Source organism: Centroberyx affinis, unplaced genomic scaffold, assembly GCF_046629955.1.
Source record: "Centroberyx affinis isolate AG114_WGS23_722 - 3 ecotype Tasmania unplaced genomic scaffold, CSIRO-AGI_Caff_v1 ptg000102l_1, whole genome shotgun sequence".
Lineage (NCBI taxonomy): Eukaryota > Metazoa > Chordata > Actinopteri > Beryciformes > Berycidae > Centroberyx > Centroberyx affinis.
In genome coordinates, this window is record NW_027278804.1 from 378,367 (window position 1) to 439,314 (window position 60,948).

The 60,948-nt window shown below is 43.2% G+C and overlaps 2 protein-coding genes across 3 annotated transcripts in view; one reads left to right on the forward strand and one right to left on the reverse strand.

Moving 5' to 3' along the window:
• The window catches only part of washc5 (WASH complex subunit 5), a 15,642-nt gene extending 11,120 nt beyond the window's left edge, over nucleotides 1-4,522 (reverse strand). For both annotated transcript variants that reach the window (XM_071523786.1, XM_071523794.1), the window contains exons 1-8: nucleotides 4,430-4,522; nucleotides 3,484-3,755; nucleotides 2,832-2,977; nucleotides 2,179-2,263; nucleotides 1,869-1,969; nucleotides 889-1,081; nucleotides 578-730; nucleotides 369-482 (exon numbers count right to left, since the gene is read on the reverse strand). In XM_071523786.1, the coding sequence (XP_071379887.1) occupies nucleotides 369-482; nucleotides 578-730; nucleotides 889-1,081; nucleotides 1,869-1,969; nucleotides 2,179-2,263; nucleotides 2,832-2,977; nucleotides 3,484-3,669 (978 nt within the window). In that variant the 5' untranslated portion in view covers nucleotides 3,670-3,755; nucleotides 4,430-4,522. The remainder of the gene's footprint in view (nucleotides 1-368; nucleotides 483-577; nucleotides 731-888; nucleotides 1,082-1,868; nucleotides 1,970-2,178; nucleotides 2,264-2,831; nucleotides 2,978-3,483; nucleotides 3,756-4,429) is intronic.
• A 6,621-nt stretch (nucleotides 4,523-11,143) lies between these two features.
• LOC139647801 (exostosin-1a-like) lies at nucleotides 11,144-60,630 on the forward strand. Its single transcript, XM_071523774.1, has 11 exons — nucleotides 11,144-12,994; nucleotides 43,758-43,851; nucleotides 48,088-48,195; nucleotides 48,615-48,734; nucleotides 52,288-52,420; nucleotides 53,514-53,632; nucleotides 54,136-54,231; nucleotides 55,404-55,493; nucleotides 55,712-55,872; nucleotides 55,977-56,148; nucleotides 57,026-60,630. The coding sequence occupies exons 1-11, from the start codon at nucleotides 12,042-12,044 to the stop codon at nucleotides 57,209-57,211; spliced, it is 2,232 nt and encodes a 743-aa protein (XP_071379875.1). The 5' UTR covers nucleotides 11,144-12,041; the 3' UTR covers nucleotides 57,212-60,630.
• The last annotated feature ends 318 nt before the right edge of the window (nucleotides 60,631-60,948 follow it).

Below are 60,948 nucleotides of genomic sequence, written 5' to 3' on the forward strand. Positions count from 1 at the left end.
TTCCTTGCATCCAGAACAGCCAATAACGTACCGTTTATGAACTCATTTGGGGTTATGCGTGCTAAAAAGTAAAACGTTTTTGTTTTTTTAAGTCTCTAAAGAGACTTTAAGTCTGTAAAGTGAAGATAACCAAACTCGGCACAGTACATCGACCATTTCCCCAGGAAGTTAACTCAGCTTCTGGGAAACCACCCAAAAACAGCAGTGCGTTTCAATCTAGATGCTGGACAGCAGAATACAGCAGAGTTTTTTTGGTGTGGTGGAAAAGCCTCTGACACAGCATTAGACCATGTGATACTCTTCATTGAAACCAATACAAAATAAATCACGAGACTAGATCTGGACAGTAGGTTCCTGGTTCAGGATACCTGCTCTTTGATGTTAGCCGAGTCCAGGGTGTAGTTGAGAGCGGTCTTGGCAGCTTTGTAGGGTTCCCAGGCCTCCACCAGGTTCACTGTGATCCCCATGTAGATACTGATAACCTGCAGACAGAATGAACACACACACACTTCAATAAAACGGTCCCACTGAAAAACTGACAAGAAAAACTGACCAGTGGAGAATCCCATTGTCTCACCCAGTTGTCAGGGAAGTACTTGTCCACTATCTCCCTCATCTTGGCCTGCTGGGTGTGCAGGATGGAGGGGGTGAAGTAGAGGCAGACGTACAGCATGGCTGCCTGGTTAGCCAGCGCTGTGCTGCGATGCTCTGGCAGAGGGTAGGCAGATACCTGATGGACAGGAGGAGAGATGTGGTTTACTTTAAAATTTGTAAGCACAAACAAACACAATCTGTGACATTACATAGGGGGGGAAACCTTTCATTTCATTTTTTCAGGAGACATCCAGAGCCAAAGTTCAGAAGGATACTGGACCGACAGTTCCTCACCTGGTTGTAGATGTCGTCCGAGCGCAGCCTCCCGATGACCATGCTGATAAACGTGGGGCTGATGGGAACCCTCTGGAAGTAGCTCTCGGGGTAGTTGGCGGGCCGTTTGGCTCCAGGCTGGCCAGAGTAGCCGGTGCTGCGCAGCAGCTTGCAGATGTCGTCCAGGTTGGAGTCGGCTGATGAGCGGGCGGCACTGAGCAAGAGAGTGTGAAATAATAACAGGGTGTTTCAAAAGTAGGTATGCATTTTATATTCACTAAAGCAAAGCAGACAAAGGACGGTGTGTGACAGCGTCGCAGAGAGAATGCAAGAATGTGTTAGCAATGATGAGGAAACAATTTGAACACTTACGCAAGTGAGGAGACGTCTCACTGATGTGAAAATTGAATGTTGAATTGTTAAAATGACTAAATAACTAAATAAAATTATACAGCTTTGTTTTTCATTATTATTAGAAAGTTTATACCTACTTTAGAAACACCCTGTGTAGTTAAAAGTCCACCACTAGTCATCAATGTTTCTGTCTGTCTTCAATGCCTGTATGTATGTGTGCATGTGTGTGTGTGTGTGTGTGCTTCTGTGCACATGACATAAGAGTTCATATAATAAAAAAAAACATATGGTAATTGACTAACAAGTTGTACTTAGATGTACGCTGACATCTCAAAACATTGCAAATGAGTCAGGAGAAAATAAGTGTGACCAACACCCAAGTTTGTACCAAATCACATTGCTCCCATGCCCTTTTACATGAAAAAAAATCAGCCTTGCAATTGAGAAAGAGTGAGAAAGAGAGAGAGAGAGACAGAGCGAGAGAGAGAAGGTAAACTTAAAGGTTCACTCAGTCTATTATTAAATGTATTATAAATCAGTGAGTGAGTCAAGTAAGTGAGTCAAGTGAAATACGACTGAATCAAGTGTTTGAGTCGGTGAGAGAGTGTTTACATGCGTGTGTGTGGGTGTGTGAGTCACAAGCGCACCTGTATCTATAGTAGGAAACAAGCATCCTCTCTCTGACCTCGCCTTCAATCTTGTGGTCGATAACCAGCAACATGACTCCATACAGGTACAGAGCCTCGCACTGGGTGACAGAGGAAACACAACATTTGAATATTCAACAGCCTCTGTTTCAGTCAAGAAGTGTCAAGTGGAATTTTGACTATGAATTAATCAGAAGCAGCTTTTCAAAAGAGGTCATGTTGGCCTATTCCTGTAACGTTACAAAAATAAAAATGCATTTGCGTGTGTGTGTGTGTGTGTGTGTGTGTGTGCGTCTGTTTATGCACTTACTAAGAGCTGCTTTCCATCCTCATTGAGAAGCACAGTCTCCAGGGTCTGCTGAATATAAACACCCTCATGTAGGTCATCCAAATATCTGGAGAGAAGAAGAAATAATATCATAATCCTCTTGTATTGAGTCCCTATCAAGTTTTGTGGACTGAACATCTTCTTGTTGCAGGCTGAATATCATCTTGTTGCGGGCTTACATGGCGATGACAAAGTAACACATGGAGGGAAAAGGCCAGTGTCTTTTAAGGGAGAACACACACTTCCTAACAGCACAACTGCATCCTAGTGAGTGGTGGATTTATTGACATTTGGCGAGGGGCTGGAAGAGAGGAAGAGCAATGGTTTCACTCAATTCTGTCCCAGGATAAGGGAAATGTGTGTTGTAATTTGGGTTAACATGGGAGATGAAAGGAAAGATGAAATGCCTCCTGGACATAAAAGTGAGCTTGAATAAATCAACACATCAAACATACAGTCAGGAACTCAGCTGGGATCCATTCATTTTAAGTTCAGTCAATTGGTTGTCCTATTCAATTGAATAGGACAGCCTCATGACAAAGGTTTTTTACAATTTTGAATAACATTTACTTCCTCAGTGGGTTGTATTGAAAGTGAACCGAAACCAACTCCTAGTCACTCAAGTCCTGTCTCACCTGTTAAGATCCACTATGTATTTGTGGACACTTTCAAAAGCCAGATAGAACCGTGACAGGATCTCAATGTTGTTCTCCCTGAACTCTTCGTCCAGGTCCTGAAGCTCTGGTTTGGCTTCCAGCTTCCCGTCGTAATACTCGGGACCCTGGAGGAGAACCAACATATTAACACACTGCGGAAAGTGCAATCTATACTCTTTCTGAACATGTACACATGGCTACCGTCAAAGGGGACAAGCAGTACAGCTGTGCCACTCCCTACGTCAAAAGCGGCCTTGAGGGTGATCAGTTATAGTGTGATTATTTTCATAAGTCATAAGCCGAGCCAAAATGTTTCACTTTGTCCTGGACTCTGGGAAAACTCACAGCAGCCAATATTGGATATGCAGTGATGTCAGTGTTATTCCAGGTGGGTATAAATGACCTCCACCCGGAGCTAAATAAATAATATGACACGACTACAACCCAGAATGTGCCCAGTTTCATGGCAGTAGAATTCACTCCAGTTTCATGCACCCTCATCTGGTGTTTCTTAAACTTGGGATGGGGACCCCAAAATGAGTCACAGGCTGACTGTTGGTTCCCTTCATTATACGAGCACTAGCATGTTACTGAAATGTCTTCAGGACTGCAGTCGTGGTCGGATCCGTACCTTGAAGTAGCTGAAGTCACAGATGATGTCTCCATATTTCTGCTGGTCGCTCTTGTCCTTGAGCCTGAAAACTGTGGGGATGAACTCGGAGAGGCGCAGCAGCTCGGCGATGATGGCGTTTCCTCTGGACACTATCCTGAGGACGGCCTGACCGCACAGGTTGTTCTCCGCCAGGAAGTCCAACATGGCGGCAGGAGGAGGAGAATGATGATGATGCAGAAACAAGCCCCACCTTGACCCTGCGATCCTGCAGCGTTAGTGCTTGGATACTCCTGTTAGAAGAGAACAGGATATTGGCAACAGGATGTTGGCAAGTCTGATCAAGGTTAATGTATTTCATTTTTGAGACCTTCAACCAGATGGCCTGGGCTCAAGCCCTGTGTTGGCAAGTATCCTCCCTGCTGAAGTGTCCTTGGGCGAGACTCTGAACCCCTTCCAGGTCCAGAGCTGCTGCTCTGTATCTGACCCTGACCTCTGACCTCCCTGTCTGACCTAAGGGGATCAACTGAGTATGACTGCTAGTATTGGTATTAGTAGTCGTTGAGCATGATTGCTATTATTAAGTATTAACAGCTGTAGTCCTGTCAGAATACAGGACTGCGTGAGAATGTAGCTCTTCTCACCAGGAAAACAGCGCAACAAGAAACAACATTTAGACCTATACAACAGTATTCAAGACCGTTTGAGGCATTCGGTTTAAATAATACGATACAAGACATTTAAAGAGTTTTTCAGCACCTGCAGACACACCCTGAAAAACAGTCATTAGACTTGTTGTGTGGTTTCTCTTTGCTATTTTTTGGGTCATGCGTTACTTCTACAATTACCAAACTGACGTTAGCAGCAAGCCTGGTAGCTTTTCTGATTAGCGTTGATGCTGCTGCAACATTCAAGGCTACAGACGACAACACACGTAAAACCTGTAAACATATCAACATAAACTCACTTTTATATCTTGGTGTTTGGGTTTATTTAGTCCAAATTCCAGTCAAAAATTACTTGCCGCTTTGGTTTTCCTTCTCGTCCTGTTTACTTCCGCGTGACAAATCACATGACTCTGCTGCTGGGTGGGTTTGATTCGGTTCAGCCGGCGCACCGGAGATGGGCGGGAACAATCCTCCTGGCAGATGAAGGAAATCATATGGAAAGGAAGCAGCAATATAAATAAAAATCAGTTATATTTTCAGAAATGAATTATTTTCTTCTTTTTTATTCAAGCGAACCTATTCTTATATTACTTCCATCCGTTTAATAATACTCTCTATGATGTGTATTATGAATATAAGTCATAAAGATTTATATCAGCCTATAAAGGTGGGTATTCCACAGACAAAAAGGAGGGTAAAATGAATTTTAGTGGGTTTACCCCATTGAAGTATTTACCCTCCACTGCATCCCAACTAGGAAAATCAGTTAGATCACAAGCTGTCAGAGGGGGAAAGGTTTCTGTAGATGGCGACAGAGATCCACCAGTGTTCCCTCAGTTTATCCCTGTCAGTGCTTCAGTAGATGGGTCATGTGAGTGCAGGGATTTGGTGATGTTGACGGAGTGAGGGGTGAGAATGAAGCCTGAATGGAAATCACACCAAACTACTATAATCTGGATGCTCTTGTAATTGAATCTAGTGGAAAGAAATCTAACATATTCTGGCCTCTAGCATATTTTCTTTAGGGCCTTTTGAAGGGATTTTCCTGGACACGGACACTAAAATTGAAAAACGACCAACGTGTGGCCAACGTGGATGAATGAGCATGAGTCCTGAGTGAGGCTTACGCTTCCTTCACATCCTGGTTGAACCAGAGTTTTATTGGCAATAAGTCTAATGCATTGGCAGGCGTTTCTTTCGAGCAGTGTGCGCCAGAGGTTAATAACAGTCATATGGTGCGGGCTGTGTGTTTGACCCTGTCACCTCTCCCTGTAGCAGAACAAATGGGTTCATCTCAATCCTCCCTTAGCTGCTTTCTCAGTGTGCCGTAATGGAGATCATTTGACTTTCCTATCATTTACAGATTTGGCCACTGTAGCACTTCCTTGTGTAGGCCTACACTAGACTACCAGAGAGATCTTTATTGGTTTTCTACACACTTATGGGCCCTCTATTTCAGTGTTTTTCTCTTAGAGCTTATTAGATTTTATTCATTGGCACGGAGTGGAGAATCACAGGAAAACAGGAGAGAGGGGGTATGACACATGACAAGGTGAGCTGCGTTCAGAGCCATACGCCTCATCCCACTGACTGTGGTGGGTCCTCTGTGCATTTTAAAACACAGACGAGGGAGGAAGAAAGACACACGCAATTTAGATTCGCGCCGCGTCTCCTCTTTGACCCCCGCTGTCCACAGAACTCCACCCCGCGTCCCCGTGGCCGCCGGATTTATTACTGGTTTACCGAGGCGCCAAGGTCACATTCTCCACGGCGCCCGGGTCAGCCGCAGGGGCTTCCCGGGAAGGATCGTGAAGGGCCGCTCGCTAATGAGGTCTCCCTCTTCACACCTTCTTTATTAACCTCCTGCAACCCTAATGCTTTTCTCTCCTTATCTTGATTGCTCTTCGCAGAATCTCGGACGTGCGAGGAGGAAGACAGCGGAATCAAGATTTGTCCGTGATCCAGCAAAGCAACGCAAAAAACGACAAATACGCGGCTACAGTGTGGCGTCCCTCTGATATTCCGGACACCTGATGGATTTTAATTTGATTGCAGAAGTCACAACCGGGCCAAACGGCACGGTGACCCCCTCGTCCCTGCCCATTAGCAGCTTTGATGGATCTCACAGCTCATTCCCCCGGCCCGGTCTGGCGGGCGCTGACTGGCGGGTCAAGCAATCATCATTTGTCAGTGAAACACATGCATCGGGTGACAAATAATGATTGCCTTTTACCTGTGAGATAATTTGAGTCTGAACCAAACCCAGGACTTTGAGGCGGTTTTCACTTGAAATAAATATTTTCATGGAGGGGCGACTCTTTAAAATTCAGGATTCAGCAGCAATAATTGGTTGATTTTTAAAAAAAAACCCTGTATGTGTGTGTATGCAAAAGGGCGTATGAATGCACAACATAATGTGAGTGTGTGTGTGCGGGTGCATGTGTCCCCTCAGGCCTTGTGTGCCCTTTATTAGGAGCAAGTTGACTCTATTCAGCTTGGCGAGTGATTAAACCTTTTCATGGCGGGAACTTTCACACCGCTGTGAACTATGTGAGGTGATTAAAGGCTGCTCAATTTGTAGTCAGGTCCCACAGCTATTCTTACTCATTGATCTTTTCAGGCCTTTGAAATGAGAACAAGCCTCTCTCTCTCTCTCTCTTTCTCTCCCTCTTTCTCACCTTTCACTCTCTGTGTCCCTCTCTCTCCCTCTCTCTGTTTCTCTCCACTTATGTCAGCAAATATTTCACAGAAACGTTTCAAATCTAATTACAGCGGCTAATTAGCTGCCATGTATGTATGAGCTGGTATTTTATAACATTTAATTAATTTTGTTTGATATAAGGTCACCGTGTTCCCTTTGATATGGCATATTGCATGCATTTCATTAGGCTGTTTTAAGCTGAACTGTATTGCGTGAACACATATCAAGTAAAATTCGAACAACGCCATATGGCGAAATTATTGATATTCACGGCATATGATAATTCAGTGGAACAAATGTGAGAGCAACAGCTGTTTTTGGGGGCTATGAAATCTCAAAAAAGCCTTCATCCAGACAGTTTGTATGCTGGTAAACTTGTCTGTCTATGGTTAAAATCAATCTGGTAAAAAATGTAAAAATAGAATCAGGTGCACTAGATCAAAAATCAGAGCTAACCCTAACCCCGACCACACTATACGAGACAAAATTAGTATGTTTTCCCCAGGTTTCATGGAACCGAGAGTCATGGATCTTACTCACTCCATAGAAGAATGCACCAAACTACCCATTTAACTAAAGAGAAGAGAGTTAAAACTAAAACAAAACTTTCACACAACAGCAGAGATACAAGCAGAGGGCAGGAAAGGAGGTTATCTCATCACATATGCAAGGTTCCAAAGCAGTTCCACAAGGAGGGACAGGGCTAACAAGTGGCTTTCAGGACAGATAGCAAAGGCTGATTGCAGTAGTGCTCTAATATCAGATTTGATCAAGCAGCAGATGTCTTTTTTATTGCAAGTCATTACTGCTGTCATACTTATTAGCATATAAATGGTTTCTGGGCCTATGGAGACCTAAAAGTTATTGCATGTGTAATTGAACCTGATCTCTGCTCTGTGATTGAGACGTTCCAACACACACGCATGGGCGTGCACACAAAGGTGGTGAGCATATTGGCATGCACACGCACACACACACACTTGGCACGCATTCTCACACACTGAGTTGTACTGTGTGTTTGTGTGTGTGTACAGAGGTTAGGTGACTTCCTCTCTCTCCTTTTCAGTTTCAACCCCTTCCTTTTTCTAATCTACAGAAGACGAAGAAGCAAAAACAGAAGCAGAAGAAAAAGAAGAAGCAGCAGCAGAAGAAGAAAGTCATGATAATCACCATGACAGTGATGATGATGAATAGCCTTGACCTATACTTGATTACTGTATCACCATGCTTTTTGAATGGTCTCCCTGAATCCACTATTCCACCAACAAAAGAAAAGAAATACAAATGCAGACAAACAACAACACGTTAACAAGACAATTGGATGCAAAAGCAAAATGGATTCACAAAATATATGTTTGCATCACTTTCTGCCTGAGGCTGTCTCTCCACTTGTTACCAAGAAAGAATAGAACATTGCTCCTTCATGGCCCATGGTAATTCACGTTGAATTTGAACAAGGTCCTGATAGTGTGAAAGCTTTTTGTGGCCACCACTCAACTTCATATGGCAGGTCCTTATGAGTGTAACACAGCATATAGAAATGATTACACAATTCAATGGAGTCACCTTTCTACTGTGGCCTTATCTCTATTGGCATATTTGCAGATATTGATCAATAGGATGAATGTTCCCATAAGATTCAAGATGAGACTATGTGATCTTTTAAAGCATAACACAATCCCTCAGATCTATTATATCCTTAAGGGACAGATTTTGAATAGTGAATCGAAAGTTTCAGCAAAGGGATTTAGGATGATTTTTTAATGCTATGTTCTCAGTAAAGGAGCGATTTATAGAATATATAGGGCAGGATATGTCTTGAGAAAGCTCCTATGACTGAAACATTGACAAAAAATGAATGAACTCTCTGTCTTTCAGTGAAGGAGTGAATATGAATATATCCATCAGTCACAATCCCATACAGTCAAAATGAGGTTTCCTTGTGCAGCAGGGGAATTGGGAGAGGGGAAGAACTACTCCCACGTCGACCTCTAAACCAACGCAAGACACATTTGAACATTTTCAAATTATTTTTGAGCTTACTGGACCGGGACTTTTAAAAAAATAAATAAATAAAAAGTATATATCTACGCGGGCGTCATTCCCAGCAGAGGGCCCCGGCTGTCAGATGTATATCAAGTGGCTCTCCACTTAAATCCTTGAGGGCAATGCCTCTGGCCTTCCCTGCGCTGAGACAGTGACACTTCCATTTGTCACATGAGCCCTTCATTTCGCCGCTCGTCCCGATACACTCGGACGTGATTTGTGCATTTCAGCCTCAACACAGATGGATGAAGTTTCCACGCCAAGGCTGTCACTCTCAATCGGGGGAGCACATTATATTATCACATCCAAGGCTATATGCTCTACATAAAAGAGACACACACATACACATACACAGCACATACACACACAAACATGCACTGCCACAAATGTTCGTTTGTGAATACGTGTGTGGAATATTCAGCAGCAAAATTAGCATTGCCGTGCGGTTATTAACAAACAGCGAATTAACGACCTCAAACCTTCTCAGAAGGAAATAATAAATCTCCATTTGGCTGTTTAGTTGCTTGGCTGGCTGGCTGGGAAAACTATGCTGACCTGGGTGCATCCAAATTAGATATTGGCATGGTTGCATGTATTACACAGTGGGAGTGCTGCTCTGGCTCAGTCACCCTGCTGCTCTAAATCTGGGCAGTGCTCAGCTCAGCAAACACAATGCAACAGCAGGGAGACAGCATCTCCACATTCTCATTAAGCTGCAGATAATAGCCAGACAAAACCAGGCCCCCGCAGATGTTTATTACATGTCTTTTTTCCTTGAATCCAATTGTCTGCATTTTCTATTTATCTGCCCTTATTCTGTATTCATCACATGGATTGGAAGCGAGGCATACCAGTAAGCCTGTTGGAAGCCCGACAATAATTTGCAGATTGTAAAGTAAGAGACACAATTCCTCATGGATATTCCATATGGATGCACTTTAAAGAGCTGGCATTAAAATTCAGTGACATATAACACGCATCTGATCTCTTGTAGTGGCAAGAGCTGAGAGTTATCCATCTATTTGGATCAGCCACAAGCAGCACTCCCCTAGTAAATCAGCTGAAGGGATGAAAGAGGAAAGGGATGGAAAGAATGCCAGAGGGCAAGAGAGGGGAGGAGAGAGAGAGAGACTGAGAGAAAAAGCAGGAGCAAGAGAGAGAGAGAGGGGAGAGAGAGGGGAGAGAGACAAAGAGAGAGAGAGGAGGTGGCCATCATATCCCTCCCTGTCTTTGATCAGTGGTCCATGGGGAGCGGCGGCAGCGCGGATGGCTGGTCCACGGCTCCTGAGGAACGCGGCTTCAAATTCCTCCTTGCTCTCTCCCTCGCTTCTGCAAAATCACTTGTGGGCTTTCAGGGCACGGCAGCTGTGAAAACAGTTCATGGCGTAATACGTGCCAGAAAAGACCTGGCTGACGCACTGTGGTGCCATTGTCCTGCTGTACCTTCTTCACTTGTGCAAGATGAAATTCCCTTTAGGTCAAATTCTACTCTATCCTATTCTATTCTGTTCTGTTCTATTTTATTACAACTTAGTCTAAACTATTAGACTACACACACACACACAAACACACACACACACACACACACACAGGGAGGTCAGAGGTCAGTCTCAGCTACAGGACACACATCTTTGGACACACAAAAAACATGGGAATGTGGAATGATAAGCTAGGAAACATTACATTGAAAAAAATGAGTAGGCCTATATGGGGTAAGCACATTATGCATTAATTAGTAAATTATTAGCAATTAATGTGTTGTTCAAATGTGGCAGAAATCAAACCAGATATGTTGAGTGATATGGCTATTCTGTTTTGGGTTATTGCTGAAGACCCTGAATTGTTAATCGTACTTTTTTATATAGTTTATCCTCGATGACATCACACAAACATCCCTATAATATTCCTAGAGGGATTTACATTTTGCTGCAATATGTATTCTTCTAAAACATGATTACTGCAATTTAGTTCTTTTATAGTTCTATAGCCTACTTGGACTGAAAAAGTTTGAGGTAAGCCACTGAAGCCACTGATTCCAGTTCACAGGGCTCTGCTGGTGAATCTGTGCAGGGGCCGTCTCGTCTTCCCTTCCTTGCTAGTTTCTCTCTGGTTGTGAATGGGTGCAGCGGAAGCCCCGCCCGCCGCGGATGTGACGGGAGCCAATGGAAACACACCGTGCGTGGTGGAAGGACGTCACATCATCGGCGGCCGTCGTGGTGGGACTGCTGTGCTCTGCTTGGCTTGCAATCTCTGAGAGCACCTCTTGTTGTTGGAGCCACCAGTTAAACACTTTACCCGACTGAGCATATTTCACGGAGAGACCGTCCTCACAGTCTCGTGGGAGCATCGAGAGATAATTTCTGTGCGCGTGGAGTGACTGTGAGTTTTTTTTGAGGAACAGAGGAGGAGGAGACTGGTTGCCTCTCCAGTTTACATGCAACCAAAGCCACTTTGATACGACCGCTTAGCTAACAAGCTAACAGGGACTGATTTCCTAAACTAGCCAGCTAGCTTGCTTGCTAGCTACATCAGCTGTGTAAATTATCTGGACAGCGGTAGCAAACAGAGTGACTAGTACTTATATGTTTCGGTATGTTCATGGTTAAGAATGGTGCCAATGTCTGAGATTGGGTATGTTGAATGTATCGGGCTCCGCTGCCCGCTTGGTCGCTAATTTCCAGGAGGGAAATTAGTTAGGGTAGCAAGAAGTCTGCACACACCTTGCTGCTTCACAGTCTTAAGTTTGTGGCCATTCTGTGCGACATTATTATCAGTTACCGTTTTGTTCTAGCTATGAACCCTCAATGCTGAAAATGAACGTTTAGGGCAAAGGAAACGTAAACAAAGAAAAGTAGGGTGCCACTTTTGATGCCCTGACTTGAGCGACTGGATCACTCTGCTGTGTAGAAACTGTAACCATAGCCAGTTAATCGATACAATTATTGACGAGGAGAGAGGTGGATGATCATTATAAATCGCCCACATGCACTGGATCAATTCTCGGACTTGTGAAAGGCATCTGAAGCAGAAGGTGGGAGACGTGAGCGTAAAACCCTTGCAGCCCGGGGGAAGATGGCGGAGCGCTCCCGTCGGAGGTGGTGAAACCAAAACTTGGGGACTTCTTGGATTTATCACCAGGCATCTTATCCCAGACTGTAGGACACATGCAGGCCAAAAAACGGTACTTGGTCCTGTTCTCCGCCGGTGCGTGTCTCATTCTCTTGTTCTGCTTTGGGGGGATACAAGTCCCGCTATCCAGACGGGGTCCCAGCCGGCGTGATGACCGCAGCCTCGCCGGTTATCACCCCGGGGCGCACTGGCGTCGCTTCCTGGGAGCCCTGGAGCCGTTCAGCCCCTGGAACCAAGAGGAGAGCGACGGTTACAACGGGCACATATCGCCGAGGCAGAAGAGGGACGCTGTCTCAGGCGTTTACACCGGGAGACGCTGCAGGATGGACTCATGCTTTGATTTCACCCTGTGTAAAAGCAACGGGTTTAAAGTTTACGTCTATCCCCAGCAGAAGGGGGAGAAGATGTCCGAGAGTTACCAGAACATCTTGTCCTCCATCGAGGGATCCAGGTTCTACACTTCTGACCCAGGACAGGCGTGTCTGTTTGTCCTGAGTTTGGACACATTGGACCGGGACCAGCTCTCGCCCCAGTATGTGCACAACCTGAAAGCAAAAATCCAGAGCCTCCCTCTGTGGAACGGGGGCAAGAACCACATCATCTTCAACTTGTACTCCGGGACGTGGCCAGACTACACGGAAGACCTGGGCTTCGACATCGGCCTCGCCATGTTGGCCAAGGCCAGCATCAGCACCGAGAACTTCCGGCCCAATTTTGACGTCTCCATCCCTCTTTTCTCCAAAGACCACCCCAGGACAGGCGGGGACAGGGGCTACCTGAAACATAATTCCATTCCCCCTTACAGGAAGTACGTGCTTGTTTTCAAGGGGAAGAGGTACCTAACTGGAATAGGTTCAGACACTAGGAACGCTTTATATCATGTCCATAACTCGGAGGATGTGGTCCTCCTCACCACCTGTAAGCACGGGAAAGACTGGCAGAAACACAAGGATGCGCGCTGTGATAGAGACAACACAGAGTATGACAAGTGAGTAAACCCCAACTTTACAGCAAGAGACACAGTCTCTCAACCCATTTTGATTGAGTCACACCACATGGTTGCTTTATGGGCATGATGTTTCATGCAACACCATCATTACAAACACATGTTTCGCCGCCAAGCTTTGTTCAAACCCACAGAGCTTCATTTTAAATCCTAGTCAAGATCCCAGGGTTTCCAAAGATACCAAATATGTCATGCTGAATTAGAGGGACATGTGTATAAAATGGTACAAACATCTAGATTTTTTTCCATTTGATGTAATGGTGCAGTCATAAAAAATGGCGCCATGGGTTTGAATATTTCACTCATTAGTATGCTATAGCTTCAGTGAAATGTTCGGGGTGCAAGGGGTTAATATCCATTGAAAGTATCCTCTCTTCTTTATTTTCTCCAATTATATCTTGACTTTTTGTTTTGTCCTGATGCTTTACCCTTATGGGGGTCTTACATTACATTTTAGGAATTCAGCTGACACTCTTTATCCGGAGTAATTTGCAATGAATGAGCAGGTAGGGGTTCAGTGTTTTACTCTAGAACACAGGACACATGGGATTGAACCTGAGACCTCCAGGTAACGGGACATTCTCTCTAACCACTGGGCTACTATAATGAAGTATATTGAGTTGGCTGCATGATCTGACTGTACCCTAACCTGGGTCCATAGCCCTACCCCACCCAACATTCACCACACTGGTAAATGTTTTTTATTCCATTTCTTTCTATTCATGTTTATGTTCCCGTTTATTTTTTATTTGTTGCTTCCATTTTATATATCCTGCAAAGCACTTTGTTTTCTAAGCGCTCTATAGATTAAGGCTATTAGACTTAAGAGCACAGATTTTGGGACATCATGTACATGTTTCTTCATTATACTTCATGAACATGGGGCAGTGTGATGCCAGTGTTGTTCAGTTTGGGTTTCAGATCATTTCATACCAGGATTTGAGGTCTGTTATGAAATCTGAATGCAACATGGTTTGAGGACTGTTTGGAATTTTCCATGATATGCTTCGTTTTCTTCTGGTCAGTCTATTTTGTTAGACAACAATAGAGATGATTCAGTCAATAATTGTGAAATGTCACATTCTGAATTGTCCTCATATGACTTTATTTTGCACAGTATGCGTCATCAGGCAAACATGAGTAGATTTGATGTAATGATAGGGCACATGGGCCACTGTATTAATGTTTTAACAGTCCTGATCCCCCCAGACCGCAGTTGTGTCTGTCCCTCTGAATACAAAAACCCCCACTCAGCAATCTGATACAAAGTAGCATGAGCAGTTGTTTGCCAACAACTCTAACTAACAACATTTTTTCACTATGCTTCGGTTCTTTGAAGACCAGTTCATCCTTCATTGATGTTGTTTAGCTAGAAGGCAATATTGCACATTACCTAAAGCTTGCCCTGTGCATCATCACCCAGTCCCACAGTTTGATCATACAGTTTTTCTGGGCCCAAATCTGATGAGCAAACTGGCGTCTGTCTCCCTGCTTTGGCCAGTGGGATTCATTTCATGTCCCCCCAGACTGTGCTGTGTTGTTACTGGTGACTGTATGGCGCTGGGTGTTTGACTGTGGCTCTTTGGGGTGGATTAGCGTGGACAAAGCACTGGTGCCAGTTAGGGGAAGCCCCTCTGGCCCCTGTTTGCTCAGTCATTTCCCAGACAAACCCAACCCCATCAGCCAGGAATGCCCCGGCCCCAACCTGTGTCCTGCGTGACCCCTCCGTTGTTAGGGGTTCCTGCTGTGAGTGACCCCCATGTCAACCCTTTCCTGTGTTGTTGCTGCAGCCAGTGTCATCAGTTGTTCAATTTGGGTGACAGACTTTCATAGCCTGTTATGGGGTCTGTTTGGGTTCTGACTGCAATATAGATTAGAGTGAGAATGACTGAGACGTGTTTTCTTTCTGTCCTCAAATCATAAGACAGCGTTGATGTGTTTTCCTGTCAGGGTGTCGAATATGTTTGTTTGCTGTTGATCCTCAGAGGATTCTTGTGTTTGTGTCTGTCTGTGTAGGTAGGTATCCGATTATGAGGTTCATTCGTTGGTTCATCAGAATAATATTCTCTCTCTTTCTCTCCCTCCCTCTTTCTGCCAGCTCACTGCTTGGTGCCAAGTGCTGCCTGGGAGTGATTGCACGCAGTGAGACGGGTGGCATCAGAGCCATAACCCAAAGGAAAAATTAATCCTCCTGTCATTAAGTAGCATTGAGGGAAGAGGCTGGCTTTTCTCTTTGGGTATCTGACTAGCCCTTGTCGGCTTAGTTTCATTGCGAGGCTATGTGCAGTGGTTTTCAGTCAGTACATCCTCAGTAAGCCACATCGTTATCAGTCAGCGGGCTTTGGTTTGATCCCCAGTCCACTGCAGAAGTCCTGTTCTATTAAATAAAATCAATTTGCTGGTGCCAGACGTTTCTTCCTCTCTGTCCTGGTAGAGGACGCAACAATGTCTGGAAAGTTAACGCGCCGTGCGAAGCTAATAATCTGGCTGAATCCACCAGCTTCTGCGGTTGGCAAATAAAAATAGTAGTTTTCTGCCCTGGCTTGCATAGTTTAAAAAGAGTATCAATCAAGGAAATCGGTAGTTCATTTAGCGACAACGGCCTAGCCTGTAGCTTTACCTCATTATTTGGCTAGACCTAGCCCATCTAAGATTAATTTGCTCTCATCTGCCTTTGCCCTTGGAAAACTGAATAATGGACTTTCCACCATCCATTCATTTATAGTGCCCTGGAAGGGTTGCAAAGACAAATAGGATAGGTCCCACCTTAGTATTCATCCATTGCTCTACTGTTTTAGTTAGTTCTAGAGTGGATACACACTACAGGATTGTTTAACTAGGTGTAATTAAACACTAAAGTTTTCATTCCAGCCAAATTTTCCAAGGTTGGTGTACTTGGAGGAGTGCAAAGTATAGCCTATTTCTCAGCCAGATCTTCTAAGTTTTGTTTGGATTGGATCTGGTAAAAAACAGTCCATGTGCAGTGATTTTACAGAACACTGCTTTAGGCTATTGAGACTCATCTATTGCAATATTCCTATCATTTTTGGTTGTGTGTGCAATAGACCACTGTTGCTTCTTCTTTACATCAGACTTCATGCCTGTTGTATTTTCAGACCTTGGCAGACTGAAATAAATTGCTGTTTTTTAAAGCAAGACATTCTTAACTCAGCGCAGAGGTTTTTTTTAAAATAAATAAAATATATACAGATACATGACCGCCAATGTGAAATGCTGTTGGCACTGATAAATGAATAATTGATCACATTCATATTTTACCCCCATTATGGCTAATTACCCAAGGATGCTCCAGATGTGATGGGCCCCATAATATCCAGTGCAATCAGTTTATCTTAAATGTTCCCCAATTCCCCGCAAGGTGGTTCACAACAGAAATACTTGGACGCTGGATTAGGCGTCCTGACTTTGGCTCAAATGCAGTTGGAAGCATGTGGCTTGGCAGTTGGCACTGTGTTGGAGGATGGTGTTCTCTGGATTAATGCACCTCTTGGCATGTGTGTCAGTGTATTTGTTTAGGGGATACAGGGCTGTTGCCTTTGGTGGAAGGCAGCATGTCAATTGCCATTTCCAAATACAGATGAACTGATGATAGAAACAGAGATGCTGGGGTGGTGATATTGGCCATAGTACTATGCCATGTACTCAAGGTAGAGTCTTGCCCCCGGTCTGTTATCCTTTCTATCTTATCGTTCATGTCCTTGTCTTAACTCGCCACTCTATACTATTCATTAAAGCACAGATGTCATAAAAGAAAGAAAACAGAAACACAGAGGCTCAAGCTTTATAGATGAAATATGGATTGAATTTATTTTATCATTGAAGGACAGTGGTATGGATATAACATTTAGCCTAGGTCTGGTTATCACAAATGATGTCCTTCATGGTTTTATGGCTATATTGGCCTTATTCAAATTGTTTTTCCTCGTTGTAGTCACCGCTCTGTAGTGGACCATGGAATTCATTACATTGAGCATTTTATTTAGCCTTTTGGGAGTGCAAGTTGGGTGGGGTTTTGCCTTTTTGGGGAAATCCAAATGGTTACATTATGCCTGACAAGATTGATTCATCAGTCCCCAGAAGTTGAATCATTTTCAAATGGTAATCAGACCCAGGCCTGTTCTGTATCCAGGGACTGGTACCCAGCTGCGCAGGGCTTGCCAAGGGCATGGGACTTGGAGGGGCCAAAGGTATGGGTGGGACAGTAGTCAAGGAAGTCAGTTGCCAAGGAAATCAATATTTGTTGTTGGGTCATGATTCAACTTTCCAAAGAGTGTCTCCTTCTGGCGCTGTGCTGTAAACAACACACTAGGAGGAATAAGCTGTATGTGGCTTACTGCAACTTGAAAAGCAAGCTAAATAGGCCTAGCTCTTAAAACACCCCCCTGGATTAAGCAACTGTCAGACTGTCTTGGGTGAAGACACAGGCCTATTTGTTTGAAATATTTTAACAGCTGCAAGTGTGCTTGATTTGGGATTTTTACATACACTACTGCTACCAGCTTGCTTGCAAAAAGCATAAATCAATAACCAATCCACCAATGTTGGCCATGAAAACACTATTTTGCACTTGTCTTCTGTTAATAGTCAGTCCTCAACACAGGTTGATGTGTGTGATTGTGACTGAGATGCAACCTCCCGTTATGCAGCCCTATGGGTCAGACAGTGCAGTCTGTGGTCTAACTGGGTGGAAGTAATAGTTTCTGTGCCTGGCTGTGGCCCTTTGTACAATAAATCCCCCTTATCCTCTCCCACTGACAACAAGGAAGTTGTGACAGGCTGAATGCAGCCTCTCACCATAATGACCATGTAATGGCCATGTAATTCCTGTGTAATAGTTGAGATTTTATTCTCCAGATGTTGGCCGAGGCTTGTATATGGGGGTTGTTGATATACTGTGTGTGGGCGTATTTGAGGGAAAAATTCCATTAGTTATTGACAATAAATTCTATTGTATATTGTGTCATTGTATTGTGTTGGTCGCAATTTTAGCGTGTTTTTGCTAACCCATTATATTTATTAACTCTAATTTTCACTCTTAAGATGTTATGGTCTTTACAAAACACGCTGAAACTAAATGAAAATGGAAATAACTGTCCTTCATTGCCTACTTCTCCTTTTGGCTCATTTAGTTTCTGTTAGTGGTGATTGGCATGGGGACTCTGCGAGTTAGCTAGGCTATCTTTTCTAAGATGTTTTTTTTTTTAAACTCGAGATTCCTGCATTCCTTTGGTACTTTGATGAACGTTGCTCATCCACTCGATGAGACAGACTACACTACATTACCAGCAACAAGGAACTTTCGGCTATGCTGTGAATAAGTGGGGAAAATTGGATCAGGAGACATTATTGCATTCTTACATTGTAAAAAAGATCTCAAGTTAGAAAAGTATCAGCTAACAAATATGATACAATTATGTCGCTCTTCGCTGCCTTATTTGTTGCTACCTACACATCTTTGAAATATCTTGAGATTAAAGCTAAGCAAGTAGCCTAGTTCAAGGTCTAAAATGTCTATATTCTATCTAATGCTCTATTTTGCAAGTGAACTCTGTCTTCGTTTTTGTCTGTTTAGCCTATCTGTCATTTCCCTGCTATTTCCAGCCAGCTGGTACAGTCAACTTTTTGCTTCCCTCTCTCCCACACTCTGTCCTTCATACATCTACAGTCAGCCACTGTGTACAAGCCTGTAATACGGCCAAAAGAGAGCAGAAAAGACACGGCAGGAGGCAGGGCAGATGCAATTTTAACCTCAAACTGAAAGCCCTCTCACAGCTTGTTTCCAATTAAGAGGCCCTGCCAAGCGAGAGAGTAAGAGAGGGAAAGGGAGAGGGAAGAGAGGTGAGGGGAGAGGGAGAGAGAAACCGAGAGAGGGATACAGAGGAAACAGGAAAGCAAAGACAGAGAGAGAGACTGAGACATGGAAAGATAGGAGAGAGCGAAAGCAAGGGAGAAGCAGAAAAGAGGAAAAACACACGAGCCATCCAGCAGTGAGATGTGAGTGTAGCGGCTGGCTGGGCGCTGACGTTGGTCTGGTAGGTGTATTTATAGAGTTACAGGGTTTTTAATCCTCAGTATTGGCCAAAGCCCCTGGCAGAGGGCTGCTAGCCAACTTCATGCAGGCTCTACAGAGCTTGGGGGAAATGATGATCATTGGGGGAGGATGGTAGATCTCCGAGTTCCTGCTCATTAACTTTATCTACCTTTATGTGTCACAATGCCTTTACCCATTTCAACACATTGGATCCCCAATTTGTCATTTTCTTTGCAGAGCTTCTGTCTTATTTTGTCACAGATATAGGCTACTGTATAATAGTTTACTATGTTGCCTCACTTCTTTCTCCTGAAAGGCCGTTTATATGCCCCTGTTTGACATTCTTTTTTGTGCAGAGAGCCCTATACTAGCCAAGCAGGTCTTAGCTGCCCCTATCTGGACAGCGCTGTGGGAAAATGGTAGTCTAGCCACTCTGGAGAGGCTGGTAAATCTATGTGACTGTGTAATAGCTAAATTGCGTATAGGTTCAGTGTTAGAATATTTTAATTTTTCCTTTTATCTTGTTTCACTGTCATTTTCCATCTTCTTGGTTTGGAAACACAATGTCCATTGGGGGAGGCTGAGTTAAGCTGCTGTATAATAAATGTGACTGAAGAGTTTCAGTGTATTTTTCCCCCAGTTTGCCAGCTTCAACCAACCTGATCTTGCTTGCTTGGCCGGACAGAGCTGGTAGAAGTTATCAGGGTAGACTGGTAGACCACTAGAGTCCTGTATAATAGCTAGCCTAGTTGTGTTGCTTTTATGTTAGGGTGGTAACATTGTTCTCAAAGTCTGCTGTGCCAATTTACCGTCTACAGTCTGTTGTTTCCTATGCAGTGTTCTTGGCGTCAAGCTTCCATTTTAGGATAGTCTCCTTTTTCTGGAAGGCTGTTCCAGTTGCCATGCTTCTCTGCTCAGTTCTGCCAGCCAACCTGCTACTACTAGCCTCACTGGAAAGAGCTTGATGATAGAGCAGGCAGTGAAGGAGGTTGGTAAACCAAAAGCCACTCTGCATTAACCACAATTGCACAAAGTATATGTGTACTCTTCATCGACATAGACCTGGAAATGATACTTACATGACCATGCATCAGTTTTTAAATGGTCACTTTTTTAGTGGTGTTTCCATTGTGCTCTGCTCGACCAAATAGTGTTCAGTTTTCATATTGCTTCACATCAGCCTATTGCAATGTGCTGTATGGAGTAATGCTTTTTTTAATACTTTCCCCAGGGCCTAAGATAGGGCTTAGGCTACAACATGCACACCACCAGGTCCAGGCTAAATGTGTGCACATCATGGCAGAATTCTTAGAACCAGCAGGGCTTTGGGAGCACAAACTAAACAGGATAACCTGTTTATTTTGACTTGGCTCACAGACAAACCATAATGGCTGTGAATGAGATTAGACAATCCTTAGAGTGCTCATTGGCTGTTTGGAGATTCTATCTCCTTATTGTAAGTGACTGATCCATTGCACTCTGTCACACTAAAGGATGCCAAACAGTTTTGACAAGGCAGTCCATGGACGGCCTTGGACCTAGACCTGGGCAAAAAAGCCACAAGTGAAACAGTAACATGTCAGGGCAAGCATTTTAATATGTCTAGACACAATATTCATTCTCATGCAAAGCTTAAATCAGATCAGATGCACCTTTCCAGAACCAGATACATTACTAAGATTTTTTTCTTAGATTTGATACAAATGGAGCCGGCTGTGGGCTTAGCTTTGCCTAGTTAGTGCAGTCCAGAGGAGAATGGAGGAGTCAGTTTGCATTCAGAGCACAGTGTGTGTTTTTATTCCACAGGCTCAAGCTAGCTCTCTATGCATGACTGAGTGCCCTGTGATGCCACCTCGTGAATACATCCCCAGGTGTGTGTGTGTGTGTTTGAGATTTCCATTTCCACCATGACTGATGCAAACATGTTGGTGGTTGTTTACAGCAGGCAGTATTCGTTGACAGAATTAAAGAGTGCTCATATTTCCCTCATTCCCTGAACTTTCTGAGATGGAAAATGTTTCAGGTGGATGCGGGGTTCCCTGTGTTCATTATCGGGTGGAGACATGGTATTTTCACTTTATTAACAGCCATAACAGGCATTCAATGCAGTCCCTCTCAGCAGGCTAGAAGTTGATTCAGACAGATATTACAAAGATGGGTTAGTCATTAAGTGTGGTTTTCCAAATATGTCTACATAAGCCTATTTCATGCTTTCTACTGACAATTTTTATATGGCTATTATTAACCTAGCAAGCTAGAAACTCTCCAGATTGTTTTATTCAGAACAAAATTCACCAAGCCCTTACTGCTTCGGAGTTGTCAGCTGTATCTTTCCCAGCTCTTTGGTACAAGACTTGGCAAATAACCTTAAAGACTAAATCTCTGACCAAAGTGCCTAGTTATGACCAGTATTCCCTATCTCTGGCCAGAGGGAAGTAGGGTGAAGTTACCCATAGATGCTGATCTGGGGTGATTGTTGGAATTCCCCCCACTTATGAGTCAAACTTACCAAAAGGGGCGGGGAATCTGATCTTTCCCCATGCTTCAGAAGTTTAGAAAACATCAGCCTAGCAGGAACCTATCAGAGAGTATCATTAGCCTGGACATGTCAGCCAGCAGCCAGCTGGAGAACGACGAGGCACTACTGAGGAATTCTGTGGAAATGGAAGACTGGGAACAACTGCATAGTTTCCAAAATGGGGTTAAACAAAGCTTACTCTACACATTACTTAGGCTCTGTTACTCACCATCCTAGCAGAACAAATTCATTTTTTCCCTCACCCTAATACCATCAGGGATACTTTGGCAGCTGGGCTATAGTAGTATAGTAATCAAATGGTCTTTTGAATCCTCTGTTATAAATATGTTGAGTTTGCCGTAATAGCCTGTCCCCATGTTCACAAAATATCACAAAGGAGGAATGATGATCAAGCTTCAGATTTATGTCAGTCATTGAACAGGGACTTGATAAGTGATCTTTGTTTAGTGACATATTCTATGAAGCTTATAGAGTATGTCCCTTGGTTTCTCAGGCGGCGCCAGCTGTTTAGGTGCTGTCACTCAGTCCCACCTAGAATCAATTCATGTTTAATTTTTTGTTTCATTTCCATGCGATGGACATAGACAGGTAGAGACATTTAGCTAGGCATCTATACTGCTAATGAGCTGTTTCCTAAGACTTTATTGTATCGTAACCTGTCACACTGCCACTATTGAAATGGCTGTTCGAGTACATTGTATATATTGTCAACACACTGAGTTGTCAGCTTAGGGTAGGCTATGTTGCTAATTTCACACCGTTATGTTGAATATATCCCCGCATCATTTGTCATTGTTGTCCCATCCCGCTGGCTGTTCATTTCCGCAAGTCTTGTCTCCGAGGCTGTAAACAGGTTGAATCCCACAGGGGGAAACGCTGGCACAATCAGCCACCGACAACAATGAATTATGAGATGAGCTTTTCTGAATGGTGTGATAGGGGATGAGTTTCATATCTCTGTCTGTTGATGTCCATCTTTTGTGATGATGTTAGACGGTAGAATAGAAAAGATTATGATGCGCTGAGCCTCCTATGTGCCTCCAATCTCTCATTTTTACATCTGCAAATTGTCCGCCATATTTCCTTGTGGTTTTAATGTTTCTTCTTCTGTTTTCAATAGCTTTAATAGGACGATTTTGAACACTGAGCCTGGTTACTTTTTGAATCAGAATAGATGATATTTGAGAGATCATTTTATGCTAGAAAAACATAAGCTTTCATAAGCCTTTTGTTTTATGGTACAAATCTATACTTCTGCACAATGTGGATCTTTGAGTTGATGAATACTGGATAAGAGGGGCTTTATACAGTCTATAAGTCTAGCTAGGCCCATAGCCTCATTTCAAGGGTGGTAGAGTGCTAAAGTAGATGCACAGTTTCCTATTGGGCCTGGGGATTATAAACTGCTCATATTGAGAGGGCTTATGGTAAATAATAACTATGGGAAAAAGCAGATATAGCAGATAAATGAGCACCCAGGCAATCACGTGTCCTGCACTGTCATTCTAGATAACAGTGTCATGTCATCTGCCCCAAAGCTCTCTGACTCTGACATGCATGTGGATTTAATAACATCACGACTTGCGAGTACTGGGTTTTCATAGAATGAACTGTCAGCGAAAGTGAGCGAGCTGCACTCAGACTTCTGAGTGAAGAAAGAGGCACGTCGAGGTGACCTGGTGGGCTAAAGCTCACGCTATTCTCTCACATTATTATGGGCCTGAGTCTGGCTTATGACCCTCGCACCCACTCTCCTGTCTTCCCTGTTGCTTTCTACTGTACTGTCTAGTACAGAAGACACGCCATTTAAAAAGAAGCTTTAAAGAGAGAATCAGTTATGGGTGTGTTGGTGTGAATGAATCTTGTCCAGAACCAGCTGAATGCTGTGCTTTCTTTCTCAAATGGCCTTAATCACACTCATCGTTGCTAAAAGATAGGAAAGTTAAAGTTGTGATATAATCTGCCGGTATGGATGGTACTCCCATTACATCTCATATTGTGACAACTGTCTTAACGGTTCAATTTTCATGATAATTTTCAAATGTTCTTCAATCAAATGAACTGGACGAATTATGAGTGTGCATGCTGGGTTTGATTTTTATGATAATCTGCAAATCTTCTTCAATCATATGAACTAGACTAATTGTGTTCATGTGTGTGTATGTGCGCGTGCCTCATCCCGTAAACTGCCGAAAGTGAATTGTTTCTCAGAAGGGTCTGGTCGTCCACCCCCACCTCTGGATTGACTGCCGTCTCATTTTTCATTATCCATTCCGGGATTTGTAGAGGGGGAGGTGGGTGCTGGGAGCAGAGGGTATTACCATCAATGTTCAAATCCCATCACTCATCAGTAACTAGCAGCATCTATGGAGTGGCTAAATCTGCATTAGAGTTAGGCCTGCTGGCTTGTCCAGTGAATTGGCCCCTTGTTTAAATGGGTTCGGTGTGAACAATGAAACACCTGCTGCAGCCCAATATGGGAAGAGTGGAATTTTAGTCATGTTAAAGTTTGATAGTGTGTCCTTGAGCATGTTTTTGAATGCTTGGAGATCTTTCCTTCCCCCTCTCTCTCTCTCTGTATCTCTCTCTCTCTCTCTGTCTCTGGTCCTGTCCTGACAGGATGATGTATCTCTAGTCCTTGGCAGCCATGTGCAGGTGATGTATTCCACTTGGAATGCTGAGAGAGTGGGGTAAGGGACGGGACGGAAGTGTCCACGTGCCAGGCACAGAGTGTGGTCCATTCCAGGAAGAACCTTTCCGTCGTTATATAAAGGCACACACCACCATTCCCTTTCTTCTTGACAGATGTGATACGAGTGGGCTGGATTGAACAGCAAGGCAGAAACTAGGTGGAGCTGCCAAGTAAACTTGGATCCGAGAGGGTTAGGAAGTGGAAAAAGTACACAAGAAATGGTGATGTAACATGAGCAACTTTTTGTGGTAATGGAGATGAACAGAGTGACCTTCATCAAGGCTGGCACCTGGGAAATTGTCTAAAGTCAGTTTCAGGGCAAAATACAGTTAATAATAGTTGGTAGAATTGCCCGTTGACATTATCTAAAATAGTTTTGCTGTTGCTTCTAGGGAGTAGAATGTAACGTCACGGAACTGACTCGCCACACAGCAAGCTTGTGTTTGCGTGACCAGTGAAGTACATTTCCCCTCCCTTCAAGCTCCCAGATATAGTTGCTTCCTCAGCATGACAAGGGCTTTCTCAATTATCCCTCATGTACAATGAAATATGTTCTGAAAGCTACATGCAGAATTAAGCGGCACTCTAAGACCAAGGCCAGGCAAATCCTGTGGCTGTTTAATCCTCCAGTTGGTGTGGAGTGCAGACCTGCCAAGCCCGCAGACAGAGTCCCTCAGCGACTGTGACTTTTGATTGACTGCCACTAAAGACTTTTTTTAAAATTATTATTATTTCTGCTATTATTTTTGGAGTAGTGGGGGTTAGAGTAAAATATTAATCAGCCTTAGTATCTCTGTTAGTCCATGAATTTAGTAACAGGGTTTCATTGGCTAATTATGCATGTTATGTTAAGAGCTGGGATACATGAGTTTGACAATGAGATCAGTGGTGGGACTATGGATCAGCCCTGGTCCGTCTGTTTGTCAGGCACAGTATCTTCAACACCACTTTTGGATTTTGACAAAACGTCGCAGAGTGATGTGTGTCATTGATATTCCGGCATTTTCATAATTGCCCCGATTGGTCTAAGGTGGGGAGCTGTCTAAACGTCACACACAATACCTTGGACGCTGCTGAACGGATTTTCGCTAAATGTAGGGGAATGATGCATTTCATTGCTCTGTCCTGGCATTTGTTTTGACATCTGTATGTCACTCACTTGGACTTGGATGTCATCGATTGCGTTTTGATGAAACTGAGAGGAATGATGTCTCATTGCTGTTTTCTGTCATTTTCAAAATTGCACTGATTGGCCTAAGGGGGTTGCCACGACATTAAATTGTACAGCATGCACAATGTCTTGGACGCCAATGAATAGCACTAGGGCTGGGCGATAAATCGATTTTATCAATTAATTCTAATTTATGGTTTAGGACGATGTGTAAAAATGAAAATCGAGATTCACCTTAACCTGGGTAAATACGGCACGGATCGCTCTCTGTCAAGCCCCACCGCTTCCCTGAGCTTCTGCAGTTGATCGACACAAACAGTATCAAGGTGGCAGCACATGCATGAAGTGAGGAGCTTGTTTGGAAGTCGTTCGGTTTTGCAACGTCCGACGTCGAGTGAACCACAGTCCCTTGTAAAGTTTGTCTAAAGTCTGTGGCAACTAAAGGTAGCAGCGCGACAAACCTACTCTAGCATCTCCGACAGAGGCAGCAGCCGAGTGGAAAAGTGTGTGGCACTGTGACATGCACAAGCTAGCGGAAAAAGGTGAGATTTTGTTTTTAGGCCATATCGCCCAGCCCTAAATGGCACCCTCTCTTCCCTTTTCTCTGCCGCATAACATGAGGTAACACATTTTCTATTTCTTGCCCCATTACAGCTCTGTATAAGTTGTGGGGGAAGACATGTTTGCTGTTTACTTGTTTTGAAATGTACCATCGTCATCGTGGGACTGTGGCTGCTGTGTTAATATCTGGCAGTGCCGAAACATTATCAGCCACCATGTTGCGTGGCTTGGCTGGGTAGTGACTTGGATCATCAGATAACACTAGTACACACACACACACACACACACACACACACACACACACACACACACACACACGCAGAGATATGCTATCTCCCCTGTCCTCCTTGGACTCCACTTTGTCAGATAAGGGCTGCAACAGACACTGTCTGAAGAAAGGATAGCTGGACTACACACAATAATACCCTGTCTATGTGACAGTGTGTATACCCTTCCATAAAATGGTGGCCTCCCTTGACCCCTCACTACCCAGATCTTAAGTGGCTGCTCAGTGTTGTTTAACTCCACCAAGTCATGTCAGATCTGTGAAGAAAAATTGTGGAATATAGTTGTAAGAGGAAAAAATGAGGAATGGAAAGCAAGTCTACAAGATCAGTACTGTTTTTCTGGCTTGTTTGACCTGTTACCCTTTCAGCTATAACAAGCACTTCTGTTGAACATAGCAAGGAGTTGTTTGAGTTCTGCTGATATATTTTTGGTTTTCCATAGGCAAGCTGTAGCTTTGTAAACGCGTACATCTCATTGCCTGTTAATTGGCAATGGCAGCTGACTTGTGGAATGCTTAACGGAAGATAAAAAAAAAGTGTGTCAGCAGTCGGTGATAGTGCCTGTTTTCTGTGATTTCTGCCTGTCTCCTTTTTGTCACATGCCATTTTTTGTTGAGTAGTAGTTTGGATAAGCCTTAAGTTGTCACAGCTTCCCTGTGTGTGAGCTTCCCTGTGCCCATAATTTTGCATCATTCATGGTACACATTCCATTTACTTAATCTCAGGACAAAATGACATGAGGGAAAGCAACCTTAATGAACCAGTTTCTGAAGAGTATGAAATGATAAATACAATCCGTTCAGTTGCCGATGACTTTGACTATGATTTTGAGCCTGCAGAGAGGTCAGCGTTGTCATATATATGTTATGGTGGCAAGGCCGATATGCCAACTGGCGCCCTAGCAGGAAACACGAGGCCCTCGATGTTGGCCAGGCTTCATAGCAAAAATCCCCCAGTCGGCGCCTTCTTCCACCTCGGTGAAACTTGTGACTTCCCCATGTGAGGTCATAACCGGAGGGCAAAGCAGGAAGTGTTGTCTTTGATCTTTCCCGCTGTTCAAACTAATTACCTGCCCGCAGCAGCAAACACTGCTGGCCGTGGAATTCATTAACAGACGGTGAAGCTCTGTTCTGGGCCAGCGTGTCTGCTAGCATACAGAGGAATTCAGCTGCCTCAGAGAGTACCGTTGTGCAGCCTGCATTCCTTTCTGAGATCAGGTTAACTTGTCCTTGTGAATAACATTGAGAAGTTAGTGATAGTGTGCCGCAGTCTTTTCCCTAACATCTGGTGGGCCATCCTATCTAAAAGAAAGATTTGCATTGGTTTCAATGGAAAGTTTGTGTGTCAGATAGTGTAAATACTGCTTTAACAGGCTTTTTCAGCTTGTTTAAATGTCTAGGGCGGACAAATTAGGCGCAGAATGAAATAAACTATGAAATATGTGTAGTTTGTTGAGCCTCGTTATTTTTCTATATGGTACGAATATGAGAATTTGTTTGTTGTCTTAAACATGTCAGTAGCCTCAGCCCTAAGCTACAGCATTACATTTGTCAGCTGTGCTCACTTGGTATTCATCCATTGGATTATCCTCACATTTGATCTGTCGGAGGTTGCATAGGTTCAAGCCAATACTAGAATCTTGTGTATGTTTGTTCCTGCACATGTTTATGTAGACTGAGTGCCCAGAAGATTAAGACCACCTGCTCTTTCTATGAAATATACATGAAAAATACTGAACTCTTGAGTCATGAAGAGAGATGCAGCCTAGATGAAGGAGGAGGTTAAAATGGGATTTTTTAGGGTTTAGACAGTTGAGACAGGATTGTGTAAAAGAGGTTACAACTCAGCATTGGGAACATGCTGAGTCCGCCCCCCCCCCCCCCACTGCCCTCCCATTGACCCCAAAGGATTATGGAAGGCTGACAGTGTAACCTATTTAACTTACTGTGTGTGCCAGCAGTTTATTATACACTTCCATTTCAACAAACTTGTTCATTCAACTGGAATAATACAGCTGTGTAACATTATTCATTTTTAAATATTCTTGTCTTTATTTGTGAAATGGAGTTAATTATGGGTCCGCTTCTGGATAAGCTATACACAGTAGGATTTTTTTAAGTTATACAGTTTTGCAGTTTTCTGCTCATTTTCATTTGCATACTGTAATCAATATAATAACATGAATAAAAGTAACGTCTACACTCATGTGTTCTCAGCAGGGTCTTATTTGGTGTCAGTGTGAGCCAGTAGACTCTGCCTGCTGCGGTGGTGTGTGTGTGTTGCATCATGGTATCAGTGCAGGATTACGTCGCCATCCCCCACAGCCATCACATTAGTGAGTGAGGGCTTATTAGACGGGTTGAAACCTAAGGGTGGGCAGGCAGTGTCATGGCAAAGCTGGCCCGCCATTCAACTAAACCTTGATGAGAATTACCATCTTATGGGGACATCAGCGCATGCTTTAAAGTGATAGCATGCACATATCTATAGAAGCAGTCAATCTTCAGCATTGCTGCTATGTGCATTTAGTCTTTTTTTTTTCTTGATATTAATCTGTGCAAACAACAAAAAGACTTCTTAAAAGGTGTACCCTTGACTTGAGTTCTTTTTTTTTACCGCAGTACAACATGCATGTTTGAGCACTTGAAGGGAAAACATCCCGGTGTGGAGGATGACGGAGCATCATTATTGTAGAATGTGTAAATATTACAGTAGCGTTGTGTTAGTAGAGCATCAGAATATTTGCACATAGCCTGAGATCACTAGATGCAGTATTTTTATTGTGTGGGTCTAGTTTGGTCAGAACGCTAGCATGTTAACAATCTGAATACACATTGCTGATATTTTATTCATTGCTCTAATCAGGAGCTATTCAGGCTTAGTATGCAAGGCTGGCTATGCTGAAGCAATGTTCAAGGAGCAAATGTTGCATGGATATAATTACTAATAAACATTAAGGCTTATGTTTTATTGAAATTCAAACACTGTTGACTGTCAAACTACAGAGGCCGTGCCTGGAATAAGTGTAGCTCATTTGGAGATGATGCAATTCTTTTTTTGTAGTTTCAAAGACATGCAATATTTAAATTTTGTACATACAAAGTGGAATTGTCACTTCAGCAAACCCTCAAACATTATATCTGAGTTTTATTTCTTAAAGCATTTATGTTTATTATGGAGCCTAAAATATTTTCTGGAGGGAAGGCCAAAACAGGACAAGTTGATACTGTTTCGAAAGTAGAACACTTTTTCATTGTTTTGACTGAGTATTGAACTGTGAAAATAATTAGTTGTAGCCCTTCTCAGTTACAAGTCAGCAATTAATCTAATCGATGGCATCTCTGCCACCTCCTTTTTGGAAAAACGTCTACAAGCATAAAAGTGGGACTGAAATATTTCAGAAATATTTCTGAAATTCATAGGCTGCTGTGCAAAATTGAGGTGCTTTACTGTATTGGAAACCTGTTGAGTGCCTTTCTCTAGATGATATCTCATTGCTGTGAGAAAGCTGACACATTGTCCACTTGTCAGATTGTCTAACTCAGCAGCAGACACACAACAAATAAGGCATTCCCTGTTCATCCCTCAGCATGAGCAGCATTGCCAACACCTCTTAGCCGAGTGCCACAAATTTCCCCAAGCTGCTGTAATTTTGTGTATCCCCTAGGATAAACTGCAGTATATTTCCCTTCCCCATCATCACCACTATCGCTGCCACCCTGTAATCTCTCTTTTTGTCACTGAAGGAATTGGGGCTTCTCTCTTCTCTGTGGTCTGGTAATTGTGAGGTAATCATCTTTTCCCTCTTGAGGGCTAAAAGGCTGTGTTTACACTTCGTTTTTGGCGGCTCAACTTGGCGAGACCCTAATTTACTCTCCCTCTCTCTCCCTCTCTCTCTCAGCAGCAGAATGAAGCTGCTCTTCTCATTACTTCACACTCACTTTGCACTAACGCCAGAGGAACTTTTTTTTTTCTGTTCCCAATATATTCAAGGCTGGCTGTCATCAGTAAGTTGGATAAGCTCTGTGCGTTTTCCGTGTGTCATGTGGAGCTTTTCAAGTGTTACAGTGGATATGGACATTGTTTGATGAGGTTTGCCAATGCATCTAGTGACCTGTGAGAAGGTTTTCAGTGTTGTGTCACAGACAGTGGCTCTCCTTTTGCATTATCCCCATGCAGTGTCCTTGGTAATAATTGTCACATCCACGCACACACAGTCACACTCACACTCGTGGTTCAAAAGTACAGAAGTACACTGAGATGAAGTCAGCCAACACACTAACACATTCCTCTCTCTCTCTCTCTCTCTCTCTCTCTCTCTCTCTCTCTCTCTCTCTCTCTCTCTCTCTCTCTCTCTCTCTCTCTCTCTCTCTCTCTCTCTCTCTCTCTCTCTCTCTCTCTCTCTCTCTCTCTCTCTCTCTCTCTCTCTCTCTCTCTCTCTCTCTCTCTCTCTCTCAAATGCACATACACATTCACACACTCCCATGATCCTGCAGTGTTCTGCTGTTGCGTTACGCCCTCAGATGCAAATCCAAATCACACTCGCACACAAACAAACAAGCGGAAACCCTCCAAAGCCGAGTTCCCAGTCCAGCCAGATCCTAGTTAGGCTCCATCTAAATCCCTCTCCTGTCACGAGGGGTATTGGATCAGATCAGTTGCAGCCTGCGGGCCCATTTGATGATGCATTGATAGGAAACCCAGCTGATAACATCCCATATTCCGAACTGAGAGAGACAATACAAAGCCTTCTTCTCTCTGTTGCGGGTATCGTCACGGTTACTTTGCCATTTAAGGGAGGAGGCTATCTGCGAGCTGACGGGTTTTTTCACCCTTGTCGAAAACAAAATTATGCTACCCACATGCTCGCGCGTTCACATTTTATTTTATTTCTTCGTAATTGTCTTCTTTCAAGTTTTCTTCGCCTTGATTTCCATCTGTCTCCCGCCGTCTCCCCTCTCTCTCCCTCTGTCCCCCCGCCATCCATCTTGCTCCTTACCTCTTTCCCTCCCCTCCTCCCTCCACCTCTCTGTCGTTCAATCCCTCTCTCCTCTCCATCCCTATCTACCCCCCTTCCCATCTCTCTATCTCTCCCTCCATCCGTCCCTGCCTGGCCCAGGAACAGAGACATTCCTGACCTGGACTTATCTCTCCTGCGAAGCAGCCACTGCAACAGCAGCGGCAGCTCGACCCTATCTCCAACAGGAAGTCGGCTACTGGCTGTTTCACAACATTCCTTCCAGCTCAGAGACCTCTCTGATTAATCTGCTCAACTTCCCTCTTTGTTCTTAATGGGATACACTCACTGGCCATGCATTTTCAAAAGGGATTTGTTAATCATCCGGAGACTTTTTTTTTAAAACCAGAGCCTAGATGTTGATGGATAGCCGGACTTTTAAGTCTCAGCCCAGGGCACCAATTGAGATGTTTTAGCATCCTCCTGGGATCCAGGCTCATAAAACCATATTGCAACTCTTGTCATATGTAGACTCAACAGAATGAGGCCTGCGTTTGGGTTCTAATATGTAGTTGAAGAAATACTGGCCGAGACTATTTTATTTTTTCTGAAGGCAGGCTATAAAACCTTTGTGGGTTTGCCTATGTTGCCGAGTCTTTATTTTCTCTCTGAAATACAAGATGGAGTCTAAGTACATTTAGATTCCTCACCAATCATCCTCAGCTATTGACTGAGAGGACAAGCCACTGGCTGGTCCCTGGAGTCAAATAGTTTGACCTGACCTGACTGATCTGACATGTTTATGTTCCCAGACTTTACAAGTCCGCCCTGACATTCCAGCGCTAATGGCCGTTCCATTAACAACAGTCATTTCATTATCTCTAGGACTCCCTTGTTCTGGTTTATGGCATACGGAGAGCATTTCAAAGGATCCCTCTCGTCAACCTCAGATCTGGCGGATGGATGATTAACTGCTGATTAGGGATTTGGGCGAGCGCTTCAATTCTCAGTTCCTCTGAACTTTTGTGCATTGTGTGAAATTCAGTAAAAGATTTGCTTTTATCACATAGGCATTTTATGTATGTTGATGAATGCGCTAGTTTTGGTCAATGTGTATTTGTGTGATGAGTTTGGAACAAACTGCAGGCCATCTACATTTTGAGGAGGGATATACATAGAGATGGAAGGTATCTTAAACTCTTTGATTCCCCTCGTGAGAGAGGGCTCAAGACGGATGGAGAGTGGAAAAGGGAAAGGGGGAAAGAAGAGTGATAGAAGATTCAGAGCGTAGTAATTAGGTGAATTAACCTGGGGTCATACGGAGCAGTGGTGGTGCTTGAGACCCCCTGTGTGTGTCTGTAAATGTTTTATGAAGCTCTCTTTGAACTTATTAACTAGAGGAAGATGGGTGAGCCATAGGTGCCTTGAGGAAATCAGTAAAGGCTTTGTTTTCCAAAAAGCCATCTTGGTACTAAGATCATCTGCTCCATTGACTTAGGGTGGAACAAATGGTGTTTTCCCTAAAGCCCATTAAGCAGCAACTTCAGTCCTTCCACTGTCAGAAAATTGTCCCCGCTTCTGAAAAAATGTAAGCATGATATAAATTCAGCATCTGTCCTTAATGCTTACCCAAAACAAACAAATAAGAGCAATTCTAGTATCATTAGTCCACATATCATGACAGCTAATCTGGGTGTCAGAACTGAAAGTACCCTGCTTTCTACTGCTACTCAATTTTTTGAGGAGAAACACTGAAAGATGTTGGTAGAACTGTTGGTAGAATTTGCGAAACCAGGCTCAGAATATCATTTGGAATATAATTGGTCAGAAAAGAACAAATAAATGGAGCACATATTTCTGTAAATATAAACTTGGACTCCCCAGCAAATGCTGTCTTTTGTCCAATCAGACAACCATCTCTGTTTTCTCCATTAGACATCAATTATCAACAGCCATGATGTAGCCTGCAGGAGCTCAAGCTATGAGTCACCATGGACGGGGGAAATTCACTGCTAGCATTCTGAAGCGTCTTTATTTGGCCTTTCCTGTCCTGTGCCCTCTGAAATAATTTCTTTGTGATTGGTCCTGGATGTTCCACCACAGGAAATGTTTTCGCCAGTGAAGGGCTTACTGTGGCAATTTCCATTTCCATTAGGAAAGACTTTGGACGCAGTTAAAGATAAACTGAAATGTCACCAAAATAGCCTAAGATTTTCCCCTCTGCAGTCAACCAGTGAACATAGCTTTCCATACTGGTCAGTCTCATAACAAGGATATGCTTCACAAACACACCCTGTTTATTCTCTTTTTTTATGCCTGGAAGAATCTGTCATTGTAGTTTAATCCTACAGGTGTAAAAGTCATGACACACAGCTAAGCTCTTGCAACGATGTAAACAGGTAGTTTACAGGTAGTTAGATATTTGTCACTACCTCTCTCTCACGCTGTCATCCACACTGTTTTTGTCACAGTAGCCTGTCCCTGTCCCTGCTGAAGGCAACATTGTCTATCTCTGTTGCCTCAAAAGTTGCTCATCTATCACGGCTTCAGGTAAAAGAGTCGGCATTAACTGCTATTAAGTACAAGCTAGTGCTGTGAAAACCCATTCATGCAGAGATCACTGTTGGCCATTAATCTGTGATGCTTCCATCCTGAGGCCACCGGTGTATTTTAGGCTCCATAAATTTAGGCGAGTGTAGTATCACGCTGTTCTCACTGTCACCCTGACCACTGGATTTTTGTGCGTCTGGGCCTGAAATTCTTGGTTATTGATTGACGGCCTTGCTTTGCAGGGTCAGATATCACAGTGTAATTTGAACCTTGTCTCTTTTTTAGTCATGCATGTCATTGGAGAGTACGCAGGCATGTACAGGGACACATGTGTAAGGACACGCACACAAACACATGGACACACACACACAAACACACTTCAAGGTCAAGTCGCTTGGCGTAGGTGAAATCTTGCAGCAGGCTCGGTGTACCAGATTCCTACAAGCTCAATAAAACTGCGGCTGTCTAATGTTTCCAAATTCCTCAGGGATCGCTCTCTTACAGCAGTCTAGTGCACTCCCCCTATACCAGAGCCCAGTCCGCCATGTAATATGTTGATGGCTAATTAACCCCACGTAATATGAGTGTGTGTGTGTGTGTGTGTGTGTACATGCATGCGCTTGTGCAAGTAATCCAGGGCGCTCGTTAACCCCACTTTACCAGCAGTGTGTTTGATTGCTCGGTATGTAAAAGGCTCATCGTGTTCAAAACAGACATGTAATGATTGCTCACATGCCTGTTAACACGATGTAATGTGTGCCTGTGTTTGTGTCTATACATGTGCCTGTGCAAGCCCTATGCAATCCTACCTTCCAAAGGGTGTTTGTGTATGTGGGAGTGTGTATTTGTCTTTACATATGCAAGTCTTATAATTCCTTCAAATGGGGTGTATTTTCGTGTTTATTCCAAGCCGTTATGTGTGTGTGTGTGTGTGTTTAAGTAAACCATGTTGGTTTTCCCTCTCCGGGCGTGTCTGTGTGTGTTATGGAAATACATGTCCACCTCCTGCTGTGCTTCTCAGGAGAAGCACAGCAGCTGGGTCTTGGAGGGCCTGGCAGTGTCTGGTACTGTTGAAGGCACTCTTGATGTGTTGGGATCAAGACGCGGCTTTATGCGAATGTGCGCGTTTGCACTGTGTGTGACTCAGTTGCTGTGTGTGGCTCCGGTTGTGTGTGGCTTGGATACAGCGTGTGGTTGACAACTGCTGTTTTTTCCTCTCTTTCCCTTTCTCATCTGATGACACTCACTTTCACTCAGTGCCTTTGAGGCTGAAATTCCTTTGGCTTGAACTCATGGTCCTGGCAACAGCCAACAGCCCATCAACTCGGCTCAACTCTGACAGCAAAGAGGAAGCAGAAAATGAGATATGAAGTCAGTACAGGATGGGAGAGGGGCGAGAGAGTAGGACAATACTGAAGCTGCCTTGATTTCTCCCTCCGAAGTGGAGCCTATTTATGTGGAGTTCTCTGTTCTCACTGTTCTATGAACTGTAGGCAGTGCATTCTTGGGAATTTAGGCCATCAAGCGCTTGAATTTTGTTATTTAGGTGACCATCTGAAAACATGACTTTTCACTTAACAGCCTCTGCAAAGATACTGGGCTCCCTTGTCCCAGAGATGGTGTCGTTGTTAAGCCCCCCACCCCCTACCCCCCAACCCCCTCACCCCCTAACACACACACACTTAGCTAAACCACTTGCCCCTGTGTGGACCTGCATTCTGTCCATTACAGCACCGATTAAGGCATATGCGAGTGAATTAGGCCAAGGCTGAGCTTCTCAGAGGAGTCTTGGTGCCAAGTTCATATTTGATGATTGATAATGTTGTTCAGTACATACCTTTGACAATATGTGCTCCAGTTAGCTGATGTTTTCTGACCAGTAACTCTTCTACTGACAATCTGGGGCTGGTTTTCATAAAGCGATCTTTGTGAAATTAGATTATCTTCCTGCTAAGGTTGTATTGAGAAACTCAGAATAGTACAACTTGGTTGTGATGTAAGGAAGTCACAGGAGAGACTGAATGATTTAGTAATGATTTAGCTCGACATCTGCATTCTTTGATCTTTCTCATTCTCATGGCATTAGTTAGTCAGAATTCCCCCTCTGATTTAAAGAAAGACAGGGACAAATCATTCTTTCATTTTAGATTTATCCATCCCCTCATTCATGTTGAAATGCATGTGAAAGACTTTTACTCAGGACGTGGGATGTTTTTAAAGGTTTTGAGCTGAGAAAGAAAAAAAACAGATGGAGGAAGAGAATTGAGAGTTCAGATGAGTCAAAAAAGTGACTCAGTCATCATTACATCCACACATTTTTTTTATTTGTAGAAGTTTGAGTCAAAACTCTATGGAGCTTCTTGCATTATCTTTGGTTCCCAAAATGTTCATTTGTGTGTATGTGCTGAAGATGGCTGGACCACCCTGTACCATGTACTCCCACAGTTTCCACAAATCCCAATTTCCAATCCACCACACCATCACTCCTCTGATTAAACTAGCATTTTGAATCTAGTTGTCGTTACATAGATAAAGGCTTCAACAGTTGCATCATACATGGTCAGTCAGATTATTTGGACAGAGCCTAGATTACATAATAACAAGCCAACAGTAAACATGTCGTCCCCCACAAATGATGCATTCTCCCTCTGGGCCAATCAGTGATAATTATGTTACCTTGTTTTGACCCGTAATCGTAGCACCTCCCTTGGGCCAATCACTGTGGTTTGAAAATGCCACAACACAGTAGTGAGACGCGCTACTTCCCCCAAGTTACGTCAAAATCTGTTCAGCAGTGTCTGAGATACGGTGTGTGATGGATGAACAAACAAAAGAACAGACGAACGGAAGGAGACCGATTCATAGTCCCCAGCGATTTCATCCTAGGGGACACGCTGTCCCAGCAGGGCAAACAGACATGGAACGAGACAGTTTGGGGGATCCCACATGAGCACTTCAACTTGTCATAGTCGAGCTGAAGCAATGCCGCCTTTGATTGCAGCCCGCTCTCTGAGTTGTTGTGTTGTAAATGCGTGTGGTCTCTTACCCAGAATATTGAAGACAAACACATCGGCTGTTCTTCGGAGTCTCCTCAGGCACTTGACAGAGTGAGCCCTGCATTTCTGTTTTTACAGCATCTATCCTCGTTGCTAGGAGACTGGTTGATCTTTTTCTTGACCCAGCTCACTTCCTGTCATTCTTTCTTTCTCTTTTCTCTTTCTCTGAAACACAGACAATGTTACAATCCCAGTATTATGAAATGAAACATATTTTATCCATTACTGTTGCACTAAATTAAATTCCATCCATGTGTGAAATATTATTATTCAAAGATATCCTAATAGTAGATCTCACAAAGCATGAAAATCAACGTTGTTGGTTTACAGTTTTAGTGCCTTTTCACCATTTTGATGTGCTTTCATCTTTCTCTCTTTTTTCCAATAAGAGACCAGGAATAGACTCTGTCTCATTATTAATGTGAGTGGTGGTATTGAAGTAATGATGCTGCATTAATACACTACAGATACACCCTAGTCCATTTAGCTTCCTGTAGATTGCTTAAAGGAGTAGTTCACCACAAAATAAAGGTTCAGTCATTATCTATTCACCCCCATATGAGCTGAAACTCCCCCCCATAGCCCCCATAGTTCCATCGCACTCTTCTCTCAAATTATTGAAGTTAAAGAGGCCATCTTTTCACAGCTAAAAAAAAAAGCATAAAATGTCCATAAAATTTCTTGTGCAGCGTAATCCAAGCATTTTGTAGCCAAACAATGGCACTGTGGCTCCAAAAGTCCAATATTTACCTCATTATTTCCTATAATTTCCTCACTGACAATGCTCTGGTCGTGCGTGCCTGTTGGCACATTGTGGAACAAAGCAGGTCACTGAGGAAAATATAGGAGATATTGAGGTAAATATTGGACTTCTGAGGCTTCCAGTTGGCTTTTGTTGCATGTCACCCCTCCCTCTCCCCTCCTTCCTGACTCTCTCTACTGTACTCTTCCAGTAGAAATACCATAAAAATAATCCATAAAAAATACTGGATTTCTGGGCCCATGATGCAATCATTTGGCTACAGAACACTTGGATTATGCTGCCCAAGCTCTTTGGAGAAATATGAATAATATTTTATGTGGCTTTTTTGGAGCTGTAGAAAGACGAGCTTCAATAGTTCATTGGGAAGGCAGAGATGGAGCTACGGGTGCTAACTTGCTGTATGTTTGATGGTCCCACAAACTTCAATTACAAACAAAATAAAGTTTTGACTGACACGGGGATGAGTAAATAATGACAGAACCTTCCTTTGGGGGTGAAGTATTCCTTGAAGCGATAAAAAGGCTACATCATAGACATGGTTAATTTAGCCATCTCTTTAAACTCTGTACTTAGGTGTGAATAAAAGGAGTTAATGAGATAAGATTTGCTCAAGCAACAAGATTCAGAAACATTTCAGAGCCTAAACCTTAATCCCATGGACACTTGTTCTTGTTGGGATTTTTGGGACTAACCTGCACAGTTCACTGAGCAGTTACAATAGTGCAGAATAGCTTCTTTGAAATAAGTTTTTTTGCCACATTTCCCTTCTGTCTTCCCACTTCAGTCCTAGTACTGTATTTCCAGAGAAAACTATTTTTATAATAACAGTATAATTCCTAGTCAACTGTAGAATTACTTGACCTTTCTAATTGCACTTTCACGAAAAATTTGTTGAATGTTGCAATTAATGAATATTCTTCTATGCGTAGAACATGTCACATGATTATAAAAAAAAACTTTAGGCCTATATGTTTGTGGAGAAGTCAAATGAAATGACTCACATTTCTGAATGATGGTCGTTCCTAACCAAAAGTGACTGCATGGTCAGGAAGTGTCAACAGTGTGGCTGCTCTAATTGAACAGTTGGTTGAGGTTAAGTCCCTTGTGAATGTGTCAGTGTCCACCGCATGCATTCTGTCTGTATCTCACCCGGTCATTGGCAGAAAGTGTTGCTCTTTATACTGGGATTCAGTCTTCGTAGTTTGTACTCTGCTGTGCAGTAGGCTACACTGTCCCGCAATACGACTAGGCTATGTACTTGATCTCAATTTGTTGATTGGTTCTTAAGATAATCAGGCTAAAATTTATCAAAGTAGAAATAGGTATCATGCTAGATATTACTCCTTTTCCTCCATGTTCTTCCTGTAGCTTTGATATATGCTCATTAAGACAGCCACTTCTCTTTTGGTGAATCATACAGACTATGCTGAGTGACACAGAGATTATCAACACAGCCTAACTAGACTGTTTTTGAACAACAGTCTGAACTGAGCTCACTGAGACGGAGAAACACTGTAGATTTGCATGACTACTCTTTGCCTGGAGGAGCTTTTACTCCCTCTGATTATTACCCCATTTGTAATTTATAGTTTGAAAATAATAATGACTAGTCTGATAATTGAGACTTGTGTTTTCAGGCAGCTGTTCTTAAATGTGTTGGCTCAATCTTTATATTCTCCTGAACCAGCATGTCCCTCCATTAGATTGAATGAAAAGCATACAGCCTGGTTTATTGTTGGGAATGACTCAGTCCATCTCTCTCTGCCCGTGAACTTGAATGGAAAATTTTCAAACAATATTAAGGCCCAGAGATGACAGCTGTTGTCGTCATGTGTGCTGAGTAGTCTCCACATATGAACATATGTCTACCAACACATGGCCCAGTGTGCAGTTTATCTAGACCTCTGCTCTGCAGCAGTTGTTTGCTATTATTCCATTTACCACTACACAGGACCTAATGTAATTATGCCTTGTGTTATTTCGGGTGCCAATAATGCCATGGAACCCTCACGTGTATCTTATAGCACCATAGCTCCTGCATCACATCACTAGTTTGTCTGGGAAGCTAAGCAGGTCTGGCTGTAGTTAGTCCTTGGATGGGAGAACACCTGGTGCTGGTAGTGGTGTTGGACAAGGAGGAGTTGCTCTTTCCTCTGGTCTCATGAATGAATAATATCCCCAATGCCCCAGGGCAGAGACAGGGACTCTGTCCTGTGAGTGAGCACCGTCCTTCGGATGAGACGTTAAACCAAGGTCCTGACTCTGTGGTCAATAAAGATCCCATCGGCACTCATCGCAAGAGTAGGGGTGTAACCCCGGTGCCCTGGAAAAATACCAGGCCTTCCTTCCATCATGGCCACCTAATCATCCTAATTGGCTTTTTCAGTCCTCTACTCTCCACTGAGATAGCTGATGTATGGTGAGCGTTCTGGCGCAAACTGGCTAAGTAAGCCAGTACTTTAAGTTGTCAAAAGTTTGGCACAGTGAGTTAACTTTAGGCTGCTCATTTACGCTCATTGAAAGGAATTCTCACTGGCAGCTTCATTACAACATTTTAAACCATGATAAAATAATGATACCGGGAGACAAAAAAGACAAACCTAAGCTCAATGCGCCATTACTTTGACACTGTGACAATTCACTGACAACCAATCTGCTACTGTGAGACTGCTCTGCTCATCAGCAGCCATCTGGATGTTGCAGCACTGAAAATATGGGACAAGGCAGGATTTACCTCATATCGTGTCTACAGAGTTATTTGCTGAGGGTTTGGGAAGATACAGGCTACGACTAACTGCTCACCGACATCTATCCTACCATGACACCAATCTGCTGAGCAACCCCATGTATGTGTACTTGAAAATTCGGTGAAGATATCACCGAAAATACAGGCAGGGGTTACCTCCTGAAGAAGTTTTTGGAACGCTCATCGCTAACTTCTCACTGACATGCAGTGGCCTACTGTGAGACTGCTCCTCCCCACAGGCAGCCATCTGGAAGAGAAGGGGAGCGCGGAGGTATGCAGGGAGAGGAACATCTGGTCTTTTCTCAGTTTCCACTGACAGGACCTGTGATGGATGGGGCATTTACACCCAGCCAGGCCCAGATATGGACCTATACTTTTGGTTTTTATGGGCCTGCAAAATGGTCAGAGTTATTACACGCCTCTGGCTGGATTATTTGGCTGTTGTGTTTAATGATAGCCTCTCATATCCGAGATGGAGTCATACACATGAATCACATCATGATTTCATAATGGATGCACTGATGGGAGAAGGGAGAACATTAGTGATGCTACCACTATGATCCTCGGAGCCTATAGTACTTTCATAACATTACGGATAGCCTAAACCAACTACTATATACTGCGTTGATAATGGATCGCTATGTGTACATTATAGTGCAAGACTATAAACGATATCAAGCTTAGCTGCAGCTCTTATGCTCTTTGTTGCCATTAATCCGCTCTAAAATTGCTGTAGTGACTCTCAATCGTAAATGGGTTTGCTATTTAGTCTTGAAGTGGGAATCTCCAGATAGGACCTGCTACACTATTAGTTTGGACATTATTATCGAGAAGCCATTGAGAACTTGTTATCCAGCTATCTTAGCGTCTTCTGGTCCTTGCAGAACGAAAGTATGTATGGATGAAACAAATTGTTAACAGATGAATTGAGAAGTCCTCTGCTGTGACATCTGGCAAGCACTGATTAAAGCTATACAACTAAAACAAAAAGGCAACAGATCTCACCAGTGCAACATGGAAATATGCGGTATAGACAGAGTTCAGATGTTGGTTATAATAGCTTTGGTTTTAGATTAAGGATTAAGTCTATAGGTCTCACTCTATAGTTCCACTGATGCTTTTTAGCATTTGCTATTACTGTTGAATCTCATTTAACTTGTATGAGGTCTCAAAAATAATTTATGCCTCTAAGCTCATGCAGATCCCTGCTTTTGCAATATATGACCTGGGAATTATCTCTATCCACTGAGCCGACTGCTTACCATGCTCAGTAGCACAACAATCTACATATCTTAACCACCAAACAGTCTTAAGCAGGGATTCTTGACATGAATCCACATTTTGTATGAAAGAATCCATGTGATAAACAGGAGGGATGCAGCTTATTACCTTGGCTAGTACTGCAAAGAATTATTCACTCCCTACCTTTTGCATTATGCTGGATAAATAAATGAAGAGCTTCTTCAGCTACATAGCATTTACTTTTCTGTGACTCTTTTTCTCTTGGTTGTTTCATGTAAAGCCTTATTTTGTGGGACCCAAAGATTTTTAGCTGCTGCCGTACCATGATTTACATTCTTGCAAATCTTGGTGTTAAGATGATATGTCTTGCTCATGCTCCAGCGCCTAGTAATGACTCACTAATTAGAATGACACCGGTGACTCCATATCGTTCAGACACCACACTGGTAATTCCCCTTTTATCTGATTGATGATGTAAATTATACTTCTTAATTATGAGCAAAAAGGCAACACAGTTCAGATTGATGCCCACAAGGCACAGCAAGGCAAAATGTTATACTTTATATTGTGATGCCATTGAGGGGGGCATACATGCATGTGGCTGTGCACTCCCATTACTCCATGCGCATGTCATGAAGCTGATATCCGTCTTGGCTGTGCGGTGACCCGTATAGGTGAGGTGGATCAGGTTAGGCTGCTGGGGTAGAGGAATGTAAGGCTGCCTCAGTGCTGAAGCTCCATGGGGATACAGTATACTATCAGACAGACAAACAGGAGAGAAGCCTCAGGCATATAATGCCTATATACACACACACACACACACACACACACACACACACACACACACACACACACACACACACACACACACACACTGAGATGGTATGAAAGTAGCCCCAGGCACACATGATGTGTGTATACACATTTTCACTCATCTGTACATCTTTGTAATATTTGCATTCTCATGCGAATACACCCACACGTTCTTTTGCATACACGCACAGATTTGCATGCACACTAGTGTATAAAGCATACACTCATAAATAAACTATGCACACTAGCAATACTGAGGCTTACAAACCCAGTTTTATGCATGATCAGGCAACACACACATGCACACACTCTCTCTCTCTCACTCACACACACACACACGCACACAATATTGACACCGAAGGAATTCCAAGCAGCTCCTTAATCCAAGCAAGTGCTGACTGAGGCTTAGATTGGAGGATGGTGGTGGAGGGATGGTGGGAGGGAGCGAGGAAGAAAGGAGAGATGTTGAGATGTGCAGGTGAGAGGGCAAGGGGTTTAAAGTTGGGTGGGGAGAAAGAGGGGAAGGGGGAGCAGTCAAGATCAAGGTCCATGATTTTCCCCGAAAGCAGCTGTGCTTTCCAGGTATGCCATTGTTAAAAAAGGTGACTCCTCTGTTTTGGCCTCTGCTACACTGAGGCCGTTTTGAATAAGCCTCGGCCTGGCATTTGCTGTGTGCAGGCTAAGCATATTTCAGTGTTGTGAACAAACTCAATTCCAGTCACGACTTCTGGCTCTTTTACGCTCCATTCTTGAGTTTCTGCTCCGCAACAAAGACAGCCAGTGGCAACCACAGTGTTCACTAATGACTTTTCGCATGCCTAGTGTCATGGTTACATTAGCACTTTGAAAAGCAGGCTCTCTGTGTTTTTATTGATTGTTGGTAATGTATGTTGCAGAGTATTTATCGACTCCTCCTATTTGTTTGTGCTATTGATTGTTTGGATGTTGTGAATATTGTTGCAACAAATTTCAGATCAATTTGCGAGCATGAAAACCCCTCTCTCTGTCAACCCCCATTTTCATAATTTCTTTGTTTCTGGTCTTGTTTATGTTTTGTCTCCTCTGCAGCAATAGTAGTAATAGCAAGCTAAACCAAACCCACACACAGTTGGACCGTTGATTATCTGTTGTGTGACTCCTGACATCCTCAGTTGCCTTCTGTTGTTTTCCTGTAAATATGACTACAAAGAGCCTTGGCCTCAAAGCAATGACATGGATGTGTGATGTGCAGCTCCACGCTGTGTTGAGTTGTGTAATGAATGTCGTGGACAGTCTGTTTCTAATGTCCTGTCCTCTCCTCTGCTGTCATCCTGTAGGTACGACTATAGAGAGATGCTGTACAACTCCACATTCTGTCTGGTGCCCCGAGGACGACGGCTGGGCTCCTTCCGCTTCTTGGAGGCCTTGCAGGTCAGTGACTCACATGGACGCTCATGCACACACATGCACAAGCACACATATACACACTCAGAATGATGTTCATTATTCAATGGTCTCCTGCGTTCTAATTGATAGGCCTAATGGTTATTAAATCTGAATTAATTAGGGGCGTGATGGTGGCTCAGTTGGCTATGGTGCGTATCACATAACCGCAACGTCCTGGGTTTAAATCCAGCCTGTGACATTTGTTACATGTCATCCATCTCTCCCTCTCCAATATTTCCTGTCACTCTCTACTGTCAACTATCAAATAAAGCAGCCAAAAATTGTGCTATTTTTATAATTAAGAGGCGTTTCTGCTTCTGTTTCCTGAAATTAGAATGGAATTAAGGTATAGGGCTTTTGCAACTTCAGTACTTTATTTGGCCAAAATCAAATTGTGACATTACGGCTATGTGGTGTCTGTGCTGATTCAGTGTCATAGATATTTTTAAGGATGGAATTACTGCAAGATTTTGACTAAATGCCCCAAAAAAATCCTTAAGATTCTGTTGAGAGTACCCTTTCGTTAGTCTTCATAAGTCCAAAGCACCAACATCTTTAGAATACAATAAGGTGGGTTTTGGAAACCTAGGATGGCAAACGAACTTAAATCAAGCTGAGCTAGTCCAAGAAATGTTGTAGTGTGTCAACCCAAAGGCTGTGGTCACCAAACAATAGGGCCATTAATCAGTGTTGGAGAATGGAAAAAGTGATGGACTGAGTTACTCTGAGTAGCTCTCTCAGCCCCCGCCAGTCATTTTGTAATTGTGCAGCCAGTGTTAATACAGCTGCCTCTGACTCAGTGTCTTCCCTGCTGCCTCTGCCATCTTTTCCCTCTTGTCACCCTCAGTCTTCTTCTCTTTTTCTCCATTCCTCTATTCTCCTTTTTCCATTTCTTTCAGTTTTGTCCCTCTTTCTCCACCCTCCTGCCTCCTCTTTTCTTGTCTCTCTCCATCCATCATTTTTTGTGGTCATTCTCTTCTCTTCTCTTCTCTTCGCTTCTCTTCTCTTCTCTTCTCTTCTCTTCTCTTCTCTTCTCTTCTCTTCTCTTCTCTTCTCTTCTCTTCTCTCCCTCGCCTCCCCCCTCATGGTTTGGATCATGCTCATACACATGCTGGGATGTGAAGGATTGATCAAGTGCAGTCACGCCAGTGCTTAAAAAAATGATCATGTTGACTGAATTATTGGTTAATTAATTAGTGCCAATTATAGTTTTTATAAATAATCTGTTTGGTGAATGTGCGTGCGGTTCACAGGAGCTTTATTTGCTTGGAGTGCTTTTGTGGTGTCGGCAGTTTCATCTTGGGAGAACACTTTTGAAAAATTATTTAAAGTGGCTTCATAAAAATGAGTTCTGTCACTATTCACCAAAATTAATTGTATTCTAAAAATTATGTGAGAATATTTTTTTTTAAATTACATTTCATTTAATTTGTTCAGTTTGTTCAAAAATTGACTGTGTTGATTAATGAGAGTTTAGGGCACGGTAGGTGACAGTGGAGGTCTGCAGTAAGATTTTAGAATAATAAATTCCATGTGAGTATATTTTACATTTGATTCAGTGTCATTAATATATCAACTGATAAATATAATCTCTCTCTCTCTCTCTCTCTCATATTGAAAGGAAAACACATCATGAGAATACTATGAATGGGGATTCTCACAATATACCTGCTAATTAAATTAATGTGATCCTGGCATTTGATCAATAATCCTAGATCATCATTTGCAAAATGGAGAAACTTGTTGCCCTTGGACTGTTAATCAGGCCATACCTTGATTCAGTGTTTGCTCAGACAAGTCATGTCCCCCAAAGTATTAGGCTGAGTGGAAGTGCTAGGAATTGCAGTCCCGCTTGTCATTGAAAACCCAAAGGAATAGAATATTAAATCATCAAAATAGCCTACTTCTTTTAGGTGTTGACAGCATCACGAGTGCCACATATAGCCTAGAAACACTGTCATATGTGCCATTATGCAGATAAATGTACAATTCAAAGATCAGCTGATCCAGAGTTTGCCTAAGTCCAAATCACCATAGGACTTGTGTGTGTTGTGTTTATGAAGAACCTGTCATCCAACTTGCAGGACACTCAGTGACTCACTTAAACTGCATTTAGGCACTGTCAGTTAGCATCAGTGTTAACAATGCCTTTCGGCCTTCACACAGTCTGGGCAGCTGTGTGAGTGTGTACGTGTGAGTGTGTATCATCATGTACGTCATGCTTGCAGTTATGTTTTATTTTAGTAAATGCATATATGAGTGCAACAGTAGAATAAGTTTAAAATTCTGTCACCAAAAATTACAAGCAACCACAATCAAAGAGTGCAAATGTTATGGCATTTAGCGTGACCATAGAATGAGTGTGTAAGCGTGCTAGGAGAAGAAACCGAGTAAGAGTTGAGGAGAGAGATGGAAGAGATATTTTTTAGAGCGAGTAGAGAGGGGAATCATTCAGTGTTTCCCAGGGCAGCCAGGAGGTTCTCCTTAAAGAGTTTTCAGTCTGCGATGGAAGATGGGGAGTGACTCTGTTCTGACTGGAATGGGAAGATTGCTGCATCATTGGGGAGCAGGGGTGAGAAGAAAAGGCGAGACCAGGTGGAGCGATGACCAGGTCGGCACAGGGAAGGGAGAGCCGTGCAGGGATCCATGGACACGGCCTTATGCAGGAGAACCAGGGCTTTGAATTCGATACGAACATGGCATGGGAGAGTTTAGGGAAGTCGAAGACGAGGCGGGCTGCAGTGTTCTGCATGAGTCGCAGGGGCTGGAGGGAATGTTTCAGGAGGCCGGCTGGGGAGAGTTGCAGTAGTCCGGACGGGAGATGACTAATGCTTGATCAGAGAGCTGGGCCGAGTCCCTGGTGAGGCGGGGTCGGCTGATTTGACAGATGTTGTAGAGCGCAAACCTGCAGGATCGGGTTGTGCAATGCAGGTCTCGCGTGACAGTCAGTAGGCTAGAGTCACATCAAGACTCTTGGTTATACACTTGTGTTTGTGAAATGTGGGGAGTTCACAGCAATGAGTGTTATTAGTGAGCATTTGCACAAGTGTGTACCGTGTGTGTGTGTAATGTGGTGAGTTGACAGAGTAGTGAGCTCTAGGAGCCTGTGGTAGACTTGATTGCTCTGTGTGAGCAGATCGGCAGTGAAGGCATGGCAGGGTTTCAGCAGATTGCTGCCTTAGCTAATGACACTGAGGAGATTAGACCAGAACTGCTGCAACGCTACGATGCAGGAGAGTGTTTGTGTGTGTGTGAGAGTTTGCGTGAGTGCGTGAGTGTGCGCATGTGTACCCAGGCCAATCAGTGAATGGTACCCAGCTTAACAGATTAGGGCCAGTCACTGCAGGCAGGACACCCTGACAGAGAGGACTGTGGCCAGCCACACTACTTGATGTGCATGCACGCCTACACACACACACACACACACACACACCTGAGCCTCAAGCACAAGCGCGTACGTTAGGGTATACACACAAGTGACCAAATAGATTCACAAGCACATGCACACACACACGAGCATGGATACACACCTGGATGCATTTTTGTTAATCTGTCAGATGCACTGGTTCAGTGTTCAAGTGTGTTTTCAAGTGCATCCTTCTCTCCACTGAAAATAATGAAAAAGAAATCATTTTTATGAAGCTGCACAGCCTAGTCAGTGTGACAGTTAGTCATCAGCGTACTGCAGTAGTTCTTTAGTTAATGGAAATATGTTGGAGGATGGGCTTACCCCTATTGGTTGAATGGCCTGATTTGATTACTTGGGAAAAGGTCCTTATACAGGGACAGCATGAGTTTGCCAGCATAACCCATTCAGTCACATGTTTTAATGTTTCTCTTTTCAGTCTGTCCTCATTTTATTGCCTGTATGAAAAACAAATTATACTGCGTGAGTGACGCCTGCTTGTTTACTTTAAAAAAAAAAATGCTTGAAGATGAAGGTCACAGGGGATGCACCGGCAAACAGATGGTGCTCTTATCCAGGGGCTCCACGCCACTGATTTAACACATTTAATTATTTCTTGTAGCTGTCTGTAATTAGTATTATTGACTGTCTTTAGCCTCGCTGATACCACAGAGGAGACTTCCTTAAATGCTTTGTCTCTTCATTAACCAACCGTCATTTGTGTATTTTTGTATTTGTTTATGTGCGTTTGTGTGTGTGTCTTTGTCCTTGTGTGTGCCTCTGTGTGTGTGTGTGTGTGTGCGTCCCTCTTACAGGCAGCATGTGTACCAGTGATGCTGAGTAATGGCTGGGAGTTGCCCTTCTCGGAGATCATCAACTGGAATACTGCAGCTGTGATTGGGGATGAAAGGCTGCTACTGCAGGTAGGAATTTCATACAAACCTGGAGTTGGATTTGTTTGCAGAATGTACAGACAGTGTTCACATATATGATATTGTGGACAACTTTGCTACATTGCCTTATATTTCAAGACAGAAGACTTAAAGGAAACATCCAAACTAAAATGCAGTTAACCTGTGTAATCCCTATGGCCTCACTAGATAGTTCAGTCTTTGTGAACATGGACAACTGTCTCCTAAAGCTAGAGATATGACAGCCAAGACTGGCTTGATGCTGTCGTTAAGAGACAAATCTTGCAGTCGTTCGATGGACAGTGAATGGCAGACCGACTTTGTGGATAAAATGACAGTATCCAGGGTAATTCTACAAGAATACGTGTTTCTATTTCTGTTTCTGTTCTATCTGGGGTAAATATATGAACTCTTGTTCACCTCTGTCCCAGATCCCCTCCACAGTGCGCTCCATCCACCAGGATAAGATCCTGTCCCTCAGACAGCAGACCCAGCTCCTCTGGGACGCCTACTTCAACTCTGTGGAGAGGATAGTACTAACCACACTGGAGGTACAGACAAACACAGACACACACACACACACACACACACACATTCAAGTATGCATACATGCAGACACCCACATAAGCATAAATATGCACACATGACATAAATCCAATAATTTATGACTTCATTCCTTTGAAATCACTCCATCGTCTTTGTACTGACTAGCATACAAGTGCAGACTCTGTAGTTGTTGTCGTGATAACCGCAATGAAACCACAGCAGACTAGATTGAAAACTGAGAGGGAAGCTATAAAGTGTTAAACACCGCTGTAATGTTTGTGGGGCTGTCATTTTTTTTTTTTCTTTTGCTGTGGCTTGGCTATCAATCATGTCAGCGGTTTGTTCCTGTCAGAGTCCATTTATCTGTATTCTGCGCGGTGAGTACCAGCCTATCATATTGCTCTTCGGCTAAAGTTACACACAGGCGAAGATGAGAGAGGGGAGCGATGTAGAGGGAGAAACAAAAAGATAAGGGGGGGGGGCAGAGAAAGAGAGAGGATGTGTAAGGTTAGCTGTAATTCTTGGCAAGCCGGATTCTTCACTGTATTCCATCTCATGCCAAGAAGTTGGATGGGCATAGGTGCATCCCAAAATTCACCAGCCACGTTCACTATTTTACATTGATTTTTAGGATAGCATACAACCTCCAAATTATGGCTGGTTGCCTACCAGAGTGGCAGGCGGAGTGGATAAACTTACCAGCCACAGCTAAAATATACCATCATTTTGCTGGTAGCTGGTGTTCATTTTGTCGGTTGAATGTTTGAATGTAATTTCACAGGCAGATAATGGAAAGGCCATTAATACGGACGAAGTATGAAGTACATTTTCTGCAGCCTGTAGTAAAAGTATTGCTGATTTTCAATCGGGCTACTCTTAAGCATTATTACATTTAGTGCTACTGACTACAGTTCACACCATTAGTCCCTATCCCTAGATAGTGTTACATAGGCTGGTCCCAGGAAAGAGGAAGTCAGGGCGCCGGAAGGCAGGGCTGGGGTTTCGCTCTCAACAGGGTAAAGTTACACCCCCAAGGAGCTGATCTTCGATCTGTTTACTCTCTCAATATCTTAACCTTGTTCTAAGAGAACGAAGAGTAGAAGACTGATTAGAGATTAGTGTTTTGGCTTCAACTTTACGTCATTAGCGAGCAACCATTAGCAAGGAATTCTAGATATCTCACTGTGGGCAAAGTAAAGTTACAATCCCAAGGTTTTTTCTCCCAATATCTTGAAATCCATGCTTAGGGCTGACTTTACTCTGTAGCTACCCTATAGCTAGTGATGCTTTATGACAACACTAACTATTGTTATTACTTACTTACTGTGTAAATTTAGGTCAGACTTATGAAACGACTAGGGCTAACTTAATCCTGGTTTACACAAAAATTGATTTGCAGTCAGTGTTCATTTCCATTCTGAGTTACTGCAATACAGTGATTTAATTATGCAGAATGTACATCACAGAAAAACAGATAATGGAACAATTAAAATGAAAACAATTAGGTTACACGTTGTTAAGGCGTCTGATGCTCATGAGTATGGTGGCATTGCTTAACTGATTAGTTAGATCCTTGATTTATCAGTGACTGTTCATTCTGCTTCCGAAGCAGCCGGTCAATCCTTCCTCCCTTGTTTGGAGGGAAAAGTCGTGCTCAGTCTGGTGAGTCATCATGTCTCTGATGAGTCAAACAGCGGCCTGCTCATGCAGTGACTGCAGTTCATGGAGCTACAACAAATGTGCCATTGTGATTTCTGGTTATTTTCTGTTCCCTTTTTCTTTTTTTTAACTCTATCCTTGGCTGCCTGCTGTTTCTTCCTGAAGCCCATCAATAGCACAATAGCACCTATCAGCAGGTTATACAGGTCAACCAGGTCTGCAGTAGGGAGCCCAAGTGCAGCTGCTTTGGGGGATTTTTCACCATCAAATTGTTTGTCCAAGTGGAAACCCAAGTTTCTGTCCATACCTATCTAGTGGAGCACTTTTTTAAATCCACCTATTCTTCTGACTTATTTCTAAGAAGCATGTTGCTCACTCTGTCTTGTTCCTCTAGTTCCCTTAATTCCCTTTCCATTTAGATGTAATTTTCAAGATCACACAGCTTATGTATACTAGTTTGTGAATTCATCTAAGGCAGTCAGACTGATGGATCAGGACAGATGTTTACAGTCTACCAAGCAACTGGCATCGAAACTAGTGAGTAGAAGCTGTTAACTTGGTGTGTACTGAGGCAAGGTCATCAAAAAAAAACTTCAACAACCAGTTGGGCTGCTGGTTTTCTTCTTGGAGTTCAACCTCAAGAGATCTTGCTTCATCTGTTTCAGCTGTCATCACCTACACTGACAGTCTTAAGGGAAAACTGTGGGTGGTGTGGGCCAAAAAAAATCCTTGATTAACTCCTCTGCTATACTGTCCGGCTGAGTCACTGCTGCTGTAGTCCCACCACTTGTAGATACGTCTTCTTTGCTTGATAGATCAGTGTATGCAATGTCTCTGGCTTGCTTCCATTTCAGCTTTCCTACATTTGACAAAGGTTTTCTGCTGCCTTTTCATAGCCAACAAGAGTTGTTCCGTCATTCGTGGTTAATCCTGGGGTCTGAAGTTATTTTCCTTTACACGGACGCACGTACATTCACGGCCAACCAAAATAAAAGCTAATGGTTTTGAATTTAGGTTAACAGACTTTGTTAGGAGTCTTGTTTTTCAGCTCATAAAGCTTGTAAGCAGCCATAGTATTTGCCTCAGATTGGATGCAGACTTGCCTCGCACGATAAGACTCTCAGGGATTTGAATACACAACACCTAACACCTAACACCTACCATAGCCACAGGCCATTGGCATTGTAAATTTTCATGTGTGATTTTTGTCTCCTTTTCACAATTTGGTAAAAAGTGTAAATGTTTGCACATTCTACTTACCAAAACGTCATGTTAGCATCGTTAACATAAAATAACAGGCTAAAATTCAAAATGTAAGTGACGTGAATTGAATTGCGAAGTCAATTTGCTGCCCTTGAAGTTATCTTATATGAGAACACACTGGGGACCTGTCAGCTTAATGCAAATCTCATTACACCCAGTCATTCGTAGCCTGCACTGCACTTGTTTACTTAAAGTGACTCTCATTGTTTAATTTGTCAATTTGAGATGTGTCAGAGGATCCTTTGTCTGTGCTGGGTTTCCCAAAAGCATAATAGCACATTGTCGCAATTGTAGAAATCATCTTTGTTTAATTATAAGAGAATTGATATAGAGAATTTCAGTGCAAAGCTGCTTTTGGAAAACAGAACAACTGCTGACATCTGACATTCTGATATCCCATTGCAGTAAGTGTAGCGCAATGAGATATCATAATCTGGGCTCTGGTTTCCCAAAAGCATCTAGGCAGTCTGTGATCCCTTTGTTCAATTGAATTACATTGGAACAAGGTGTGCTGAGAGCAATTGATTGGTACTTACTGTTTGAAATCGATTTTTTTTTACCACTTTACAGAAAACACTACTCCTGACAGAAAATGAATCCTCTCCTCTCCTCTCCTCTCCTCTCCTCTCTGTGCAGATCATCCAGGACCGGGTACTGCAGCACACCTCAAGGAGTAACCTCATGTGGAACAGTCTGCCTGGAGGTCTGTTCACCCTGCCTCAGTACTCCACATACCTGGGAGACTTCCCCTTCTACTACGCCAAGCTGGGTCAGTGGATTCTGCACACACACACACACACACACACACACACACAGACTAATATGTATGCACTTGCACGTATACACACACACACATAGAATCCTACGCTCTCATGCACACACATACAACTGAACCGTTTTTCCATGTCAGAAGTGAATGCTTATAAAAAAACACATTAATGACACACTCCGTGGTAAGGTTTGATAACCTATGATTTTCATTCATGACACAACACTGGCACAGCTGGTCTGTGGCAGCTCTTCAGTGCTAGCAAGTCTAACGTGAATCACTGTGACATTGCCACGAGGTATTCACTTCATCTTTATTTATTCATAATTTGGCAAGGAGAAGCGTGCCAATTAGTTCTGCCATGTTGCCATGTTGTATGTGTGCTTGGTTAATTGGCCAGATATGTGACTTGTTGTTGACATCGGGACTTTGTTGACTAGCGCCTTTTCTTCAACAAGCCTAATTAGACCTGAGCAGTTATACGCCAAGCAGCACACAGCTTGAAGTAAACAAGCACACACCAAGAGACGCACAGCTATCAAAGAGGTGCTTCTTATGCATGACTAGAATTGGTCTTCTAATTATGCTTTGGCTTAAAATCCAACCAAGCAGTTGTCATAGAAATTGTGGCAGTACAGAGAACTGACACTAGTAACACAACTGTACTGATGGTCGCTCGATAGAGTTTTATATATTGTATGATTTTGATGTTCCACCTATGTCATTCTGTCAATCTTCCCTATTTCATGTTTGATTGATCATAATATTCTGGGTGTTAGAAACAGATATACACATCCAAATGTCTTGGCCAAAGAAAAGACTACCTTGATTAAAGAAAAATAGAAAAATACCTGCTTACTGGAATAATTCTAGCTTTTTAATATCTCAGTTTATAGAACATAACTGTACCTTAGACTGTTCTGCCACTATACTGTCAAACCTTAAGTGTTTTCTGGACAAATTAATGAGGTGCAATTCCAGGTACTAAATGTATTTCGTGAGTGAAGTTGATTCAGCAGGTCTCCCACATACTTGGCAAATTTATTTTGTTGATTCTGATTGTCACTGTTGGTGTTTCCTGGCTGTTTTCCAGGTATCAAGCCATACCCCAAGTTCACGGCAATCATTCATGTGGTGACCCCATTGGTCTCCCAGTCCCAGCCAATCATCAAGCTGCTTGTGGCTGTGGCCAAATCCCAGTACTGTGCTCAGGTAATTCAGAACACTCAAATACTGCTGTTAGTGCAGTCACCTTGTTGCTGCCAGTGTGTCTGATGTGTAACGTAAGCATGAAACTGGGTCTCCACGTGACGCTGTGCTGCAGTGGTTCTCATTCGTTTCAGCAAAGCCCCCCCTTTACCATGGACAATTCTTTACCCACTATTTTGACATTTTGCAAATACCGACAATATGAATTAATTATGTGTGGATTTAGGACTGTAAGGCTAGCCTGAAGTTGTCAGCACTGTTTTTTAATATAAATATATATATATATATATGTTGTGTAGCTGTCATGTAGTGGTAGGTGGTGCGTCAGTTCTGAAAATAGATCTGCTGCAGCAGGAAGATGTGGTTGTTTGGCTTCCACACAAATAAGTAAAGTAAAAAAATAGGGCTCTGAATAGAAATGAGGCTTTATTGTGGGTTTTGATCTATACATATATTGACTGTGTTCAGAATGACTGCTAAGCTTTACTTATTTTCCCTCTGTGCAGGTGATAGTTCTGTGGAACTGTGACAAGCCTCTCCCTGCCAAGCACCGCTGGCCTGCCACCTCAGTCCCTGTCATTGTTATAGAGGGGGAGAGCAAGGTAAAAGGCTTAGAATACTAATGATTTCATTTTCTCCCATCAGGCGATTTTACCACAGCTGTTTTGCATCCTGCCGTGGAAGCCTTCAGTTTAGTTCAACTGGAGATGCAAAATGGTATTATTGAGTAACCCATAGTGTCTTACCAAGTGGTTAAAGTGGTCACAGTGTATGGTGTTTTCTACTATTGCTAGCCCAGTGCACATCCAGCTCTGGCTCTTGCTCTTCCTTTCTGTCCAAACTGGCAACATCAAATGCTGCTATGTTTAAGCTTCTGGTCCATTTTAAATGATTGGAGTCCAGTCACAACAGCTGTTGTAATTTACTATGTACTATGTTTAATTTTGCCTGGCTCCTGGTAGGAAAAATAGGATGTGGATAAAACTTTTTTGTCTTCATGCGAACCCACAACCCTCCCAGTTTTGAATGACTGAGTGTAATCATGCTGTGGTACAACATAGTTATCCTCTTAGGGAGGCCACAACCAACCCAGAAGTAAGTCATGTAGTATTGGATACTCAAAATCTATTGTCTTGAAGAGGATGAGCAAGATAAGAGTCTCACAATGTCTAGAAACAGCAGCCAAACCTATATTTAATGGATGTGACTAATGCACACATCAGAGATGCACGTACCGATGAGGCATAGTAATTTCTGAATTGAACACATGTTGAGCTCTCAAAATGGCTCACAAGATTACGGCTGTCAGGGATAGAAACCCACACAGTATATTTGGAATGGAATAGGCATTTAGATAAGTATTCACATTTTGCTAAAATTGCAGAAAGCCTTACAAGCACTTTTTATACAGAGCTATTTGCATAGATACACACGGAGGGGCGGGGGCTGCGGGGCTAATGAGGGGAAACACACTCCACTGCTTGTAGATTTCCATCCCTATATTTAGATCTTCAGTGAAAAAGAGTGTATTTTTGCAAGCCTGTCATGGTGTTCGTTATGTTGACATAAATGCTTGGCTGTCTCCGCTTTTAACATACTGTAAACTGGCAAGAAGGAATGACTTTGTAACACTAACAGGCATGAAGAGAGACTGGTAGTAATGCTCACTGGGGAGCTGTACTTCACAAGCGCTAGAATAATTTGCTCCTTTTTGCAGAGAGCTCCCAACCTCTAATGTTTTGGTTAAGTATCTGTGTTTTGCATCTCACCCCAGGTGATGAGCAGTCGATTCCTGCCCTATGACACCATCCCCACTGACGCTGTACTCAGTCTGGATGAAGACACCGTGCTCTCCACCACAGAGGTAAGACAACCAGAAAACTACGGCAAACAATTAGGACTATTGTTAATCAAGAGTACATGTTGCGCAAATTAGTTAGCTTTTGTATGTATTTGTAGCTTATGTATTTATTTGACACCGTTATTTTCTGCTCCTGGTTTCTTGCCCTCATCTCTTCCCTCCCTCTTTCTGTCTCTCTATCTCCGTCTCTCTCTTTCTCGTTCTCTCTCATCTTGGTCCAGGTGGACTTTGCCTTCACAGTGTGGCAGAGTTTCCCAGACCGGATTGTTGGTTACCCGGCCCGCAGCCACTTCTGGGACAGCAACAAGGAGCGCTGGGGCTACACATCCAAATGGACCAACGACTACTCCATGGTTCTGACTGGGGCTGCCATCTACCACAGGTACTCTGCTGACATTCTGCTCTCTTCTCTGCTGTTCTATTCTACTCAATATTAACACAACACACTCCTGACCTTCTCTCTCTGCCCATCTCTTCCTCTCCTAGATACTACCACTACTTGTACACTACCTACCTTCCAGCCAGTCTGAAGACCATGGTAGACCAGATGTCAAACTGCGAGGACATCCTGATGAACTTCCTGGTGTCCTCAGTCACCAAGCTGCCACCCATTAAGGTCACCCAGAAGAAACAATACAAAGAGACCATGATGGGGCAGGTGAGGCTGTCGTTGGCGTTTGGCGTAATTAAACACTAGAGCTTTTTATGCTGCCGAATGCTGTGTTAGAGAGAAGACCTGGATCAAAATATAGTGTGACTGTGGAACATTAACAGAATCACATGGGTCTATGAATTGAGTTCATGTGGTGAGTGAAACACCTACTGAAGGATGCAGCATATCAAGTTCAAACAAATTCAACAGCTAGACTGTCCCATTTTGGGAGAAGTGTAGGGAAACTATTCAAAACTTTGAGCAAAAACGACTCCCATACAGTCTTAACTTCTAGTCAAGGAAAAACACTTTATTAGATGTAACACTTAATTAGCAATATCCAATTTTTCTCTTTTTGCAAATCCTCCAGTACCTTCGCTTTTAAACATACCAACTCCTCATTCTGAACTCTAGAAGCACACATAATTTATTTTCCACAAGGACACTCAAAATTGAGGAGTCTAATAAGGCCCATGCCTTTCCTGATTGTAGTAAGGGCCGATGGCTTCTAGACACACACCACCTCTGCCCAGTAGTGTTGACTGCTGGGGGGAGGGGGGGGGGCGAATAGAAAACATCAGTGATTTGTAAATCGAAATTGAAATTTGTTTTCTTGCAGTGCGCCTTCAATAAATAACTCATGAATAATCACAATAGGCTCTGAAAGGTCAGAATAATTGGCGATGCATTATTCATTTTCTTTGTCTCTTTCTTCCTTGCACTGGCTCTGTTTCTCTCTCCCACTCTACCTCCCTCCACCCGTCTTCTTTCTGTCTTCTGCCCCCTTCCCCCCCTCTATTCCCATCTCCTTCGCCATCTCTCTTCCCTTTCCTCCCACTCCGCTAATCATTTCCTCTCTTTTCCTATCCCTCCCTCCCCCAAGACTTCCCGGGCGTCTCGCTGGGCCGACCCGGACCACTTCGCCCAGCGTCAGACCTGCATGAACAAGTTCGCCAGCTGGTTTGGCAGCATGCCCCTGGTCCACTCCCAGATGAGGCTGGACCCGGTCCTCTTCAAGGATCAGGTGTCCATACTGCGGAAGAAGTACAGGGACATCGAGAGGCTATAACCCCCCTGAGCCCCCCCCGCTCTCTGGACAAAAATCGGACACCGAGCGAGGGGGGCGGACAACGCAGAGAGATAACGCAGAAGCCTCTCCATGATGGCGCGGGCGGACGAGCGGAGCGAAGTGAACGGGACGGGGTACAGGGGGGAAAGGAGGAAAAGAAAGTAGGACAGAAGATACGTGGAGGACGCCACGTCTGCTGTCTCTGCGTCCTCCGTTCTTCCTCCATTTCTCCTTTCCTCCCTCTCGCTAATGTGCAGTGGCGGGGGTCAGCTGTTGGGGTCCGGTGTGACCTTGATAAACTAGGCTGTATTTGGCTGCTGCAGGCGCACAGCTCCCACTGTGTGTGCCATGACCACCGCACACCAGCAGAGACCTGAGGACTATAAACTGATGGACTCTGGCATAGCTGAAGTGGTGAAAGTCACGGAGTTGGATACAGCAGCTTGCTGTTTTAACATTTTAACAGTGGTAAACTGCTCCCAACTCGCACCTATTGAAAAAGTGTCTGTTCTGTTCACTATGCACAGGTTCAAGAGAGATTTTGCTGCCAGAATATTATTGATAATTATGACGATGAAGAGGATAACACTATTTTGGATGCGTTTTAGCTATTTTTTTATACAATGAATGAACGGCCAGCACTACTCTCTCTGTACTGTCTTAATTAAACCCAGTGGCAGGGCGGGTGAAGAGAGGAATGACAAACCCCCTCAGCCACAGAACTGAGTTAGGATCGATGATCTGATATTCACAGTGCCTCAAGTTTATCTAACGGCGTCGGGATCTGCGAGTCCCGAAACAGACTGGGTGTGAACGAGCACCTTGATCTTGCTGCTTCCCATTTGTTTTTTTTCCTCCATGATTTGCGATTTTCTTTATAATGGGTGAAATTATGGATGTTCTGGTAAATTCTTCAGATGAGCATTAACTGTTGTGTTTTCCCACTGAAGTACGATGAAACTATTTTGTGTCAAATGAACAAGCAAACTTGTCTGTCATTATCTGCCGTTCTGAACAAAAGAAATGTTTGTTTGTTTTTTTTTATCCAAAAGCAGTCCAGAATGCACCATGATAAGCAGCACTCATATATTTGCCGCTCTGATAAATCCCCCCTGAAAGCATCAGCTCACATCAAGATTCCACTCAGTTTGTTTTGTTGGGATAGATATTATCCACAGAAACTCGGCAAACTCTGTGGATGAAGCCGCCGATCGTTCACACTTTTCATTTTTAGCAACAAACCTGCATCATGTCTTCAGATGTGTTGTTTTTTTTTTTCTTTTTTGGAAAGGATGTGTATGACAAGCTTGAACCGGTACTTGAATGCGTGCTAATCCGGGGGAAGGCTAGAGGATCATATGAGTTGCCTTGTTTAACAGAGGCTGAGCTTGTCAGTCGAGCCAACCGACAGTCTGTTTTGAAACACAAGTCTACTTGGAACCGAGGGAAGGGATCATCAGGATGTTTTGGGGGGCTTGGCTAGCAAGGGATATCCGGTTATCACCTCCATGCATTAGATCCCATTCTAATTTCGGCCAGTGACTGCAGCTTTTGGCAGTAGCCCAAGCTGACAAGTGTGAGACACGGGCTAGTAATATTTCCATCCAGGGGCAGAAGAAAATGTCGTGGGAGACGGTGACATCACAACCAGTCAGAATTGGCAGCATAGCACAGTACTGTATTTTGCCCACTTGGTTTGAGCTAATATGACCAGATGGCATCTGTGATACAGTAGAGCCTCAGTTATCTGAACTTCTGACATCTGAACTGACTGCTGACCTGGACAGACACAAGGAAGGAAGTATGCAGCAAGGAAACGGTGCTATTTTAGGTGATTTTGCACCATTTTTGGTATTTCTTTGTCATTACATGCAGTTAGAAGCCTTTCAACTTCAAAATAGACTGTAGTGGGCATTTGTGGAATTCCAAATTTCAATCTGATATTAACAGCCGTTCATCTCTGAGGGATTCAGATGAGCGAGGCTCCACTGTCCTTAGTTATAAGGGTCGCATTGGAACAGCAAAATGTGAAAACTTTGAAGAGAACTATGTTCCATTAATTCAACATTTCTAATAGATTGTTTTCATGACATTTTTCTTCATCAGAGTTTTCAACACAAATGTGAGCCTCATATCTCACATGCTGCAAATCAGTGCATTCGCTGCCATGGTGCGCTGAAGACTGAAATGATTTGCTAAGCGAGAAGTCTCCTCAACATTCAAGCTCCGTTTTCCTTCGGCCTTGATATGTCATATCAGGTTTTCTGGTTTTTCTGTGATTTGGTTGAACTGGAATGTGCACCTGTGTTTTGAAATCATCCAGTTTTTGTTCATCATAACTGCCGATGAAGTTTCCCTATAAAGCCAGCAACATTTCTCTAGAAATCTAACCGCTCCTGCTCTGCCTCTTCCTTTGGTAGCGTTGGCTTTTGTTTTCGTTGTTATTGTTTTCGGTAAGCTGCCCTGCACCTTTCACCCCGAGTTGTGCCAATAGATCATTTACGGTTCGGTTTTAGTATTTTTTTCTTTTTCATCCCCGATATGAGGAACGCTATGCATTCCCATATTTATTCGGTTCATTAGGATAAAAGTAATATTTCCTACCTATATGTGGGAGAGTGTGTATGAGAGAGAGACTGTCTGACAACAGAACAGAGGAGGGAGCTGCATGGTAGTGTGCCATCAGCTTGACAACAAATAAACAATCCTAGTATTACTAACAACACAGGGCTATCAAGACAACGGAGTACGGTCGCAAAAACAGAATCACATTTCAGAAATGATCCTGGTGCAATATGCGAGAGATGACATTTTCTCTATCTTTTTCTCTTCTCTCCCCCCTTGGTGTTGTTTCGTGGGGGGGGGATATATTAATGATATTAATGTGCCTTCAGAAGAAAGACACTTATGTTTTTTTTTCCCATCTGCCTTGTGCAAGAAACAGGTCCCTGTTTTCATTTTATAGTAGGTTCTTTTTGTTTTCTTTATCAATGTCCAGTAACACATAATGGCTCCCTAGATGACATTGTTTAACACTGGAATGCTACTAAGACTTATCACCACACATCTGATACTGACATTCCTGCCTTTTCTGTTGTAGGAACATTTTGAAGGTCTTGTTAAGCTTACACACACACACACACACACACTGTCTTGTGTTACTATAATTGCGAGGACCCAAAAGTCCTCACTTCCAGGTTCTCACAAGTATAGTAATATAATACAAGTACACACTCAACACATACACATACACACACACACACACAGTATTTATCAGACAGGATTCTGCCTTGACTTAATCTCTGCCTGCTTCCTTCACTCTCTTCTGTAACTGCAGACCTAATTTTATAGAGATAAAGATGGAAAGATAGAGGAAAAATCACCATTTTGTAAAACAGTTTTATAAAAAAAGACAAATAAAACATATTTGATATAATTTGACTGTGTCTTTTGGTGTTTTTGGTTGAACCAATTATAGGGCATTGCTCAAACCCATTGTTGTTCTTTTTTCTTTCTTGCAGAAAAAGATTTAACTAAGTTTCCCAAAGGTTTTTATAGGCGCTTCGTCTTTCAAACAGGTTTTGAATCAGACTCCTAGTCGTCAAAGTGTGGAACACTGATATGACAACTGGCTGCAGAGACTGACCGTTATTTGAACTCGACACTTCAAATCTTAGCAGGGGAAGACATCCTCGGCTGGATACACATTTCATCCCTCTTCCTCTCTGACCCGCCGC

What these genes read in the sequence shown, in the direction of transcription:
- LOC139647801 (XM_071523774.1), top strand. Translation starts at nt 12,042, where the DNA reads ATGCAGGCCAAAAAACGGTACTTGGTCCTGTTCTCCGCCGGTGCGTGT. An exon ending in CTTCTACTACGCCAAGCTGG is followed by an intron (nt 52,421 to 53,513) that starts GTCAGTGGATTC and finishes GCTGTTTTCCAG; the next exon opens with GTATCAAGCCATACCCCAAG. An exon ending in AAGAGACCATGATGGGGCAG is followed by an intron (nt 56,149 to 57,025) that starts GTGAGGCTGTCG and finishes CCCTCCCCCAAG; the next exon opens with ACTTCCCGGGCGTCTCGCTG.